Here is a 72,089-nt window from a genome sequence, read left to right on the forward strand (position 1 = left end):
TTCATAACACACACACACACACACACACACACACACACACACACACACACACAAAAGAAATAGTGCAAAGAAAATAAGTCTTGCTACTGTGAATGTTGTGAATAGTTCACCGATTGTCATTACTGGTATTTATACTCAAATGAACCTATTCATCCACACATTATAGAACTTCTTTGGTAAAAGCTAAATCTATCAGACATTTCTGTCAGCTGCTTGTTACAGTATGAGGACATGTGTCACTACAAGCAATACACTTTGCTTCGGCAAGAACCTGATGTTTTTAAAAAAGCCTGCATGTGCCTGCAGGAGCCGATGATAACTGCCTCATTTCATTAGCCTCCCATAAGCTTCAGATTGTGAACTTGTTTCTTTTCATCCCCCTGGAAAATTTGCTGATACATTTTAAACCAAGTCTTCTTTTTGTGTTAAAGCCCCAAACTATGATATTTGAGATGAGGGCTGGATGATGTTGCGTAGTGCCTCAGTTTTACCAAACATTGTGGTGTATAGTTTCGCTCCATCTGTCTGCAAAGCATTCAGAATGTTGTAGAGCATCAAGGTGAACTTTTGCTTACTTCATGCATAACAAGACATTGTAAGGGATTATTATTTGTGGCACTCTCCTTCCCTTACTCCCACAATTTTATCTGGCTAATTGGAATACTGCATCAGCCCTGAGATTTATTCACTTTTTATTTCCATTTTCATTTATTCAGTGAAGATTACAAAAAAGTTAAACAGATTTTTTTTTTTTTAATTTAGTTTAGTGAGGCTGGTTATGTTTATAACTAATGCTACAATTTTTCAAGTTAAAGTACAAATTCAAATACTTACATATGAGCACTTGATGATACTGAGTAACAGTATGAGTAAAAGTAATGGCTTCAGTAAAACGGGTCATCCTGTGGACATCGTCCAAATATAAGGCTTTTTTTAAATTAATTTATTTTTTTTATTATTTTGTTTACCAATATGACAAAGTACGTATATGCTCAAAATCCATTTCTCTTGACATTATGCTAAATTCAGGCTGATATTGTGTTTTGTTGGATCAGAACACTCATGAATACAAAATATGAGTATACCATCATATTATCGGTGCATCTCTACCTACAACAATAAGTTAGATTAATATCAGACCACAGACAGTCAGGAAACAAAGCAAATTGCTGATAAGGAGTTAATATAAAAATCTGATTGACTTAATCACTCACTGACATCACAAGTCATAAGTTAGGTAACGTCCTCTCCATCAAGCTTGAAATTCTGGGAAATCATGATGACATTTACAGGTATTTGTATTCATAAATGGCTGCAGGGTGGTGTGGTGGTTAGCACCGCAGCCTCCCAGCCAGAAGGTCGCTGGTTTGAGCTTTGGCTTGGGGGAGGTTTGAACAAAGGCCTTTCTGTGTGGACTTTGCATGATCTCTCTGCGGTACGCTGGCTTCCTCCCACCATCCAAAGACATGCATATTAGGTTAATTGATCATTCTAAAGTCTCTTGAGGCAAGAGTGGTTATTTGTCTCTCTGTTGACCCAGGGTGTACCCTGCCTATTGCCTGCTAAAAAGCTCCGGCTTCTTCGCAGCCCTGAGTTGGACTAATTTACTGGGAAGCACAATGGAGATCACACCCTGTGGTATTGTGACATGTCACTGATACAGTCTGACCTGTTTATTTGTAGAGTGTCACCAGACGTGTATCAGCTGCACAGGCCCAGACCCTAATCAGTGCACCCAATGTGAGAAAGGACTTGTGCTAGATCCGAATACATTATTGTGCGGTGTGACAGGTGACACAGCCTGCCCTCAAAGAACTTACCTGCATGATGACCAATTCACCTGCATGGGTTGTCACCGGCACTGTCACTCTTGTGAGGGTCCAGGCAACGATGAATGCCAGACCTGCATCATCCCTCGATACCTTCACAGTAAGCATTTTCCCAACAACATTTAAGTGCATACAGTACACAATGGTGGTTCTGGGTTCATAACAGGTCATTTACATGAACTTTTATTAAACTATAAACTATTCAAACAGGTTAGTTTTTAATCTCTTTAACTGTTAAGTCTTCTGGAACAAGATAAGTTTTAGTCTTTCATTACTAATGTAGGTTTAGCTTGATATAATGAAAATGAAAATGAAATGAAAAATACTTTAATCCCCAAAGGGAAATTCAATATTGTAGTATATAATAATAATAATTAATTTGAGGAGGTCTTGTTGTAAATGAGACTCATTTGCACTTTTATTTTACAGGATCAAATCAAATCAAACTTTATTTCATATGTATTCTATAAGGACTTTAAGTACTGTTTGCAGTAAAAGCTTTCTAAACACTAAACAGTGGCTGCTAAGCTTCATATGTATATTTGAATGGCAGCAGCTGGACTCACCGATGATTGTAGTTAACAAGCTCAGTAAGTTAACAGATTTATTCTGATATAGGCTTTGAAAATAAATATTTTAATCTGAAAAATTATTGTTACAATTTAGCACTGAAACTATTTGACATGACAATGATTATAAACCAGCTAACATTTACTGACAATGGGCCAAAAGAATCAACAAAAGTCTAAAAGCACATCTATTAGGTCCCTTTGTTCTTTTTAAAAAGCACAATTATTGATGTTAGAAATAAAACATAATCATACATTTATATGACTAGCTTCAACAAAAAAAGAAACAAATAAGATATTCAGAAATTCAATATTCCAATGGTACCATGGTGTTGTGGTACATTTGTTGTGCACATGGCATTGATAATTTACTAATCTTAAACTTACATGTCATTCATGCTGAATAATGGATCAAAAGTTTTGAATGTAGTACTGATTTCAGTAACTATAATGTTTAGAACCAAATAGATAAATGAAAATGGATCAATACACACAGTAAATATGTTGAAAAAGGCAGCCATAAACAATAAATATATTTTTTGGTTGGTACACACTGATGAGAAGCAACATCATAGAAGCCTTGGGTATCTTAGGTGATAGGACGTGAGGGAAAACATTAACCAACAGAGAACTTAACCTGCACAAGAAACCCATACAGGAAAGAATCAAACTCACATTTGATTCTCATTGCATCATTTCTTGGCATTTATAATTTTCTTGGTATTTTCCAGACAGCACCTGTATGAGTGAATGTCCAGCTGGCACATACAGCACAAGGCAGGAAGCTGATGGACATGAGCTGGGATTCTGTTTGCCATGTGACCATGTCTGTTCCACTTGCATCGGAGCATCTCCCAGAGACTGTCTGACTTGTTCTGCAGGATACCTGCAGTTCTTTCAGCTCTGTGTCACTCATTGTCCTACTGGGTAAAAACTAAAACCTCATCTGTTGTGCTGCTAACACAGTCAGAATACTATGGGTCTCACGTAAATATTGTATTCAAGGATTAAACCTATTAATAATTTAATGGAATCTAAACCAATCATGTGTTTTCGACAGAAAAATTACACAACCTTTGATTATTTCTTTTTTTTTTCATTATTATTTCTACATTACTCTTCATTTTTAACTATTATTTAACTATTGAATCATATTTTTAACTTGAGACTATAAAGACTTTCATGAATATAAAATCAAAAATCTTATTAATACTAATCAATTCACACATTTCTGCAGGTATTACAGAGAGGGGTCCCACTGTCAGAAATGTGATCCATCCTGTGAGCTATGCACAGGATCAGGACCTGAGTCCTGCAGGGTCTGTCCACCTCCTCTTCTGGAGCTCCAAGGCACCAAGCTGTGTGTTGAGCATTGTCCGCATCGTTTCTATCAGCGTAACAACATCTGCAAACAGTGCCACACAAGCTGCCAGACTTGCACAGGTCCATGTGGAAAACCAGTTCCTCAGATGTTTTAATGCTTGCTCATTATATATCGTCATAATGACGCTGTATTGCTTTATTGCAGTCTAGTGTTTATCTTTCCAATATGTCAACATTGGAAATTTACTTTCAATTAACAAGTCTCTGTACGCATTTGCACTGCATGTTTATAGATTCCACGCCTCAAGGGTGTTTGACGTGTGACTGGGGCAACACTCTAAAGGACAAAGTCTGCTATCCACGTTGTGAGGAGGGGCGATACTTCTCTGAAGAGGTGCACTGAGACTCATTTACACTTTTATTTTACAGAATCAAATTAAATCGAATCAAACTTTATTTCTTGAACACTTTTCATGCCACGGGAAACACAAAGTGCTTTACAAGATAAAATCATAAGGATTAAAACAAACAGTGGATAACAAGGCATTTAAAAAAAATAAAGACACAAGCTCTTTCCACACTCACACACACTCACAAGGACAGAGCAAACAACCCCCCCCCCCCCCCCCCCCCACACACACACACACACACACACCCACATTCCCCAAAAAACATCATTCCCTGAATACAGTCTCTTTAACCGAATGCAGGTTAATAAAACAACTGAAAACATTAATTGAGAAAAATTCTGACAGAATGTAAACTTTGAATTATTTTTGTATATCTGGATGCATTCAAAGTAAAATATCTTCAGATATTTATGAGATCCCAAAGTGAAGAAGGAAAACCAGATAAAAAGAAAAAGTTTCTTTTTTTCCCCATGTATGTTCCAGCCCTCTCTTGTGGTCATGAGTGTGCTGGCCTAAAAAGTAGCAGCTGAAATTAGTTTCTTTTGGATGTCTGAGCATGGTCTTGCAATAAGATGAGAAAATGATCCATCTGGAGCAAGCTCAGAGTAGAGCTGCTCCTCTGCGTTAAAAGGAGTCAGCTGGGGTGGTTTGGGCATACCTCCTGGTAACATCCAGAATTCAGACTAAAAAAAAAAAAAAAGAAAAACTTTATTTGTCCCTGAGGCAGATCCAGAATGTATTTACTTTTGGCCTTGGAGCACCCACCACCAAACCAGAGCTGGAACTCTTCTTTGCATATCAATTAGCAATAAAGAAAACGGAGCAGGAATCAGATCAAAATGATTGACAGCAGTCATTGCTGCATGGTGTAATGAAAGCAAATGTTCGCAGACATGTTCACAACTTAATTTCAAATTCTCCCGATTCACTCGATTCAATCTTTGTTGTTCAATCTTTGTTTACTGCCACATCAAAAGATAAGCCACATATTCTGTGATTCAGTTGAATAAGTTTCTATTTTCTTCATGGAAAAGATTCTGTTACTATCCAGACAATATTTCATATCTTAGGTACTGACTCATGTCTTCTCAGAATAGTTTGAAGCTGTTTGTGTGAGGTTAATATTGTGATTTCACTGATCTTCATATTAGATGATGTTCCATTATCTTATCCAAATTTCTTTTATTTACAGACACAATTACATGTTTTTTCCTAGATAAATTGATGATTTGATATTTGAACAGATGATTCGTTATCTATAACTGAGCATATGCTTACATTAGTGTCTTGCAGTTTTCAGTAAGGAACAGATGCTTACTGAAGCATTCTTTTTACTTTTATTTGCACTGACCAGTATTATGTACGACTGTTCATTTGTAGGAAACCTGTGAGCTTTGTGACAGCTCCTGCAGGCACTGCACTGGCCCCAGATCTGACCAGTGCCTGACTTGCCACAGAGATTTTGGTCTTCATGCGGTGGAAAACCGCTGTGCCCGCTGCTGTCAGTCCGCAGAGAATTACACCAGCTGCTGCGTTTGTGACAACCGCTCAGGTAGCAATGCTGCCTTTCTGAAGAAACATAACACTTGGATGGAGCAATCTGCTAAAATAATTATTTTTTTCTATTCCAGGACTTTGTGTGGAAATCCCACAACCCAAGTCAGGAGAAAGCAAGGAGACAGACATGATCATGTCCTCCAGAGCACTCAAACACACCTCAGCTGCCTTGCCCATCGCCCTGCTACTGGCAGCAGGTTTGGCATTGGCTGTGTTTGCTTTAATTAAGGCTCATGCCAGGAAGAGGCTTTGCTGGAACCAGAACTATGAGAAGCTAAATGGCAGCACTAGCATCAACATGCCCCATGGTGTGCCTGAACCTGACAGCGGAGATGAGGTGGATGTTGTCTACACCAGTAAGGGTGGGTCTGTATACCGACGCTACAGCTTCATCCACGAACAGGACACAGATGCAGATGAGTCTGTGGATGAAAACACCTGTCTCAGCAGTCAGTCTTAAGTTCAGCCACAGCAGAATGTACAGAAACTAAATGTATTTTTGATGTTTAGTTTCAGGACTGACAGAAAATTTAAAGGAAATTAGGTAATATTAAGAACTGTTGTGGTTCTTGGATTTAGTGTCCTTTTAAGTTGAATTGTATTTTTTTTTTTTATTCTACAAAGTGCCTGTATCTACATAATACACACCATTAGATAAGTATATGACCTAGACTAAACATACTACATCTATTTGTGTAAAATGTACCGGTATGTATATTCTAACTTGGAATTAAAAAGATAAATGTTAAACTATATTTAACACAAAGTAAAATCTGCATGATTAGTTGAAAATAGTTATTTGGTTAATGGAAAGCAGAAAATAACTCTCATGAATGTTTCCTCTGTTTGATAATTACATTTAATAACAGCAAAAATAAAATAGCACTCATCTTTAAACATCACCAGGATATAAATTTATCAGATCCTGCTAAGGAGAACAAGCTGACCCGACGACCGTGCTGACACGCCTCCGTTTTACACACCTCCTCAGGTGAATGATCTGCTCTCTTTAAAAAGTGAAGCAATGCAACCTCTTACTCAAACAGTAAACTGCAGTCAAGACCAGGTGGCCTGCGCTGTTCTCACTTCAAACTGGGAAATGACTTCCGCAAAGTTCATCCGGAGGCAGACGTTGGTGATTACCATCTTTCTTATCCTAGCAGTGTACCTATCTTTTGTTTTTTGGGAAACTCATTATAAAAGACAATCATTCTCAGATTTTAAAATACCGAAGCAGTTTTGGACTGACCTGCCTGGCTGTCTGGCTGTCATCAGTGGAGATGTACAATACAAGAGAACTGAATTAGAGGTGCTTCTTGCATCCAGGAGGAAGCCAACTCTCTTATCTGAGGAGTTCTACATTAATGCAACAAAGGACTGTCCAGCTTACATCAGAGAGAGAAGTTTCATTACAGAGCCTCTTAGTGAGGAGGAGAGGAATTTTCCTATTGCATACTCCATGGTCATTCACGAGAAGATTGGGATGTTTGAGCGACTCCTTCGAGCCGTTTATGCTCCTCAGAATATCTACTGCATCCACGTGGACCAAAAATCCTCTCCAGAATTTCAGAGGGCTGTGAAGGGGATCGCTTCCTGCTTTCCCAATGTATTCATAGCTAGTAAACTAGAAAGAGTCATATACGCCTCATGGTCCAGAGTACAGGCAGATCTGAACTGCATGAAGGACCTGCTGAGCTCTCATGTTGACTGGAAGTATTTGCTTAATACCTGTGGGACAGACTTCCCCATCAAAACAAACAGAGAGATGATGGTGGCACTGAAAGCCCTCAATGGAAAAAACAGCATGGAAACTGAAGCTACCAACGACTATAAGAAAATCCGCTGGCAGTATCATTACAATGTCACAGACAGCATCATCCAGACAAACATCAGGAAGACTCCTCCACCCATCAACTCCCCCATGTACTCAGGAAACGCCTACATTGTTGTCAAAAGGGCCTTTGTAGAGCATGTGATTAAACACAAAGACATTCAGACTTTTCTAGAGTGGGAGAAGGACACATACAGCCCTGATGAGCATTTGTGGGCTACGCTGCAGAGGATGCCCTCCGTTCCTGGGTCACTGCCTGCTAATGAGAAGTACGATGTGTCAGACATGCTGGCTTTCGCTCGTCTGGTGAAGTGGTCTTATTTAGAGGGAGATGTGCGAAAAGGAGCCCCATACAGCCATTGCACAGGGGACCACAGAAGGGCCGTCTGTGTGTATGGAACTGGTGACCTACCATGGCTCCTAGAACAGCACCACCTCTTCGCAAACAAGTTTGATCCTGAGATTGACGATGTTGCAATCAGGTGTCTTGAGTCAGTTCTACGTTTTAAAGCTTTAGGCCATAACCCCTTGTCAAAATATTTAGATACTCTGTAAAACTTGTACTGCTACTTCTTCACAGGTGAATATTTTGGGAACCAATTCAGTTATAATCCTCTGCAGTGTATCAGAAATAGTCAAGACATATATTATGTACTGTAATTGTTTTGTCTTAATGGAAAAGATCTGGTTTAATGTGATTTGAACTGTGAATGATCTACTTGTTCATACTAAGATCTGTGCAACTTTCACTATAGTAAAAAAAACAGACACACACACACACAAAAAAGAAACGTACAAGCTGTGTGGATCCGTGGCTTTACTTAGGAGTGATGGCAAGCGCTTCACCTTTGATTCAGACTTTCCAAAATGTTGACCCACAATCTTCAGGCAAATGCAAGTGAGACAAGAAAATAAAGCTTTATTTTCTCCAGGCAGGAACTGCACCAGAGAACATCAGCAGTGAACAGTGAAAATGGTGCCATCAAGACTTGCTATTAATTGCCACTTAGTGGATCAGAGACCTAAAATGTAGTTTAAAATCAGACCATAAAAAATATATTAATTTATCTCCATCCACACCATTTGAATATAAATATATATATATTTAAACGTAATAAAGCAAAACATGCATTGACCATTTGTAACAGCGTGCATTAAATAAAGTGTAGATACAACAGTAACTAAGGTACACCAATGAGCCAAGTTTGACATGATATTCAGGAGTAAATAAAAAGGATTAAAAACATTTCAGACAGCATGTGGACAAAATACTGTAGATTAAGCTGTTTGGCAAAAAGATACAGCAAAAGGTTTGACCATGCAACAGGCAGCATAGTTTCAAGAAGGCACTTTCCAGATGCAACCCTCTCCAGTCACATGGGCCCACATTAATAGAAGAGCATTTGTAGTTCTAAACTTTTGACATCATTTTCTTCCAAGTCTTGCAGTGCGAGCGTGTCACTCTGGAACAGCAGCAGCCGCAACCTCCACTTTGCCATGCATGTCCTGGTCGATCCTGGAGACAGATTTGTTGGTTATGAGACATTTGTGCAACTGAGAATGGCGTAAAAACACACTGGTAGGATCAAAGACAGATTGACACACTATGCTGGGCAACTTACACGTATGTTATCACATCCTGTAATGTAACCAGTACCTACATCATTTTTTTTTTTCTTGTGGGACAATATTTCTGTGCATTTAAACATTTTAAATTTACAAAAATTTGTAAATATCCGCCAACACCAACCTACACTCCAACCCCCCAAATAACTGTATATGAACTGGCGTTGAGTTTATCCGTACTTGTAACCATAACCTCTAAAGTCTTGCTTGGTATAAATATTAGCACCACCAGTGTAATTATAATATTCCTATGTTTCTTTAAAATGTACTAATTAATTTAAAATGCACAGCATAAGTCCACTAAACTATCTGTACAGTCAGCCTTCATTACAATTTAGTTACATGCTGCATACCATGAGGGTGATATTTAGTCATTTGTGTTAAAAATTAGAGCTGGGTGTTGCTACAAATTCCCTAAATCAACTAGATTTACAGCTGCCAGATTTTAGATTTTATATCAATTTATTTACAGATATCTATGTAATAACACCAATTTCTCTTGAATATATAAAGACACTGATAGAAAACTATTTTTATTAAATGGCATATTTACATGGCCATAAAAAATCATCGGATATCTGGGAGTTATTGTGACTAATGATCTGGTATCACATGTCTACATGTACAGCTGAAATATGATATTCAAAAGATCCTAGTATACGTTTACTCATCCATTATCAGCTTTTTTTTTTGTAGAATATGTTGTGAAGTCCCTTTATGTTATTTTCAAAACATTTGGTGTTTGATTAAAATAGCAGCACTCAAGTTCTTAGTATTAGCTGCTATTGTGAGTGGTAAAAAGCTGCTAATTTGTTTACCGGTGACTGTTATCCAATAGTGAATGAAAAACATTCAAAATGGATCATTATCTCACAGAAACAAGCCAATTTTGGGCAAAAGGGTGCCTTGACACAGCTGTGAACATTATCCACAAAAACCACCTATCCTCACCCACCCTATCCAACCTGGTCTATAGAAAATAATTACAATGAAAGAAAAAAAAATAAAGAAAAGAATCTCCCAGTTTTATTAGTCAGGCTTGGAATAATTTCATTTTAAGTTATTCAAAGTTAATCAATTCAATTTAATTTTAATCCAGCTTCACAAAAAAAAAAAATCCTTTTTCTTTTTGTGAATTTTACAACGTTATCTGCTTGTACAGCTTTAGTCAGTTTGTTTTGCAAATTTGTAGATGAACTCATAATCACACACACCTTATTATGGAAATCATTCTGGCATAACCTGACAATGCCACAGAGAAACTCCTCTGCAGCCCTGCGGGTCCTCTACAATGTCATGATTATTAGACTTTTCTAATGAACCACTAATTAATCCCCTCAGCAACAGCACATTCATTACTTATCAGTAATGGACAGTATATCTGTGTGCGCACAAGAAAGGCTGACAAAAGTCTCTTGCAATAGCTAAAAATCAGTAGGGAGTGCAGTGAATCATGCAAAGAGCTGCGAGAGTGAACAAGCTGGGTGTTGAGTGAGGGCAAGCTACTGAGGAAAACCCTGTGAGGACATGGTTAATGCACAGCAATGCAACTAAACACCGCAGTGATGAGGACAAGCACTTTCCTTGTAAGTTTTACTGCACTCAATGAAAGAAAAAAAAAAAAAGGGAAAAACTTGCCAAATATCAACCACATTAAACTCTAAACCAGGAAATGTGCCGGTAAGTGGAACATCAAGCTCCAGCCTTCACAGAATCAGCTTCAACTAAACTATTTAAGCATGTTGACAAGCAGTATCACTGAGAAGGAAAACTTTCCCTCCACAAATGAAATCTGTAGGTTTAATCAGTGCAAAGAGCTTTGCATCAAATGTACAGATGGCTCTTTTCACTTTGGGATACTAATAGATTGTCAATGTTACAGAACTGGCTCAGACAAGAAATCTAGTTTGGTTAAAGCAACCACCAAGCCACCTATTATTGTTAAGCCAATGGCTAGTCAGGGTGTTTTACTTTGAAAAGGATTTTCCAAATCAGCTGAAAAAAATGAGATGTGGAGTTTTTGTGGAGGACAGTTGTCAATTTTACCCAGAAACTGCCAGAAAATTCTCAAACACTAAATATACATCGTTACACATAATCTATATAAATGAATGAATAAAGAAATAGGTGTCTTAGTGCATTTTCTGTAAGCGACTTGATCATTTCATTGTTAGTTTTATATGATGCAAAAGATGCGGAGACTGACCCTTAGTGAAAGTGCAAGTACCTTTTATGGCTTTTCCTATTTTTTTCGGCGTCAAACCTTAAGAGGGGGCAGGGAGACTGGTTTAAGCAGAGAAAAATACACAGCCAACAGCAACCACAAATCTAAACGAGCAGAACATTTACTGGGTTTCACTGGGTCAGGTTGAGTTTTGTGCAGTTTTTTTTTTTTTTTTTTTTTTTTAAACTCCAGTGACGACAAAGAATCTGCCATGTTAAGCCACAAAGAAAAAAAGACAAGATGATTCATTTTGCAGCATGACTTCAATAGTTACGCTCAGAAGTAAAGGCTAAAGGTATAAAAATAAATGTATCTCTAAACAGTTAAGATGAAGACTTCTATATTAAATTACTTTCAATAATGTTGACAGTTATCTATACAGAGTATTTTAATGTTAATGACCTGTAATATTTGCACTTGCCATCTGAACCCGGTTTGCATTGTATAGTTGTTAAGCATGACAATAATGATAAAGGGCTACTCTACAGATGCACCCATGACACAGAAGAAAAGTTGCCATTGGAGTCTGCAAACCTCTTTAAATTTCAGAGTCTGATTATTAAACTTGGTTTACAATATTTTTTTCCAAATACAGCAGTGCCAAGATATTTATCAGGAATTCATAGCCCTCTATGAACTTCGAGGACATAGAAAAAGAAATGATAATAAGTGAGTAAAAACAACATTGTCTGTGTTTAGAAATACTAAGTGAGTGTTTTAGAGATCAGATAAATTTATTTTTTCCATTAAAATTTCTTGGCCAAAGAACATCCATCTTGCTTTGCTGACCTAAAAGCCCATAATGTAGTTATGCTAAATTATCATGAATTTACTTCTTTTAAAGTATTGGCTGTTTTAAAGTGCAAAAAGTTTCCCTTTCTTTGGCAAATGTTGCACAGCATTTAGCCCATTCCTCTAAACTGAGTGATCTGTCTGCCACCTACTGGAGGTGAGACACTGACTGTTCCATAAAGGTGTTAACATGTTAACATACTTACTGTTTGATACAATCTGGAATTGATACATACTCCATTGGAACAAGTTCGGCAAGGTCTGTCAAGCTGTACACATACTTGATTTTCTGACTAAATTTGGAGCTGCAAAAAGAAAGAGTTAAGAATATTACCTAAAACATCTTGCCTTATTTCAGTGTCTTTAGTGTTATACATACCTTATGAAAGGTTTTGTGATTGTCAGCAGGGTGCGAATAAACCAAGAAGGATGAACAATTATTAAAGACTTCAAGTTCTTCCGTAACCTGCACAAAAAGTAAGCCAACATAAGGTCATCCATTTGACATAAACCAAACAGAATCTAGGTTTCGACCACTAGAGACTCACCTCCTATCGATCTGCTGATAACACTTTCTGAGCCAGCCGACAGTTGGCATCCTTTTCCGAGAAGTTGCCCCATTTAAATACACAATCATATAGTTCTCAGCCACCAAGAGCTCCAGTGTGCCAATGACGTACCTGCAACACACATCCTTTTCTTAGTGATGACTCTAAAATCCATGTTTCAAAGCTCAAATCACTTCCAAACAGACACTTACTTAAATAAATTGTCCATGATGTATCTGTAATTTGGTTGACTGCTCTCAGGCATGAAGCACACAGCAAACACAATTATGGCATTCAAACCATCTCCATAGTAACCTGGGATTAAAGAAAACATTTTACAAAATACACACATACATAGACTTAGACACACAAATACAGACAGATTGATATTAGGGTGGGACTTTGATGTGTTTCTTATCATTAATTAACAGAAAAATTAATGCATTAAAAAATAAGCGCATTTAATGGCAAAATATTTGTCAGTGCACACTTTCCAAGTAAACCTATTTCACTGATGCAAGCTGTAAACTTCTGCTAAAAACTTAGCACTTCGGAGATATGTTTAGCCATTTTTCAAACCCCTCTAGTGACTAACGAAAAAGTGACTATCGACAGGTCTACAGACTTTTTCTGGTGTTATTGAAGTCTTTTGGTGAGTAAAGGGAAAGCATGTATCTTTAATTCTCTTCCATGAACAGAAACAGCTGCTGTGTAAGCCCCTCAGCCATCCAAAAGATCCTACAGGAAGCTTGGTTCTCACACGGCATCCAGTTTTACGCTCCAGTCAGAGCAGGAGGTGATCACCTCAGCTCTGTGACCAGACTGAAGCCACAACAGTCTGGCTTACTCTCAGATATCAATGTCTATTAAAGAAGACTGTGGATGAAAACATTTTAAAAAGTGAAAAGTGCTGTAACATGTTGTAGACTGGAGTAGTTAGTTAAATTACTAAAAATTACATTAATTTTAGGTCTGTTCAGTGGATATTTTCTCTTTTTTCTCCTACTGTTTTGAACAGAATTAAGTTAAATATATTTTTTTCAGGCATTAATAGAGTCTGAACTTACAATATTAACATCTGCCTCTATTATTTGGTTTAGTCATTTATCAAAATACATTCAAATTTAAAAAATGTTTTGTTTGGGGGGGCAAATATTTTTGTGCAACTAAAATGCAATTATATTGCCATTAAACACCCATCATACATAAGATATATGATGGATAAATAACATTCATCTTGTGTAGAAAAATCTCAGATAGTGAAAATCAATGGACAAACCTCCATGACTGATAACTCTCTTGTAAGGCTCAATGGCCTTCATATCCACTCTGTGATCCTGATCTCCAATATGAAACACCCTCCAGCGTCGACCTTCATCCCTCTCCTCTGCAGCTGAATATTCCTGAACTGTCTCCACACCTTTTTGCAGTAGTTCTGTAGTTTTTGGCTTGGGAAGATCATCTGATGGAAAAGGAGCATTTTTAAGTCAACAACTTGAACACAGCACTGCTTGGAGATGGGACCCAAATTATAGATTTTGATTAAATACAACATTGAAGCTTGAAAAAAAAAAAATCACTCAGTTGTTTATATTTTAACTTATTAATCATCAGAACCTGACAATGCATTCATTTAAATCTTCTTTATATTGACATCATGCTTCCACTGATTTACCACAAACAATCACATTCATCTTTTACAGACGTTTAAGAATAAACAAGAATTTCCATGGAGTGAAAAAACAAGAAAGCAACTCTGCTTTGTCAGAGTATACTGCAAGAAAATGAGTCAAAGAAAGATTTATTTTCATCGCAAGACACCATTCCCGAGATCCCCAAGTACTTCTGTGCATCTTTTTCATAACTAAAAGGTGCATGAAGAACAAAAGAGTTATGACATCAAGCAAAAAATTTGAATAATCATGTAGAAAAAAAAGCATGCAACAAGGAGATTCAGAGTAAGTTTAACAGTAGAACTCGATCAAACTAACTTATGAATATTTTCCTATGACAAGCACGCTTGTATAAAATATTAAATGAATATAGTAATCTGACTTTTTCTTCTTTAAGAATGTCTAATTTTCATATCTTTTTAAGAAATGGCAATGTTTATATGAAACTCTTTTCCAAATCAGCAGTTTTTTGTTGTTTTTTTTTAAAAAGGAAACTAAAAAAGACTAAATATTGGATAAAAGACTAAATATTCCTTTTCCTCCCAACTGTTTAGCGTAATTGCAACAAAAGTCATTACATTACAGGGGTCAAATGTTTTCTGACACAGCTTTATTCAGTTTCCCACAGTTTCTAAATTATGGGCACTGAATAACTACAACACTAACAGCACAAACAAAAAAAAAAGGCTAATTTCTGTTACTAAAACCAATTTTAGGATGCTGAGCTGGACTGTCGTCTAGAAAAAAGAAAACATTTGAAAGCAAGAACAACTTTACACAAGCAAAATATGAGGTGAAATTGTAAGGAAGTGTAACGTGAGGAAAACAATGTCTGAAGAACAAAAATTACAATTGGCATGAAAGGGGTTGATTGACTTGTGGCTTGCAGGGGAAACAAAAAATGGGGCTGTCCAAGAGGCCTTACCACAGGGAAGTGAGAAACCTGTTGCTGGCTTGTAGCCTGTTCCCTGGCAGACAAGGGAAACAATTCTTCCAAGTGAAAAAGAGGAAGGCAGCAGAGCGGAAACACACACACACACACACACACACACACACAAAAAAACCACATTTTAAACATACTTGAGGCACTAAACTGCAGCAGCAAACCTGTCAAATTTAGGAAAGAAAATGCCCATGTGGACAAAGACCAGGAAATAAAAGAGCAGCCTGCAACTCCTCTAAAGACTGACCACTACATTCATTGCATGCCCTCTCATAAATGCATTCAGTGTGAACATTTCTCAGTACTTACCCTTATTGTCATCTTTATATAGTATAATCTCTGCACAGTGTTTAATCTCTTTATTAATAAAACTTGCTAAAACAAACAGTTGAAAGATTAAGCCTTAGTGCTAAAGCCAAGCAAGACACAAATCCCTTACCTTCCCATTCAAACTCATTGCTGTCAGAGGGTGTGTCCATGTCATCCAGATCCACCTCTGTACTTTCCTCCAGCTCATCAGAGAGAACAGAACCTTCACTGCGATCAAGTGTGAGACTAATCTCAGGAGCAGCAAGTTTTTTCTTCATCCTCTTGCCTTGGTTCAGAGCATAGTCTAGGATAGATGGCAAATCACGCAGTTATTCTGAAGTTGTTGAAAGAAATTGTGTTTATTTGGAGATAAAAGGGTTTGTCAAATCAAATATGATGCTTCAGTAATCTCATACACAAATCAAATGCTGCTTTTGTGTTTTCATTCAACTTTCGATCAGCCCACTGAAAACACTACCTGGGAAGACCTAAACTAATGACTCCATCTCAGACTAAGTTATTAATTTTCTCAGTTGGGCCAAACTTTAAAAATGTGCCAACATGGATAACTATTAATACCAATGCTTCTTCTGATCTATGTTCCTGCTAATTTTAAGATTAGACAGAAATAAATTATAGTATTCTTTAATAAACTTTCCAATACAAGCAGTGATTTACAGTGTACCAATGTGCAACTAATGTACTGATTTACCAGGGTCTCCCTCCTCAGATGTTCCAGCAAAAAGATCATCGTCAAGCTCCTCTTCTTCTGGGAGGGGTCTAATGTTTGATCAGAGAGTAATGTTGCCTTTAGTATGTGTATTCATGAATGTTTAGAAACACAGACATGTGTTAATGAAGCTACAACGTTATGTGTGATGCAGTACCGTGGAAAATCCTCATCCTGCCACTCCTCCTTAAGTTCAACTCCTTCCATTCTCAAACGGGCTTCGGTTGTAGCTACGGACTCTTGCCGCTCTAGGCTGAGGGAAGAAAAACAGGATTTGATATTTCACAGATAACAATTTTAAACCGTTAAAAAAAAAAAAAAAAAAATCTTTTTATACTTCAGATAAATAAACATCAGGAACAGAGTGGTACAAATTGTGTGCAAAGTCAAAACACATGATTAGTTATCTTTCACTGGCGCGTTGTACAAGCGTCTGGGGTAACGTTGAAGATCAACTGATCTGCTAAAATGTCAGGGAAATATTTGTTTTGAGTTAAACTGCAAATCATTTCAGTCCTTAAAGCTGGGGTAGGCAATTTTGCTCAGAGACATTTTTTCTTTTTATTCTGGGTGAAGTGGTTCCTCATTCTGATAGTCTATACATTTAGTATTCATGAACAATAAGAAATACAGTTAAATCCCTCAGTTTACTGTAAATCTGTAAACACTGACCAATCAAAACATTCAGACTGAAATTTAGTTGTTCTTTTCTTATATTTTCATAAACTTCTTCTCCCAGCTCGCCTTCTCCCCCTCCTGCAGCACACACTTGATAGCCACACCCTGCATATAAATAGCATGTTAGGATGAAAATACAAAGTAGTGAAGAAGAAACTTGGAAGGTAAACATGGCTGAGAAAATGCAGGAAGGATTTTCCCGACCCGGCTCGTTTTTTTTATTATTTTTTTTATGCCTTCTCTCGCTAAACAACGGAGAAAGAGAAAATCATTGGTGGAAAAAGCTGTGAATAAAAAAGCCTTGGATGACACAAGGAGCAAAACCAAAGGGGGAGGAGCCAAAACAGGGTGCCACTTTTAAATCTAGCTAGCTCCCCAACATTACCTACCCCAGCTTTAAAAGCTGGTACTGAGAGGTGTTTTCTATTGCGTTTTATCATGTTTTCTTTGGGGACAAGGTAGACCACCTGCTGTGGTTTTACAGATAAAACATTTGATGAAGGCCATTCCCAAATGGTTCTCTGTAGACTTAAAAAAAACAAAAAACAAACTAGATTCACTGAAACCTTTAACTGTGCCATGAACCACTGATGACATTAGACATAAATCAAGGCTTCTGCTATTCTTTTGCAATGTATATCCTCATAGTCTGGAAATTCAAGTAAGTGTACTTATTAATTAATTAAATTGATTTAATTATACAGCTCACCAGACTTTGTCAACATATTATTTATATGTACTGATGCACATGGTGCATTACAACTTTCTTCCATTTAGCCAACAGCAGGCTACACTGACAGTCCCAATGAACGTTTAATAGGTTATGTATAATTCATATCATCACTGCAAACATATTCTAAACTGTGACCTGATTCTTTAAGCATGTGTAACAAAATTTAATATGAGATACCACAGCCACAATATCTGTGTACCAGCTGACAGATGCTGAGTGCTGTCAAGCATTATACAGATCACACTGAGCAAAACTCATTCCCATGTTCAAGAATCCCAAGAGTTCCAGCTTGTAGCTGGACTTATAATCAGGTTGCTGGCTTCTAGCTTACAAGCTTAGTTTATAAAGCACAAGACTACTAACTAATGCTGACCATGGTATCTGTATCGCTGCTACACAGAGCTCCTTTTGATGCACTAATCCACAACTGTATTTGTGCTTTCACACACAGACATTTTGAGGTTTTTGTATACATTTCATAACAAATCAGTTTGTCTTCTTACACAGAGTGCTAATCCCCGCATAGCATTAGAAATACAACTACAACAGGAATGTGGTTTCCTGGAAAGGAATAACTGCGATCTAAGTGCCCCGACTAAATAAATGGAATTAGCTAAATTAAGAAGTCAATCAGAAAAGACTAGTGAAATTAAATGGAAAATAATTAATCCTACAGGGAAATTGGGGATGTTCTAGTAGGCTAACTCTGTGCTTCATCGCAAGTGGCATGATGATGCAGATCAAATAGATAATCTTTCAAAGATGTCTAACTTCATTTTTTTATTGTTGTTTTCCTGCATCATAATTTTTGCAAAATCTTTTAAATACAGTGTTTGTGTGACATGATTTCCATCTTCATTATGCTTTCCTGTATTTGAGCCATCTTCCTATCTTCATCATGATGTGTTTTAGGATTCATGATGAAATTTGACCCCTTATAGCAGTTTAGAGCAAAGTACAAACTGCTCCAAGACTGAATGAAAGCAGCTGAGTTATTGCAGCATGCTTCTGTTTAACATCAATAGAAGACTAATTTTATCTGTTTCACCTTGTCTTGTGCGTTAGTATAGATGTATTCATCCATCTTCAAGTTTAATTTAGCCTCCTGCCAATAAAATAACTGGTTATTCTATAGAGAAGCACAATTCATAGTATCCAGCCAACATGCCCACAGCACACGTGTGTGCATCTTCTGAAGAAAGGGTATCCTGATTTCTAGCAATTTTACAGCTGCAATTATGTACAGTGTTGTAAAGGTCAACTGACTGATTTGATAGAGTTGAACAGAGTTAAATAATGGACCACTTTTGACTGTAGCAGGGCAAGTGTAGACATCTAATGTTATTCAGACTGAGGAACATACATGAGAAACCTGTAGGTTTGCAGACTAATGGTTGTTTGGGAAACAGGTTATGTTGAAAAGAAAATGGAGATGGAAGGTGTCTTTGTTTTCTATTTATTTATTTTTATGCCATTTACTTCTTTCAGTAGGGGCAAAAATCTGATAAACCAAACAGAAATATGAGCATCACTGGAATAATTGTACTGCTGCAGTGCTAACCTGCTGAATACCATTTAAAATGTTTAAGTTTCATCAAACTCCCATTTTTGGTAAAGGTTAATCTAGATGGACAGAACAGGGAGAAAAAAAGAATTTGTTCCAAATCTACAGTACCAGAGCAATTCAGTTTACATCTTATAAGCCTTATAAAAGCAAATAAGTAAATCAAAGGGTGTGTCTGTGTGTGTTGTATGTACCCGTGTGATATGTGTCCATATTGGTCTAATGTATTGAAATGTGGTAGTGAAACCAGTGTGAAACCAAATGAAGGCAAGACTAAAACAATAGCTTGGATCCCCTCAGCATGTTGGGTTCTTATTCCTGACTGGTTCTTATTGCAGACTGGTCCCTTTTTGTTATGGTCTTGTTATCTAAAAACATTGTTTACTTGGAAGAAAAGCTGAACGTTTTTTTTTGTTTGTTTTTTTTTAAATCCAGACAACAGGGAAAAACTCAGACAGCAATATTTTAGACAAAAATAAACTAAACAGACACTAATCTCTTGTAAAGAGACCATGATTCCTCCATAACTTTACTTTGAGTAACTGTTTACTGCCATTTTTTTAATTACTTCAGTTGTCTTTTATTGGCATATAAAGACAAAAACTTATGCCCATGATTACATAGCTTTTCCACTAGTAAAAAAAAAAAAAAAAAAAAAAAGAAGAAAGGTTAATACCACCTTTTTGCTTTTAATTGCAGGGGTTTTTACTTTAAGCAGAAGTAACAAGTTAAGGAAGCTGAAACGGCTCTGCTTGTTGGCAATCATGCTGAAAAGTATGCGGCTTGTCAAACAACTTTTAAAAGATCCAGTGCGCTTAAAGGCGTAAAGACACTTGTAGCTAGAATGCTACCTGGTGCTTGTTGATTAGTGGGAAATGGGATTAATACAAGAAAAATATTAAACTATAACCTTGTTAATGATTTCAAGTAATCAACATAAACAATAAAGACTAAAAACACATACCTCCCGATAGGTCCAGGTGGCGAGCGAGGTTGTGGGAGGCTGGCAGGGGTAGAGCTTCCTTCTCCTGGCGGCTTCTGCACATTGTCTGGGGTTGTCCCTTGAGCCACACTTCTTGTTTTGGTTGGACTTTCTTCAAATGCCTCTTCGCCATTTTCGACAGTAGAAGCTGTGCTAAACTGCAATTCGTTTAAGTCCTCGTCATCCCCTTCTCCCGACACTCCGGAAGATGAAGGACTAGAAGTCTGTCTGTTTTCCAAGGCTTCGTGATTCCTGCTGGGTGTGACAAAATCTTCGCTGCTATTGTTCAAATTCATTTCACCTACACCCTTCAACACCGCTTCAGTCCCTATCACATCCGATGCCATTACTTTATTTTCCGTTCGCCCTGTTGCTGGAGTGAATCAGTGACAGAGCCCCCTTTTAAAAAGTGGTCAGCTGGTTTCCTAAATTGATCAGCTAGCTGAATTGGACAACTGCTTCTGAAGTTTGAAGCTAGTTGGACTAGCGGCGCTCGTCTGCAGCACTCCTAGCCGAGCGCCGTGTTGCTAACACCTAGCTATGCTACCTAACAGCATATCAGAATAACCGAAAAGTGTCAAATATCACACAGGGTGCTCAGGTTTAGTCACCTTTTCTAAATGTGTCACAGCGTGAAGTCGGTATTCCAAAAGTGCGCTAGATCTGCACATGTAATGGTGCGCAGTGAACTTATCAGTTTCCTTCCTTCCTCCCTTCAACTCACAGCACACTCCTCTCCTGCGGACGTAACAAATGTTTGTCACGCTAGCTGTAGGGCTACAGCAGGCTAATTTACCCAGTAGCCATGGCTAATGGCAAATTATGTTCACTTCCTTGTGAAAGTCTGTGAAATAGTTAAAAATGACACGACGTGACGTGCGCTGTCTCATTGATCTAAATATAAAGTCAATTAAACTTTTTTAAGCCCCTGCCATCACTCGCCACAAAAGATAGTTTGTGACCATAGACGGTTTATGAAAAACACTTGTCTTTAGGCACAAATATATGACAGTGACCCCCACGGCCCCACCACTCCCTTAAGACTCTAGCAAAATAAATAAATAAAAAAGAAAGAAAGAAAAAAAGATGCAAAACAATATGTTTACACAGATATAATTTGGGGCTGGTGTGTGTCTCCTTTTTATCTTACTTTCTTCTGTTTAATTAAATGGTCGGGTTTTTTTTTTTTTTTTTTTAATCTATCCAAGCTTTGGTTGTTTTTGTCTCTCACTGCTCATCTACAACAATTTTGCACTCCTTTATACAATATTTCCTGCTTATTTAGTCTCATGTAATTTATTCTATTTATTTTTTTATACGTTTGTTTTTTATTTCCCCTTTGACATGAGTTCAAGTGGCGTTGTGTTATTGGTTGTTTACTTTGTAACAGATTTGTTAAACTTACAAGGTATTTTGTGGGCTAATTTGACTGATGTGTCACTTTGCTGAAATCTTTTATTGTCTTTTTTTTCTTTTTTTTGCAGAATTCTTCAGGCTATATGCTTCTCGGATAAAGTAAGTGAGAGGTGTTCACCTAAGCCAGGGCACCTGGCACCAGATGTAATGTAATGTGATTTTTGTATCATATTAATTTGTATCATATATAGAATTAATTCCCTGAAATTGCCAAAATTAAAGTCAAAATCCTCTAATCACACACCTATATAATAAGATTGTGTTGATTTAACAACAGGCAGAAGAGCTGCGTAGCTGCGGTATTGCTGTGACTTATAGAGATCCCATAAAACAAAAGTTAAATCTACTTTTTGTGTTTATGGATCAGGTATTATTGTCCAGGAACATAAACATTTGAAAAATATAAAACACTGACAATGAATTCTGAACTAAGGGCAGTTTTATTTTATGTTTGTTGCTTTAAGTTACACGGTTTTGACAATATTTTCCACAACAGAGTAGGCTACCACACATGAGTAGAACTAATTAACATAATAATAAGGCTATATACATATTTTGTACTGTTCAAACCAGTTTAAATTTATAAGCAGGGAATTAATGTTGTTCTAAATCTGCAATCCTGGGTTGTGAAACAAATCAATATTTCAGATGGTTCAAGATCCTTTCATTAATTCAAAGTCTAAATAAATATGCATTTCCTGTAGCTTAATAATAATGCTAGTAAATGTTCTTGATTGTGCTTTTTTCATAATGAAATTTTTTATATTTGATTTGGAATCAGCGGCACTGATCAGTTTAGTAAGTTTTATTTTTGCCTGGAGTGATCAACCTTTATCACTAGGTGGAGGCAAAAGCCCACTTAAATGCTGGCATGTTTTGGAACACCTCTAATAAAGTGTTTCTGTCCTAGTCCTCAAGTTCCCCGCTTGTCATACACATGTTCCTACTCCAACACACCTAATTCACAATAATGAACCTCCTCATCTAGTTCTTTGCAAGCCTGTTAATGAGCCATTCATTTAATTTAGGTGTGTTAAAGTAGGGTTATGTCTAAAACATGCAGGGCAGTAGTACTTGAGGACCAAGACTGAGAAACACTGCTCTGTTAATTATATGCCTGTGAAACCAAAAAAGTAAGTTGTGTTTTTTGAGAAATCTGCAGGTGTTACAGCATTTACATAAACCAGATTTGATTTACATTTCCTGTTTTGTCATATTGCTCCCATGTTTCCTTAATGATTTAGAAACACTTGCTTTAATTTGACTTTCAATTTAATTTCTCCTAATGACAAGGTTACACACATCCTTTATGTGTGGTTATTTTATTAAGTATTTGTTATGAATTTCATCAACTGTATTTTAGCAAATGGCAGCAAATGCACTATAGATTGTTATCTGGGGACAATTCAAAGGGCCTTTTATTTTCATACCTCAGTAAGGAAAGAAAAGCAAATACATCTAATATAGTGTGGTATGAAAATAGTAATGAGCCAGGCAAATGCTTTCCAGATAATTCAGGGTAATTTCTAATTAACACATTGCTATTTACTCTGCTGGATCATTAGGCCTCATCACAAAGGGATAATCCAGGTGAATTGAGAGTTTATGCTATCCTTCCACTTTCCATCATGGTGCTGGATGCTAATGAGTCATGTTGAAATTGTCTCACAAATTAGGAAAGTATTGCCTCTTGTGCCAAGAAATTTCTTTTCAACAAGGTTATATGATCAGCATAAACAACAACAACAGTTCAAATGTTTTATCTGAAAGACGGATATGGGAAAAGGTGTAATTTTCTAAAAAAAAAAAAAAAAAGGAAAAGGAAAAAGAAAATCAGTTGAAGAGAAATTACAAAGTCATGTTTTGTTGTGTTGGAGTGTCCTGTTCTTTATAATAACTTAATCAAGACAAACAAGTGTTATTGCATACACAGAGGGACCGCAGTACTCCTGAAGTCAATTCCAACGACAAAAACTACAGCATCATTATCTGATTGAGGATGCATCTGGACAATTTTTCCTTTTAAAAATATCTTGAGCCGACCCCTCATTTCATCAGAAAAAGAGGGTTGCGTTATAGGATCAGAAACACATGCTGCATCTAATATGCGAAGCAGAGTCATTAAGAAGGTCTTTCAACCAATTTCCATAAATGGGGTAGCGGGAAGTATTTAGGCTACCCGAAGTATATCACTAATGAGAAAAGACAAAAAGGATTCATGTGCATGTTTTATGCAATCTCTTTTTGGGTGTAGATGAATAATTATTTATGATTGCAAAGCCTAAAAGGGAGGCAAGAAGATAGCGACTGCAAAGAGACTGGTGAAAAATTTAAAGAGGAAGTTAAATGAATATTTAAGGGAAGATGAAATATTTAATGGAAACAAATGAGCAAAACATTTAAAACAGCATGATAAATAGTAGTGAGTACCATTAAATTGGCTCTGATAATTTGTGCTAGATGCTGCAGTAGCCGCAAGGTCTTGCTCATACTTGTAATGGTGTGAATTGAGGACTCCAACCATTGTTTTCACCATGCCAGTCATAAAATGAGGACACAGAGTCTGTAACCCAAAGCTAACCTCCTATCTGAGAAATATTAGCCTTTGATTCAGTGTAGTTTGTATTGATGCCACAAGGCAGAAACAATTCATGTTTTATTGACCCTCTTCACACTGAGGTTCGGATTGTAAAGAAAAAACATAATGACATCAATTCAGAACCAGATTGCAGATAATTTCTCAAGAGACATTTTGAAAAAGGGAGTTATCATAACATTAGTGTTCTCTGAAACTCACATGTACAGTTCATTTGGTGAATTTTCACCTTCTAGTGACAAAAGAAAAAAAAAAACTGGAGTGTCTACCAATACACATTCATTTGTTTTCCAAATGCGAAAATAATTAAATCAGCAAACAAATAATTATTCAAGTCAATGAGAACAATTATCTCAAAGACGCCTCTGAGACTTGGATGTGCATACTGAATTGATTAATTATCTTGGTGAAGATAATTGAGTGGAGCTAGATTTTTTTTTTGACTGAACATTTTCCTGCCTATACCTTTCTGATCCAGTACCTCATGTGATAGATATGACAGTGAACACTTTGGTGAGAGTTTTTAGATATAAATGAATAAATACAAACTGCAACAAAGTTCCTGCATCCTGAGGCAGTTTCTAAAAATGTCCATGAGCAGAAATAAAGCGATATCTCTTAATCAAACTAAATGAACTTTGGGTTTAACAGCATATTTTAATCCTCATTAATCTGCTTATCAGATTTATGACACAGGTAGCAACATTCTGACCAGTTCTCATTGGTTCAAGTTCAACTTTGCCATCACTGCTATGTCATGCCCTTACTAACCTGTGAGCAGACTATTACTTACTTCTGAGTCAGACAGAGATCATTACCTCTGTGAATGATGGCAAGGCAGCCAGAGCCCAGCAGCTTTATTTCCCAGCTCAGCTCGGCGGACACAAGCCATCACATCCTGTTAACAATTCCATGGCTCCACCATAAAGATAAGCGCTCTCAATCAGGCCTGTCTGTCTCAATCGCCACCGAGGGACCGTAAGTCATCACAGCCCGGGAACGGAGTGTGACTGACACCATTTAGATGATTCAGCCAGATTCACTGGGCTGTTTATTTCCTCTGTGGACCAATGTTTTTTGATTATGGGAGTTTATTAAATATTTATTTTTTGATATCCGCATATTCATGTTAATGTAATCAGTCTTTTTACTCTGAGCAAATATTGGGTAATTTCATGTGGAATCCAACCAAGATGAATGAAGTCAAAGGCTTTGACATTTTAATCAGAGTGAAGCCATTGTCACTGTCAAACCACATGAAGGTCATCTCAGTTGCTAAGAGTCAGCTTGCCGTAACATTTAATCTGTACATCCTAATAATTCATTTACATGTAAGATCTGGTTGATATTTTATGTATAAGCACACATTCAATTCAAGGCCTTTTATTCTATTAACCTGTCTTGTCTTTATTAGATCCTTTCTAAGATAATTCCCATATGGCTTAGCCTTTGATAAATATGCTTTTAGGTCTACCTAATTAATGCATTCCGCTGTGATTTTCTTCACTTGTCACCCACTCTTTAACCTCATAGCGAAGGAACAGACTTTTCCTACTCAAATTAAAGGTCCTCTGAGACGCTGTACATGTGCAAGCTAATGATGTATTGAGCTGCACAACCTGACATCTTATCTTGAGGGCCTCGTTGAAACATTTTTCAGTAAAAATGAATTGCATGACCTCACTATTATGCAGTGTGGATATATTCCAAGCAAACATGTATTATTTTATTGTGCCAGAATTGAGTGATAATTCTGACTGCTTCTCAGTTTGATGATCCCACAAGGGTCTTAATAGAAGTTTGGTTTGGTTTTTATTACACATGTATTTATTTTGGGAGTAGATTATCACTGTTGTTGACGCATATAATGCATACTGCCAAATTAGTTTAGTATTTGATGATTTGTACCAAAAAAATGGAGACTAAAATGTCTGAAATGTTTTATCTGGCTGCACAGGATGTCTTTACAATTAACCAAATATTAACATATTGATGTTGAGATTCTTGTGGGCACAGATCAACAAAGCAGAGGCATGCTGTTGAGGCAGCATTTCTGAGGAGACACAAGAGAATATATCTATTATACAGATTAATTAATGCAATTCAGCATTTTACTAAATGTACCACTCAATATTACCTTTTTCAGGCAACATAGATACATTTTTCAGCCCTGTGTCCATGGAAACATCCTTATAAATGCTTAGCCTTCTCCATCATAAAATCTGCTTGTTAATATGAATTGAGCTCCTGTGAGCACAACAGGACATTATGGTATAATATTGTATTGTATTGTATTGTATTGTATTCTATTATATTCTATTCTACAGTTATTTAGCAGACACTTTTCTCCAAAGTGACAAGCATATTTATGATAAGCATATTTATCAGTGCATATACCATATTAATGGAGTTTGAGTTATGTAGTTAATGCTGAAAAAACGTTGCCACCATGTTAACCAGATAGTATGGATTTAAACATTTACTATTAATTTCCTAATCTGTTGCTATTTTAACATGTCCCATGGTGCTAGACGCTAAAGCAGATTGCATGAAGTCTATCCAGGACAAGCTAGAAACATACTGTGCAGTAAGAATGCAGAATAAAGTATACAATAGATAAATGGGAACTTGTTTAACTGTCAAGTTATGCAGCAGAAACTTCATGACGGACAACATTGTTTGTTTCCTGCAGGTCACACAAAATAATAGTCATAAAAATAAAACACAAGTTTGGTAAGTGTACCATTTATTCCTGGTATTTACTATGACAGATATTTTTTATTGGATGCTCTCAGATACTTTTTACCACTCTGAGACCATTCAGCTAAGGATATGAGATATGGTTATACAATTTTCCTGTTCTGATATTTCAGCTAGTTACTTCAAGTTTGCCTTATGGGGGTGTAAATTTGTAGAATTAGTGAATCACATTACCACCCCATGAGTACAAACATGAGTATAGACATCTCGTGATATACACAGCTTTTCTGTTTACATTCTGTAAAAACTAAGCAAATAAAAATGTTTTAGAATAAATCTGTAGTATTTCTTTGGTAATGCTATGTTATTTTGCACTGAATGTACGAAAATAACACTTACATTTTAATGCTTGATAAAATTGTAGGCAAAGTAAATTAACTTTGGCCAGAGTTAGTAGTTAATTTGATATCCTATACATCAAAATAGCACTGTTGAAAATACAGTAAGAATGAATTTGCCATGCAATGAAATTCACTCAGGACAGTTGCTTTAAATGCCCTAATTCTGACTTATTCAACAAGGAGTTGCAATATTGTTGAGGCAAAATAAAAATTTGACAAAATAAAGTACATATCAAACAATGCTTAGTACATGCATTGTCAAAATGCCAACAAAATCTCAAAGCCAAAGATTGATCAATCCATCAGCCAAACACAAAACTCTTTGAAGCTCAATTTTAATTTTGCCTGTCAGAAAATCCTACAACTATCTGTCATCACACACATCTTTCATCCAGTGAGTGATGAGTGAAACCAAAACTTATAATTACTCTTTCTGTCTCTGTTTTACAATAAATGTTTAAGCTACCATCCACACAAAACAATAAACATTGCGCACAAAAACGCCCCACCCCCCCTTTTTTTTCTTGCTTAGAGCCCTCTAAAGAATTTATTCACAATTACAGCCAAACAGTGGAACTACAAAAATCCTTTTCCTTGTCTTTTAAAAAGATGAAATATTTTCTCTGCTGTGTAATTCTCCTCTCTGTATTTCGAGAGATACTGACCTAAAAAGGTTGATCAAAGACTGTTGGAACTTTACAGCCTGCAGCAACCAATAAATTGGTCCATTCGATGTTTTGCACTGACAAATTATTCTCCAGAGTACTAACATTCTTGGTAGCAACTCAATTAGCAAGAGACAGATGTAGCAAGAACTCACATTTATGTTTCATAGACGTTTCAATATTTTATTATTTCAGCACATGTTGGCACCAAAGTCTTTTATATCATAGAAATGATATGTTTGCTAATTCTCACATAAAGTGATAGTTGTTTTGGTCGCCTTTTGCAGAACTGTAGAGAAGCTGCTCTCCTTTAAAAGGCTTTATGCTTCCCATACAATGCTTTAATGGCCTTCGGCATTATTCTGGTTTCATTTTTCTATTAAAAGCCAATATTTCTTGCTGTGGCTAAGGGGACCCATCTCACTGTCAATGTAAAGAGATGTCAGTACTGGAAAAATGTATATATATATATATATATATATATATATATATATATATATATATATATATATATATATATATATATATATATATATATATATATATGTATATGTATATATATATATATATGTATATATATGTATATATATATATATATATATGTATATATATATATATATATATATATATATATATATATATATATATATATATATATATATATATATATATATATATATATATACCACAAAAAGGGACAATAAAAACAGTAATATTATATATATATATATATATATATATATATATATATATATATATATATATATATATATATGTATATGTATATATATATATATATATATGTATATATATATATATATATATATATATATATATATATATATATATATATATATATATATATATATATATATATATATACCACAAAAAGGGACAATAAAAACAGTAATATTATATATATATATATATATATATATATATATATATATATATATATATATATATATATATATATATATATATATATATATATATATATATATGTATATGTATATATATATATATTTATGTATATATATATATATATATATATATATATATATATATATATATATATATATATATATATATATATATATATATACCACAAAAAGGGACAATAAAAACAGTAATATTATATATATATATATATATATATATATATATATATATATATATATATATATATATATATGTATATGTATATATATATATATATATATATATATATATATATATATATATATATATATATATATATATATATATATATATATATATATATATATATACCACAAAAAGGGACAATAAAAACAGTAATATTATATATATATATATATATATATATATATATATATATATATATATATATATATATATATATATATATATATATATATAATATTACTGTTTTTATTGTCCCTTTTTGTGGTATTTGAATATGTAAACTTAGAGTGTGAGTTAAAAAGATTTAATCCTACAATATAGCATGGCAGCCGATTGAAAAAAAATATCTGTAAGGAAATTGGGGTAGATAAAACACCCATTCATTGTTTGTGACTGAAAACACTGAACACACTTGTCCAAAGAAGAAAAATCATCTACCCGATCTTCTTTGCACAAGGGAATATATACTGTCATTAATATGCATGGTTCCCTCTTGTCTGTTTTCGGGCATTTGATATTAACCCTCAGAAACACTGGTGACCTTTTGCACAAAACCATATGGTTAACAATGAGCGATTTCTCTGCTGTTCAAGCATCATTTACTTCTGAAAGGCATGGAAGAAAAAAGCAGCTTTACAGCACGTCTTGGAGAAGATAGGTGAAAACATTGAGCCATACTCTGTTTAAAAATAGTAGGATTCTGACATGATACAAAACTTAAATGTATTAACTTACCATGAATGTTCTATCAAGGCAATCCTTTGCTTTAGTAACAAACAACAAAGGGATCATAAATTGGATATTGAACTGTAAGTCAACTATGATGAAAAAACAAAGGACTGGATTGTTGATATCCAGCCATGATAAATATTATCTTTTTTTTTTTTATAATTATTATTACAGATTACTACACCATGTACGTTATTGTAATAAACAGATATGTTGTTGATAATACTTACAAATATTAAATAAACATGATATACAGTTTGTGCTCCTTGTGGTAAAGTGTCAGAATGCTATGCACTGTAAATGGTTATTGTGACATTTTCATTATAGGCGTTAAAAGGCCTACACTGCACACTGCGTGTAAGCACTCATGTTTATTATGATGTGCATCTAGGCATAGCCTGTCCTGTATGGATATGAATCATAAAAAGACTCCACAGGGACAGACAAAGTACACGTCTTTAGTTCATTATTGATGCTGAATAAGGTTAAATGGGATTATATGGTAAACGCATTGTTTGTTTACTCCAATAGCTAAATGAAATTAGCTGGAGCTTATTCTGACTAGACCTTGTTGAAAGGCATATTAGGTTTTTCTGCATGCACACATTATGAAGTACAGTATGTGATACATGTATTGTATATAAACAAATGTTTATTCAATGTTAAAGAAATCATAGTCATCTCCTCTGACAGCATTAGTTTGCATTCTGACCATGGCCAGCACTTTAAATAGCTTTGTAAGACACATTTTACTTTAGTAGCCTACTTTATGCATTTGACTGCCTGCTACATGAAAATCCTCTAAAAGCTCTCTGAAACAAAAGGCAGCAGCAGTTGGAATAACAGCTGCAGCGCTCATCACAGTTGGAGATTGAGCTGAAATAGTTTAATAATTTAGATCAAAGTAAAAGTTAAGGGAAAAAAGCTGAAAGCAGAAAGCATCTCTGTAGCAGCATGTGAAAATGACTTGCAGCATAGCTTAAAGAAGACAACCTAAAGGTTGACGAAGACATCAAACACTTCTGTCTCCTACTGAGGAAATACTGGAGATTTTTTTTCCTGTTCTTTCTTTTTTTTTAGTAAGCAAGTCTTTCTTTTAGCTGGCAGAGATTTTTGAATTTGTGTTGCACTTAGCAGAGGGGATGCACCATTGGAGTGCTACCTGGACAGGCTTCCTCACCACAGACCTCACCTAGAATGGGTCATTAGGACCCTGCCAAAGATGGATGGCAACTTTCTGCACGACTTCCTGGCCACCAGTGGAGGAGTAGGACCAGGCTTTCCTCTGGTCCCTTAGCCTGCTTACTGACCTGCTCCTGGGTCTTAGTTAACATTCAGAGAGCCCTGACCTGAAAAGCAGGCTTGGCAGCAGAACCAAGGTCCCACCCTCCCCAAAGAAATTAGAGGCGGTAATCTTTCAGGAACAACTCACTAACCTTCCCAGACCATGTAAATGTAATAGATGCAGCTGATTGCCCTGCTTCTGTTTCTCAGCCCCTCTGTGTCTTGCTGTCAAATGGCCAAGGCAGGTTGTGTCCAATTTGTATATGTATGACAGCTTAGAGGTGACAAATGATGGGTAGGGTAAAAAGAAGGTTACATTTAAACACAGTACAGGTCAATGGGGTAGGCGCCTGAATGCTAAATCATTGTCAGGGAAACTAATGATATAACATTATAAGACAACAGAGCAGGGCAAAAGATAAAGTGCTGCATGTCATACTGATGCAATAATCAACCAATGTCTCTTTTAACTGCACATTTATCTTGATTTTGCATAGACATTCACATATTCTAGTCCCTGCTGAATGGAAACATTGAGGAAACCCATCCAAACAGCTTTGTATGCAGCTAGATCTTTTTATGCAACACAGAAATATAGTGTGACATTATGGCTCTTCGGTTCAGCAGTAGTGTCATTTGAGATGTAATGAAAATTTCAAGCCTTTTCTGTGTAATATTTCTGAGACTTCCTCAGTTTTACTTTTATTAAAACACTAAATACACTTTGTGTAGCATTAGAAACAAATATTTAATTCATCGGGCTTAATATGTGTTGCACCTGCTGTAGCAATTCCAAAAACACACAGGAAGTCAGAATAACCAACACAGAAAGAGCCTGGGAGCTGAAGCACGAGTTGTGGCATCTTGACAAGTCTTTAAGTAATTCTTACAAGAACAAACACCCTTAGGCTCACTTGCTTCATTGCTTAAGTCAAAACAGAGAGAACACATTCATTAGGCTACTATGGAAATCAGACAGGTTGTGTCCATTTTTTAAATCAGAAATCTGATTATATTTTCTGTCTATCTCCATCTTGTTGATGGAAAACTCCTGTCAAAATTAATTCAATGAATTCAACATGAATTTACATGAACAACAAAAAAATATATATTTATTTTCAGTTCTTGTTATTAGGAAACGCATCGTGGCAGCTAATAATGTCCATTATTGCAAACTACCACCATGTAGCTGGAGGTTATGTGGACATGGAGTGTCCAAGAAGCTCAAGGACAGCTCACACTCCCAGATTAAACAACGTTCACTCTCTGTCAAATGCCTGGCTCCCAAAACTGCCAAGCCGGAGGAAAATGAGCCCCCCACATGACCCTCGCTGTGGATGATAGGATAAAACACAAGATAGTTGTGCCTGAAGGAGACCGAGGATAACGAAATAATTTTTAATCTCTGTCCCTCCAAGGCACTTTCAGCACCTGTTATTCTTGATGGCACTATGAGAGAGAGCAGCTCTCAGATTCATTCTAAGCCGGGTAATTATTACACTAATTATTCACTTTGGTGTGGGGTGATTACCGGTCCTCGTTCAGGTGAATACTCGCCTGTGTGTACACCAGCTGTGGCCAAAGCAGCTTGGTGGAACAGTTGTTCCACTCCTTTTTCCCTCGCAGATATTTGACCCTTTGTCATGTTTGCAATCTGTACTTCGGGGGGGTGGGAGAAAAACATCCAGAAACTTTTAATTGCCCAATAGAAACAGAAGTGAAAAGCACAGGTTTGGCCATCTGTTCACATAATCTCTTTAGCAATGAAACGTCCCATTTAAACAGGCTGAATGGCTACGTTACCATGTTTGATGGATCTATGGATCTATGGTGGTGTTCATAGAAGAACTGTTGCCATGCTTTTCTGTCCAACAAAGAGACATTATTTCTCTTAGATTAATGAGTAGTATTTTTCCCCACTTGTTAATAATTAATGAATCACAATATATTCTTTTCATTAAACAGGACGCATAAGTAATCAGAGCTTAAGGGTTTAAAAACCCCCAAGACAAATATTTCTACTCTGACTAGATTTAATTCAATTAGTAGCGATGCGACATCAAATACTATGCCTCCATTAAGAGATCTTTCATGTTAAAACCCATCACTATTATTGCATCTAATATTGCAACTAAAATAACATGAAAACATTTGCTGTAAAGGTTTATTATGAAAGTATGGTCAAAGAGATATTGTTGTAGAATCAGATTGAAGTTTTCAGTCTGAAATTAAACCTGATCATAATTATGATTACATGTTCAAATCCCTGATTCCTAATATGTATGTCTACTTCTCCCTGTTTTTGTGAATTTTCTGAGATTTTGCTATTAAAGGAACGGATAACACAGATATATTATGTTTTGTCAAAAGATACAGTATAAGACTAAAACCAAAGTCTGACTTCTCTAACAGGTCTGCGGCCCTCAGCCCCAAGTCCATTTATGTCTACTGAAGACATAACTGCTTGAAATTGGTCATGAATATTTCATATTTTTCCAGAATTATTAAATAATTCAGTACAACAGCTGGACACTGTCACTTTTACAAAGCTTAAACATTAATAATGGTTAAAGTAAACGTTGTTTTGGTTGATACAGATTTGTTATCGAGGTAATGCAGGTGGTCTAGCAGGGTTGCAATAAAAGTTATCAAAAGATTTGCATAAAAGTTTTCTCACCTGACCTGGGGCATGTTTCAGTTTAGTATTAAATTCTAACGCTGATCTAAATATGGATTTGATTATTTTCTCTTCAGCTGAGGCAGAGGTCTAAAAAAGTCTTAAATCTTTCTTTCTTATTTTCTTTCACAATGTCTGAGCGATGTATGTAGAAGAGATGCTAAATAAACTATTTCATTTATATGCTCATCATGTGCCTTTAAGTAGCTAAAGTGACTTTGGTAAAGACTTAAATTTATTGTTAGTTTATTTCCATTTATATCTTTTGACATTCAGGACTAGCACTAGATTTAGCACTAAATTTACTCTCTAAACACACGATGAACTACATATGTATCATAAACGTGACAAACTGGAGCTGAATTTATTTACAGATGAAAAAAATGCTTCAGTCAAAGAAAAAAAAACCTTTATATATTCGATATGTGCAGATCCATGGAAGTTTCATGTAGTTTACAGTTCAGCAAACTTCCAGTCTATAAATATCTCACTTAATGTAAATTCCTTAATGCAAAAGAAATGAAAAGGTAGTTATGTATGAGCGCTTACAAGTAAAGCCATACAAACTAGTTTTATATTCTCAGTATATTTACTAAACTAACCATTGCTTTCCTTTCTGCAATACAGCTTCACATATTCTAAAACATATACTAACCTTGCAGAAATTCACAAGGGGGGAATGTGTTTTAAAGTTAGAAACAGAGAACAGGAATGCATTTCTTTTTAACCAAAAGGTCAGGTTTCACCGTGCCTGTTCTCCTTCGGCAATAAAAATGCTCTACAACACCGTAACTACTGATTGCTATCCTCTCTAGGCAATGTCAATTTTGTGGAAGCATTTGCAGATTAAGTCAGCAGGATGTCAAGGGCCCTTGTAGAAGTAGCTATCTTGTCTTAGTGAAGGGTCCGAAAGCCCTTGTCTATTACTGGAGACACCCCAAGGACAGATGTTTTAGGCTTAGGGGGGTGATAGAGAATAATAGCACATTAGATTCATAATGTATCTTGGATGCAGGACTCGGGGGAGACAGAACTCCAGGGTAATCCAAATTCATCTCTCTCTCTTTCCCTCATTTCCTCCTTTCTTTCTTGTCTTTCTTTGCTGTATTCAGAGTTGTGTCCTCTCTGCCTCTTGAGGTGCTGAATCTTCGCCTGAAGCTATGCGCGGCGCAGTCCATTCATCAAAAACATGACCCTCTCCAGTCAGGGACAGGATGCTATGGTTTAATGAACGTATGCATGTCATATCTCTGTACATAGGGGAGGCAATCTTTACTTATTACAGGCCATGATAACACACAAAAAATACACAACAGAACATTCTTCTGTGTCTTCTGTGTCCCTCTTGCCATTTTTCTTCCGATGTGTAATTTTTCTACCAAAAACAAAATTGGAAGGCTGAATCTCATTGTCATATACGGGGCTTCCAAGATACATATATGGAAATGTTTGAGTGTGAGTTTGATTTTGTGGGTAAAATTGCCTGCAAGTAAAACAAAAGTTGTCATTTAATCTGGTCCTTCATTTTACACAAAGCTTCTCTCTGTATATAAACTGTCATAAAGCTAATATGTAATGAACGGTGCTGGTGGAGCATTTCCCAGTTGAGTTATTTATTGTCATACATCATATGAAAATTGGGGTAAAGAGCTTTTCATTTTGTCTCAGCGTGAATATGGTATATTAATGTGATGCTAGTTATATGAAATAACTGTCCCCACCCCCACTCTCACCACCAGCGCAGAGGCCCACCTCGATCTCCTACCTCAGGCCAAGGGTACACCTTGATGAGTGAAGAGGGAGGCTAATTCACTCCTCAGGCTTAATTAATCCTATGTCTTATTTGATGAATGGCTCCCAAATTGTGCTGTAATAATGTTTTTTTTTTTCTTTGGCGGAGGAGGGGGCTGCAGAGCTGCATGTTGATAGAGAAACAGGAGAAAGTCAAAGTCAGTACTTCCGAGAGGCTTGACTTAGGGCTTTGTTTGCAAAGTTGGTGTCCTCTGTAGACACTTTTGGCCCTGTCCTCTGACGTCAGGCCAGCTGCAGTGAGTGATAGTGTGCTGTAGGGAACATGTGTTTATGGATATCTCCCAGCTAGGATCTCCATAGGAGTCTGTTGCCTTTGTTGAACACTGGCTTTGTCACTTTCGCCAAACATGATTTGTTGTGTGTAAATACTGTGGGTGCCCCACAATGTTCTGCTTTACATGAATATCAAGCTCAAGGGGACAACACATTACAAAGATAAATCCCATGTTTGTCTTTTTAATGGTATCATGAAATTGTTCAAAACCAACAGTTTTTCATTATAATGAAAAGAGTTGTTAAACTTTGAAGTAATTTAACTAAATCTCAAACATGTAGAACTGACTTGAAACTAAATTATAATTCAACTATTTCTAGAAATTTGGCCACAATTTCTACAGTCTGTTCTGCTGTTTCTTTTTATTTTGTTGTTGTTATTATTATATATTGTATATGTGCCGACAGACACACAGTTACTGCCATCAGATTTGGGATTCCTGCTTGTGCTCTGTTTAATATGAATCCTTTTGTCACAGAGCCATCTGCTTTAAGTATGCATTGTCCTAACGGAGGTTGCACTTAAAACTAACGATGTCATAAATTTTTCTGGCTAACGTGGCAGCCGTAAAGGGAGCTTTTGCAAGTGGGATGAGGGTATAGTGATTTGAAAGGAACGATGATGAAATTTGGTGGCCTAGCCCATGCAATGAACTTGATTAAACTAATCTCATCTCTATCAAAGCATCACTCGGATCCCCTTTGTCTCATTATTCATAACAATGGGATAATTACACTGAAATGCACAGGGCCAGACAGACAATCCTGTGGCACAAGCCCTCAGACTCTGGATGGTGCCTCCCCTTCTACGCAGACTGTTCCTTTTAAACACAGATTAATTATGGTCAATGGGATGGTTCACATCTGTCACTCTTAGAAAAATGGAAATTATTTCCCTCAAGATGATAACGGATTTAAAGGATCTTGTGGTTGAAGCAGATGCAGATGTAATGCATATGAATACAATCAGCTTTAACATTTGGGTAAGTAAACAGCAGTGGTAAACCTAAAACAATCGATGTTGATAACTGGTACAAAAAAACTACTTTGTAAACTATTTTTAAAGTATTTGTAGAAATGTGGCAGCTTCATTATAAATACTGAAAAGCTGTAAAATCGCTAAACTTTCATTTACCTGCATATTTCTTAGATACTGTATCTGTGCTTACATTTGTGATTGTAATATGCTTATATTTTATATGACATTAACTGTCACAATGTTTAAATGGCAGAAAATGAAGTTCAAAACTGCCTATTAGGAGTTTGGAGATGGTGCAGTCTGTTATGAAGAGCGCCATCTCTCCCAACAACATCTCACTTTGCATTTCACTGTAGTTTGTACTTTGCCATGAGAAAAAAAAATTAAAGAAAACATAAAGGGAAATAAGAGATTGAGATAGGATTTTGATAAAGATTTGGTTGCAAGTTGACATAATGTAAAAATGCCTTAACCCCTAATCCTACAAACCTGCAATATTGCACATTTTGTTGTGAAACTGAACTATGATTTACAGAGTATTTCTTGTATGGATGAAAATTATACAAATTAAGCATTAAAGCTTCAAATACATTTCTACATTTGCCTGTTTAAATATATTAAACATATGTAATTTGGATTTTATTTAGGCTTGTCTTTAGAGCACATGATGGCCTCAGTCTAAAACATGACTTCAAATATCAATTCAAACCCCAAACATGCCAGGATAACCCAAAATACATTTGTTCAACAAGCCACACATAAAATTTGCTAAAGCAGTTGAAGTCCTGCATAGAAATATATCTTGTTTCAGGGACATCAAGCATTCGTCGACATTTAAAAAAAAATTTCTGAGACTTTTCTTAAAAATTCTTTGTTTTTAATTTGTAATTATTTTTTTTTACAAATCAAACCAGAAGTTTCTGTGTACACATACATGCATAGATGTAAACAAGTAATTTTTATGCTATGCAAATTAAGTGGAGGTATTTACATTTGCTTCCTTTGAGTGACGTTTTCCCCTAAATTAATCTAGGGTTTTTTTATATTTGTTTTTGGATTTTCTTTTCAAGCCGGCATTTGCCTTGCTGTGGATGGCTTTATCAAACGAATGAACATTTTGATTAGCAAAGCAGTGCAAGGTTTATGGGGACTGGTGCACAAACATGTGCAGACACACAAACCCCAAGGGACTCTTGAGGGACAACAGGGACCAATGAACAGACATGAGCAATAGACACCCAGTCAGTATAATTATCTCCTGCGGTGTATGTAGCTGGTGAGCCCTGCCCCGCCACGGTCAGAGCCATGCGGCCCTCAGTGCTCATCTGCAGGTTGCTTTTTTTCTTCATAACCACCACAGACATCATGCTTCTCTCATCATAAGCCTCAAGGATGTTTTTCTGCAGTTCAGCCTTTCAACTCTCTCCCTGAGGACTGGCATCTAGTCACCGACAACTGACCACTTGAAACTAACAAGATTATTTTGTTATAGACTACCCTGGGTTTTTCCTTTCTTTTCTTTTTGTTTTTCCAAGTAGCTAGCAACACATAATACACTCTTACATGTATATATATACATATATATATATATATATATATATATATATATATATATATATATATATATATATATATATATATATATATATATATATATATATATATATATATATATATATATATATATATATATATATATATATGTATATGTGTGTATATATGTATGTATGTATATGTATGTATTTATATTAGTACACAAATGAAATATTTATCTAAAAGTACATGCAAATGTAAATCTTAAGTTTATTATTATAATCCAGCTGTGACTAAATATCCACAGACATGTTTATTTTTATCTTCAGGGTTTTATATATTGAATTAAAAGTGCATATTAATTAACTCTCTCCCTTTGTGCTGTAATTCTCTCTATTTGGATGCGGTCCAACACAGTAAATATGCTCTCAGATGCAAATGTTTATTGCTGTGTTCTTTGTAATAGTCACCTCTCATTGAACCAGCAGTTTATATGCTCTGATACAACAGTTAAAGATTGCAAATAGGGTATATTTTAATGTGGAATACAAAAGGTGAAACTTAATTGAACGCAACATTTTAAATACCACTTTACGATTTCCTAAACCACTCACCTGAGAGTGTCGAACTGAAAGCAGGTTGTTATCTTCAGTGCTGCATCACCGAGTGGCTATATTTGGTTTAGTTGCTGGCCCACTGATTTTTCTTTTTCATCTCTGAGGGACCAGAATTAACTCATCATACAGTTTATTTCTGAGACTCTTTTATATTTTGAAATTGTGCACATATGAAATGTTTGCTGTGTTTATATGGTTTCTCAGAATTTGTGACCCCACTTTGCAGAAAGTAGGCCCTTTCACACTGCTAATGGACATAAACTTAAGCTTAGGTGTTCATTCTGATTTATTATATAGTGCCAGTCCACAACATCATCCCAGGGCACGTTACAAAAAAACAAAACAACAAAAAAAAAAAACAATTACAGCCAATTTATTGTCATCCAATCCTAATAAATGGCTATGGCCTGGCTAAGAAAAAACTAACATATTGCACTGAATAATGACTATGATTCAGTCCTCTACCCTGAACATGCACAGGGAGGTGGGCAACAGTGGAAAGGGAAAACCTCCCTTACAGGTTCTGGCAGAACTTGGCTTCCTCGTCTGCCTTGACTAGTTGAGATGGAGAGGACAGGGCACACCAGAGCACATTCTGCGGCACGTTTTATTTTCCTTAGATGCTTCCCTTCGGTTCTGTGATGTCTCATCAGAATGTGTCATACCATCTGTATGCAGACGATGAGAAGCAGGTAGTGAGGAAGGTTAGATGCATTGTGGGAAACCAGAACAACCCTTTACACAAAGACTTTGAACTGCTTCCCTCTGGCCTAAGATTTAGAACCCCAAGACTGAGGACTAACAGATTTTAAAATTCATTTGTTCCTTGTGCCATAACATTTTTAAATAGACTCAGATTACTTTACTCTTTTCATGTGTGTGTGTGTGTGTGTTTGTGTGTGTGTGTGTGTGTGTGTGTGTCTTTTAAACTATCTCTCATAGTGTTTTTTTTTTTTATCCCCTTGAGGCATTTCTTTTATTAAAATTTTTAATTATTTACTTTTAAAATTCTTTTAAATGTTTAAATTATGGTTGTTGTGAGTGACTGGATTTATTGTGGGATTTTTGAAGAACCTGTCTGTGAATCAAGTTTCCCATTGAGGACAATAAATAGATTGAATTGAATTGAATTGAATTGAATTGAATTGAATTGAATTGAATTGAACTGAATTGAATTGAATTGAATTGAATTGAATTGAACTGAATTGATCAACAAATCTACAAATGAATCTGCTGGTTACCCAGAACTCCCCAGGCACAAAGATCATTCAGATGTGTCTTTACAACATTAAACAGTGGCTGTAAAAAAACTTCCAATGTCTGAACGAGTCAGAAACATAGTTCATCCTCTTTGGTGCCTCCAGCTCAACAAATACAGCTCCAGATGACACACATCTAATCACCCACCTTGACCATGCAATGATGACTCTGGACAGTAATTTTAAACTCAATAGCCAAATAGATTCTGTGGTCCGGGCAAGTGTCTTTCAGCTTTGGCTGTTGACCAAAGTCAAACCATTCCTCAGCTGTAAGGGCCTCAAAAACCCCTCCTTTATCAGTTCATGCTTGGAATATTGCAATGCACTCTACACTGGTGTGGAAGCCTCTTTACAGCATATACAACTTGTGCAGAATGCAGTTGCCTGTCTCCTCACCAATAAATAAAAATCAAATCAAACTTTATTCATAGAGCACTTTATCGTACATACCATGCAGCATTGAACATGAATGCATATCCCATCCACAGCCTTGTACCTCTATGTATGACATCCTGAACCCTCAGCAGCCCAGCAGAGCTCTACTCTCCTCTAAACAACACCTGCTGGTGGTCCCATTGTCCCGATACAAACAATGGAGTGATGATGCATTAGCAGGAGTTGTGCCAAAACTCTGGAGCTCTTTCCCTCTATAATTATACTCCATCATGGACCTGCTGCTGTTTAAAGTCAGGCTGAAGACATATTTATTCAGATCAGTCTTTCACACTCAGGTGGAGTCACTTTTAAAATGAACGAATGCACATAATTTATAGGTGTACTATGTTTTTATTCTTGTTTTTTGCTTTGTCCAGTGTATTTGTATTTCACATCTGGATTTGAATTTTAGATCTGGATTTGAATGGAGAAAACTGAAGCTGAAACTGAACTAGGAAAATGAATTAAAGGAAAAAAACAGTTTCTAATCTCACGAGTTTCATTCATTTTACTACAATACACATAAAAAAAGCGAAGGTTAAATTTCAAATATATTCATTCAAATTCAGTGTTTTAAAGCAATTATTCAAACATGCATGGTAAGATTCAAATTGAACAATTCATATTCAAATATAAAGAATTCAGATTCACTCCCTTCTGGCACAAAGTTTATCCCATACCTCAACCCTAAAATGCAACTATCTACACAAGTGTGCTTATAGTTTATTTGGATCAATTTAATAATTTAAGACACTGCAGTATATTCTGGTAAAACATGGCAGCTGACCTGTATGTAAACCTCAGGAAGTACTGGGCTCAAGTTAGGGTGTCATTTAAATATGCACAAGTAGGAAGTTATAGTAAATCTGTGGATGCAGTGCTTATAAGAAGGATTTTATGCACATGCATCCAGTGCTGTGGTTGAGGGTAAATTCTCACTGCAGTTTATTTGGTCAAACAGCATGATCAAATTTCATGCACGCAACATGTGATTAGTTATAAAACATTCACACACTCTCTACCAAGTTGCACAGATTCTCACATTGCAAAAATGTAACGTTATTTCACTTCACTCACACACACATAAACACACACAAGCAACAACAAACTCATCATTACATTTCTTTGGCTGGTTGAGTGCGTTTTACTTGGATCATATCTTAAGTAAATCAATATGTCTTTCAAGCACGGCTATTAACAGCAGTGTCCTTTCATTCGCTTTTTCTCCATCAAACCACACTAATCCTGATTTACACGGTTTAAAACCTTGGCCATATCCCTTACCTTCCAAGGAGATAGGGTAATTAAATTGGTACTTTTTACAAGTCGTTCTCAATAAATCTGAATAAATTAACAAGGCATTACTAAGACTGCTACATTAAATTTGCATAGTGTGTTTAATGAATATGCAACTGCAAGTGAAAAGGTCTGCTACTGTGAACTCTTGAAATTAGCATAACTACTTCCAGCATGTTTCTTAAATAATGCTCTCATTTGCACATCACTGAGTTGGCTAATTCTAACTTCAGTCAGTAGCCTCATAATTAAGACTCTTGCTTTAATTTTTAATGAAGTTTACGTTACATCAATCCTGACAGTAATGAGAGGGACAAGGAAACAAAAAGGCTGCTAATAATTAAATTCACCAACCAGTTTGAGGCCTCGTAATTCCTGAGGAGAAATTACATGACTAATTATTAATTTGATATTCATACTATTCTGTGGCTAGTCTCACATAACTACTTGTCCTACTGCCAGTTATGCTGAAATGCAAAATGCCTTTCCACTGCCCCCCATGACTACAAGGTCTCACGTGGATTTTAGTGCACAATTAATCATGTTGACACTCACGATTAAATGCTTTTTATTCTTCCCTTTTTATTAGGCCATATTACCTGAGTTGGTTTAAGGCCTGTTAAAGACTGTCAGGGAGATGTCGACATAAACAGAGTAATGATTGAGTAACAGTAATTTAGAGGCACTTCAGAACTGGACTTGACTTACAGGTTTTAACAAACATCCTTCCTATTTTTTTTAACATTTCTTCACAGACAATTTCATAATTCCTTGACTGTGATTGAATAGCACTGTTTGACCTCCATCTCACCAAAAAAAAAAAAAAAAAAGGTAACAAATGCACAAAAAAACAGCAACAACACAAAAATTACTTGTTGAAATTGAAACGTAGTGCTGTATCAATGTGGACTTTGTCAACATATCTGAGATTTAGTGGAAGTGAAAAGAGAAGTTAGAAGTTTTTCTTTCCACTGTGGAATTGGATCACAATTATTCTTGATGTATCTTTCTTGTCCTGGTTGTCACGACAACCGGTTGCTCTGCTGAAAGTTAATTATTTGGGATTGTAATAGCTTTGGTTTAGGCAGAGGAACGGGACATTTCCCTTGCCGATAAGCCTGTTAGCACTCCGCCTGTGCCCACAGTGCATGTGACCAGTGAAGAGTTTTTCTGATATGCGGCAGCACTTGACATTTCATTGGATTCTTCCTGTGCTATTCCATTAGTGCATTCTAATAGCATAAAACTCAACTCTGGATTGAATTTGTTTGATGAAAATGTAATTGCATTCTTTTTGTGTGCATGCAGTCTGTGTGCATTTGTCATCCATAATTCAAATGTTTTGTCACATCTGAAGTACTTGCTCCTGAACAGGTCAGAGTCAACAACATTATTTTCAAGTGCATACCCTCAAGGGTCTACTAATCAACATCACAGTTCATCAGTTATATTACTACTATCCTTCAAAAAGAAATCTCCCCATATATTAGCTACAGAGCTGCTTCAAGAACTCTTAATCAACCGGATTTCAGACACATAAATACATACTTTCCTGTAGACATTAGCCGTGCTTTTCAAGGTCCTTGGCCACCAGTTAGAGCTGACTGCCTGTGTCACAACAGACCAGAATAATGATTCTGAGTGTTTTCTAAACCCCGCCATATGAGCGTGCTTTTATGGATGCACACATATTTAAGCTTTGTCTTAATTAATGTGATACAATCCTTTTGCTGGGTTGCTTCCTCTGCCCCTTTGATTAGCTGTGGATTAATAGGACCTTTATGATTTCATTACCTCAACCATGTTTTCAGCACATGTTAGCTCCTGTATTACTAAACAAATGAATTAGTGCCTTGACATGCGTCATGCACATTACCTTTCAATAGGCAGCACACTGAGCTGGTCATTGACGAAGAACAGCTCAGAGAAATGTTCTTTTGTTTCTGTTTCTATTTCTCTTTCATTCATTTTGTGATTTACTGAGGTGCTTGTTGATGCTCAGCAATGCAAATGAAGAGTTTTATCCCAGCTTAAGACATATGAGCAAAAGTGCCACGTGGGTCAGTGCGTTGGTTGCTCATAACTATATTTTTATCAGTGAGAAAGAAAAAAAACCTTTTGTGGTCAAAACAACATCCATTTTGTAGGTGCAAGAAAAGAAGCTGAACTCAGTTTAGATGTTTTTATTGTCCAGAAATTGTTTGCAAACTTCTCTTAAAAAAGGTATGTGTGGCTAACCATTTAATTAATTTATTTATTATTATTATAATTTTTTTTTTTTTTTTTACATATTTTACCTTCCCTGTGGGGATCAGTAATGTTTTTTTGTTTACACGTGTCTTAAACTTTTTTGTATTGTTATTGTGTATTGTGCTACTCTGGTCTTTGGTTCTGCAGCTGTCCGTGGAGACCAGGCATTTTCCCTAATGTATAAGATGAAAGACAGAGTAAAATGCCCCTCATTTGGTCCCAGTTGGTTAAGTTGTGTTCTGATCACTGCCAAGGTCTGGATGAACACAAGCCACACAAAGGACTGTGCCTTCCAACCATGCAAGCTCACAATATAAAGGGATTTGCATCCTTTAGCTGGCTAATACATTAACCCCCAAAGGAGAGGCTTGTTGGTGGTGTTGCAGAGGACATGTGAACTTTAGAAATTATCCCAAGTTCAAAACTTTGCTGTTGGTTTTTTATTTTATTTATTTGTTTTTTTTTAAATTTATTTATCCAGGCAAACAGTCAACCATCAAAATGTGATTTTCCACCAGTTTCCCAGCAATAAAAACATGACAGATCACCATAAAAAAGTAATTGTAAATATAAAGGTTATAGGTTGTAGGTTAAACTCACAAGTTTGACCTCAAGAGGATGCTATTTCACTTAAAGTGACCTCGTGTATTGATCCTTTCCCCACTGCTGCCTTTATATGTCACCTGTCATGTGGGAGGATTGTGTAGTTGTACGTATCAATGTTTAATGGCACATCTCAGGGGAGTGTGAGCTTAAGTTTTAAAGCCCTCACCCACGACCCTTTTAAATGTGGTATACCTTCATTAATATCACTTCATCCTCTGATCTCCCCCTCATTGTGCAGCTGCACAGGTTCATGGTTATTCATCCCAAAGTCTCATTTTTATCCTCTGAATGCTAACTGTATGTGACTGACCTATGCTAATTCATACTTTTTTCTTTCATTTTACATACTTTTATCTTCTACGATGAAAGTTCCATCTTCTGTTAAGTTTGTTTTTAATATATTATGATCCCATATTGCTTAATATTACATTATTCTCTCATTTCCAACAACAGCAACAGTGAATTTCCATAATTACTGTTCATACTAAATTAGTTCATTATAGGATCATTCATACAGTATTGGGGACTTCTGCCATTCCCCCTCAATATTGATATGAACTCTCATCTTAGACCCATTTGCATTTTTTTTTCCTGCCTCACCATCCTCACCGCCACAATTCCTCCTGCTCTTTGCTCCTTCCCTTTTATATCTGTCAGCTGGCTAAGTATGGCGTGTAGTTTAACAGGATGATTTGTTGTTCCAGAGTCATCTGTCACCAAAAGCTAAATGATGAAATGAAAGTGAGAGCAGCACTGTCTTGTCTGTAATGAATTATGCAGGGAGGGAGGGGGTCAGGGGGCCTCTGTTTTGGTTACAGTTGACAGCGCAAACATGGACCTCAGGTACTGCGCTCATCAGTCCTGCTGTTTCTCACCATATGGAGTCAATGAACTGGCAATCCCCCCTTCACACACACACACACACACACACACACACACACACACACACACACACACACACACACATACACATACACAGGTATACACACACCCATAGATAGATAGATAGATAGATAGATAGATAGATAGAGATAGAGAAACTTTTAACTTTTAACAGTTTAACTTTATAATAAAATTCCTTTGAGTCATCTTTGAATAAATTCACCCAACAACAGAAAATTTTTCTCTTCTTCTTTTTTTTTTTTTTTTTAAAAATGTTTAATTGGTTGAAACTACTCCCAGACAAATTGAATTTCATGTCCCGCCTCCGTACAATTGAGATATCTGTTACAGATGATGTGCCGTATAATGAATGCCTAATTTATGTAATTAGACCATTAACGATAATCCGAGCATATGTTGTGAATACCCTGAGGTGTTCTTCCAGGTACCTCCTCCGATGTCATCTAGAAAACCCGCTAATGGACTGCAAGGGAGACTAATCCCGGTCTTTGATAAAATAAGCAAGACACATATTTACCATCTGAGGAGATCAGTGGTAACATTTGTGAACATAGAGATTGGGATTTTATTCTGGACGGAATTCGAGGTGGCAGCGTGTGAAGATGGGCTTTAAGTAGCGTGAATATCCCATCATATAGGCTAAATTTGCGATCGAGGAGGTTCTTGTGAGAGCACTCTGTCTACTAATTAATTGTCATTCTGCTGAATATTCATACCTGATCGTCAGCGCGTCCTTAATTGCACCGTAAAACATCTCTGGAGGCTGAAGCCACCGCGGACTTAATTAGAGGCCTATTGGATGGTTTTGCAGCAGACGACAAACTGTACCTGCTTTGCTTTTCTACGCTGAGCGTGTGTTTAACACACAGGGCAGCAGATAAGAAATCCCTGTAAATCTACAGGCACGCTAATGAGAATATGCGCGAAGGAAAATTCCACTAACTCACCAAAAAAAAAAAAAAAAGTGCTGTTATTTACACTCGGCCGTTGGGATTGTAAATGTTTGCCTTAAAATGCAAGTTTCTGCACCTCTAGCAACGAGTTGTTTATTTATTGGTTGGTTAATGGCCTAAATCTACATCGCCTGGAGTCTGCCACGGAGCTGCAGACATGCGGCATCCAGAAGCAGGGCCCCACCTGCAAAAAAAAAAAAGAGGGGCATTAAACAAAATATTTAAAGACCATTTCACACTTAAATATAAATAAATAAATAAATAAATAAATAATTGTTTTAATTTAAAAAAAAACACACGCATTCAAATTCTAATGCATTTTTTAGATTATCTTTGTTCCCTCTGTATTTTTCAACCTTGTGCATATGCCTTGAATAAACGTTTTCTTGTGTTATACAGCCCTCTATACTTAAATTTCTCCTAATCGTTCTCTCAATAGCATCGCCTTTTCCCTCTCCGTGGGTCTGGGTGGCAGAATATCTCAGCTCGATTCACTGTGACAATATTGTTTAGCTATCATTCGCTCCTTTAGGATGAATGGCATCGATCCTCTTTTAACAACATTTGTTTCCTATTGTGTTCGGGGGTGCAGCAGAGGAGGGCAGACGTGTGAAAGTGGCTGTTTGATTCTCTTTTTCATCCCCATGACCTCAGCTTTTGTGTCTCGTCACCCTGGGAATGTCACGCCTCACTACTCTACTTTAAGATGTTTCAGAAAGTGCCCTTTGTTTTCGCTCCTCTCTCTCTCTCTCTTTTTTTTTTTTTTTTTTAAAGCTCACACAAAATTGTTCTTGGTTCCCCCTCCTGCTATAAAGGATACTTCAGACCGAGGCACGGTTCACAAGTGCAATGCAATTTGGCTTATCCCAACCTTTGTTCGGGTTTCTACAAATGACCAAACATAGTGCAGACTTGATCTACTGCTGCTTGAACTCGAGAGTTTGGGAGCAGCTAAAAACCCTATTCAGATTCAGAGTCATGGTGGTATTTTCAGTGTGTGCATTGGACAGGGACAAAAGGCCTAACAATATCCCATAACCCCGAAGCTCAAAAAGCCACTCCGTTTGTGTGTGAGAGGAGTAAAAAAAAAAAAAAAAAAAAAAACAAAAAAAAAAAAACTCAGCATCTCCCTGTCAACAGTTCACGAAAAATCTGACACCGCTTAAAATTAAGCCGATTATTATTATTATTATTATTATTATTATTATTATTATTATTATTATTACAATTTTTTTTATTATTATTATTATTATTATTATTATTATTATTATTATTACGACCTCAGATTTCTATTGGCACAAATGATCATTGAAGAAATTGTATTTTTATTGCACGAGGAAAGTTGCACTTGCGCGCAAACCGATGTGATCTCTTTCTGCACAGATTATCTGAGTGAGATTTTAAGACATCTAAAAAAAAAAAAGGAATCTTAAACAAATGGCTGTAGGAATAACATTGACTGTCAGAAGATGTTTGGGGCTTGGCAGCTTGTTGTCATTATCCGCGGTGTTTGGGTTGGGGCAACGCAGGGCCACTTCCTTTTGGACAAAACCTTTTCAGCTTAGCTTTAATGGGAAATGACAGGTGTTAAAAGCCACCCTGCAAGGAAAAGTCTGAGACTTTTAGACGTGAAGCCTTAAAAAAGACTTTTTTTAAATTTATACTTAAATAACATCTAAAAGAATTCCCCATGTTTTGCTTTCCTTTCTATCTTCTTTTAAAAAATATCTAACAATGACAATATTTTCCCTACGTGGGTGTTTAAGCCTCTTTTTCTGCAGCCTGCTTCTGGTTTCTGGGTGAAAGTGACTCCGCTTTCCCCGCAATGCGATTCTTGTCGTAATCCATCAGACTGGTGATGGGGTGGACTGTGGGTTTATGGGGGGGAAATTAGCATAAATTATGAGTAAATCTGTGTGTGCGTGTGTGTGGTCCCTGGCATTGCAAACCCTCCAAGCGGAAAGGTGGCCCTGGCCAAAAGCTTGAATAGCACTAGCTCAAAATAGGCTTCCCATTTGGGTTTCACATTCATATAATTGACTTATGGTTATTTTATACAGTTTTCACCACACCATCCTCAAGGGTTTATTTGCATTTCTGAAGTACTTTAGAATCTTCTTTACATAAACACAATGGACCTGATTGCCTCATGAAGTTTCAGTTTGAACAGCATTGTTTGCATTGTGTTGATGTTTTCATATCGTCTACTTCCTGAGCTCAGCTCTGGGAGGAATTAGCTGAAAAAACTAATAGTCTGCTCATCAACAAACTTGCTTAGGGCAAGTTATTTTGTATGTTATGTGCATTTTGAAAATATTAAGAACGAATCTTTGCGTTTTCTCGGCATCAACTTGCATAGATACACTTCACAAGGATAAATGAACACTTAATGCTCTTCGTTAAAGTTCTTTTTACATCCTCTACATAAACAGGAACATTTCAATAATTCATTTCAATGTAACGCTGAACGTAAAGAACCAATATTAAAGTTTTTTTTTTTTAAATTACATTTAAACTCCAGAAAGTGGAATCATTGCAATACCAGATCGCATATGTACTCTGATAGTGAATAAGTGTAAAGTCTGCAGAAGCAGCGCATACCTTCACACACTGAGTGCCATCGCAGTTCAGTTCCGGTTACCGAGCCTTTTCGCCCCCTTTTCTGTCTTCAAATGGAAATGATTTCCATTGGCCCAAGGTGTCCATGTAAATAGGTGTAAATGAAACCAGATTATGCCTTCCTCCCAGCCCCCTCCTCCCGTGGCAATTGTCATGTGATAGCAAAGAGGTGGCACATTAATGGAGCGCCTCTACAGGGGTCTTTTCTGCTCATGTCACTACATAAAACTATCAGATGGTTAGAGGAAGGCCATGGAGGCATATGCTTTGCTAGTCTTATCATGAAGTCTGTTCACCTCTGCTAGCGGGACAAGCTGACTTACTTTGCAAGAGAGACTTCCAGCAGCCTGCTCACCGCGGAGGCGCGCTCAAACTGGCTCCTTTACGCACGACGCGACTCCAGCTCTGCTCCAACTGAAACTTTCCTCTGCGGCTGTTTTTCAGGACGAGCAGCGAATTTTTTTTTTTTTTGCCAATGAACTAAAGGGAGACTACTTTCTTTTCTGTAAAAATAAAAAAAAAGGAACAATTATTGCTTCATTGAAAAGAGAAAAATATCTAGGATGCCTCGTCCGGGGAGAAACACGTACAGCGACCAGAAGCCACCTTACTCTTACATCTCCCTCACCGCCATGGCGATCCAGAGCTGCCCAGAAAAGATGCTGCCTCTCAGTGAAATCTACAAGTTCATCATGGATAGATTCCCTTATTACAGGGAAAACACTCAGCGGTGGCAAAACTCTCTGCGGCACAATCTGTCCTTTAACGACTGTTTTATCAAAATCCCGCGACGCCCGGACCAGCCAGGTAAGGGCAGTTTCTGGGCTCTGCACCCCAACTGCGGCGACATGTTTGAGAATGGAAGTTTTTTGAGACGCCGTAAAAGGTTCAAAGTGCTGGGTGCATCCGATCATTTGGCTCCCAGCAAGCAGTCAGATGCTGCTCATTACCTCCAGCAGCAAGCCAAACTCAGACTGAGCGCCCTGGCGGCCACCGGGACGCACCTTCCACAGATGTCAACTTACAACCTCGGAGTGACTCAGTCATCTACTTTTAAGCACCCATTTGCCATCGAGAACATCATCGCCAGAGAGTACAAGGTCCCAGGAAGCCTGGCGTTCTCCACCATGCAGTCCATGTCTGCTGGGTATCCGCTCCACAACCAGCTGACTACGGCCTGGCCACACATGTACAACAGCAGCGTGATTGACACGGCGGCGCCTATCTCCATGGCAAGCAGCGACTACAGCGCATATGGCGTGCCCATAAAGTCCCTGTGCCACGGAGGACAGTCTTTACCGGCTATCCCTGTGCCAATCAAGCCAACTCCGACCTCCATGCCCGGGTTTTCGGCGCTACCTCCCCACATCCCCGCGTTTCTATCAAACTCTCCCCAGTCTCTGAGCCCGACTTCCCCACAGACAGCGACGAGCCAAAGCAGCCCCGCAACCCCGAGCGAGACTCTGACGAGCCCCTCCACACTGCAGTCTGTGGCTGTGCACTGACCACCCAAACTGTCCCAGTGAAACGAACTGGTGGCTGCTCCCAGGCCTCCTTTAACCGAACCCAAAGTTTATATTTTCTGCCGTCGGAACTATCAAGGCGAGTTGCAGTTGCATATCGATTTATTTGTGTATGTGTTGAATGTGTCGCTTTAAATTGTGTCAAGTCCAGCACAGAATCGCACAGCGAAGTATTGCTCTTGAAAATATAAATTATTTGATATACTATTTTTCAGTTTGTTGTGAAAAACAAGAGGATCCAGGGGGGATTTTTTTTCTTTTTTTGGCAGCAAGAACTCCAGTGGCAGTTTTCCAGTCTTATCAAATGGCAGAACTTTTGCACCATTTCTGTGGGACCACTGTAATGTCAATGAAATTGAGAGGCAATGGTTCCGTGTTTTGTTTGCTTTTAATAACGGAATGATGACTAAAGTTATACCAAATAGGAGTAGGATTTAGATTTGTTCTTACCATCCCTGTAAAAAAAAAAACAAGAAAAAGAAAAAAAGAAGAGGCAAACTGAGTTATAAAATCTTTTCAGAACTGAAAAGTAGAATTGTGAGACGTCCTCAAAATGCAAGATGTGAATATTACAAACTGATACTGAAATGTTGTAAAATGCACTTTTTAGTTTTATGTTTTAGATATCTATTTTACAGACAAATGTTCTGTGAAACGTTTAATTTAAAAGCAGTGGTGACCACGTGTATCAGATGCTGTAAATTTGTACTTTTTTAGGTAAAGCATGCTTTCTAAAAAAATAATAAGATGTTGTTCCTGTTCCTGTTGTTGTTGTTTTGTTTTTGTTTTTCTCTTTTTTGCAAGCATGCGTGCTTTCCAAAAGTGTGCAAACAGTCTGCAATGAATTGGAAAAAAATGGTCATCAAAATATTTTCTCATTAAAAGTGAAGTAAACAATATGAATGTTTCTGTAGATTTTATCTAAATGTATTATTATTATTATTATTATTATTATTATTATTATTATCATTATTATTATATATTACAAATAATTTTCTTTGGCCATTTGAAAATATATTAATTAGTTCAAGTTTTTCAGGGCCATGAAGTTTGGATATATATTTTAAATTTTACTAATATTACCTACTATATAAATATAATAACAATAATAATAATAATAGTAATTTAGACCTGTGTGTTTCAGAGCAACAGGGAGGGACAGTGAGAGTAGAAATGAATTCTGCAACAGATTAGGATGCAGAGACTTGTGATGCTCTGCCCACAGCGCAGACAACCAGCTTCATTCATCAGGCTGAGCTAAACACCATCAGGCCCAACAGTAAGAGGGGAAGCATAGAGAAATAGCGTTACATATCTCCCAGATCAAATGTTACTGGCTAATAAAAAGAAAAAGAAAAAACGTGTTACATTTGTACTTGTTTTCATGATTGCCCATTTCTACCTTTTTTTTTTTTTTATTTCGTCCTGTTTGATGAAAATTCAGCTCAACAGGTTCTTACATCTAAAAACGCTAAATGTCTACAAGCAAGTACAAGATGCATTTGTATGATTTTCTTTTTTTTTTCGTTTACGTTTACGTAATTTTAGATATTTAGATTAAATTCAATGTAGGATTTATGTGCTCAGCTCCTCTTTGTAAAACCGCCTTTTTCGGGGCATTAAACAAATACATTAGAATTCCCTCACTTTATGCAATCCAGTAGATCAAATAAAGGGTCTCGGGCCACTTCATTCCCCCTCATTCACTTGTATTGAAAGTGCAAAGAATGGTAAACTTAGACTGGGCCACCAGTGTAGATTTAGCCTTTTTTTCAGCAAGACAAAAAGGCTGATTTTTCACAAACACATTGCTGACTGGGGGACTAGGAAACGAGCTGCGAGACCCTTTTGGAATTTAAATCCACCCCTCCCCCTACGGACTGTTTGTACAACAGTGTTAGTTCTTCTGCCCCCCCTCACTTTGTGCGTTTGTGTTTGTAACATTAATTCTGACCCTGGATGACTAAATGCGATGAAAGCGCAACAGTAGATTAAAATTCAGAATCACATTAATCGGAGATTTCATCCCGGGTGGTCAAGACAGTTATATTAAAACGTTATTAAGTTGTCTTTAAAGATTTTCGTTGAAAGCTTTCTAAAAGGAGGTGATACATGTTATTATACATGCATTACACAAGATGGAAAAATGACTGTAATAATGTTAAATACATATATATATATATATATATATATATATATATATATATATATATATATATATATATATATATATATATATATATATATATATATACATATACATATATATATATATATATATACATATACATATATATATATATATATACATATATATATATATATATATATATATATATATATATATATATATATATATATATATATATATATATATATATATGTATATATATATATGCTACATATTTATATTTGTGCATTTTTTAAAGTAATTGATTTGGATTTCATTGTACTGGTGTGTATATGTTGTTATAGCTCAAAAGTTTAAAATAATAAATCAAAGATAAATGTTTAAAAAAATACTGATATTAAAACAAGAAGCAATGCATTGGAAATTCACTTCACACTTAAAACAATTTAACTAAATACTAAGTATTGATTCAGTTAATTCTAAATTATATCAAATTGACTGATTCTGAGAAGCTATTGTAAAAGGAGGAAAATATTATCATCATTATTAGGCTTTTTTCCTAGTCCAATTAAATATAATTAACACCTCCAGTTTTCTTTTTGCAAATGGTTTAAAACCCTTGATGGGATAGAAATTATGTTACAGGTGGAAGCAGAAGTCAGCTCATTAAAGCCAGGAGAACACTTCTCAAACACTCATTTATTACAATCACATTTTCAAAACCATATTTAAAGAACAACTTAATAACATATGAACAAACTTATCCCCAGATACCTTTCCTCTCCTTTTTACACCCACAATCTATAACAATAATGTATATTTTTTAAAACCCATTTCAATTAGATCATCATCAATACTAAACACAGTTGTGTGATCCAAGTCTGTCTTGTCCTTGTATTTTCAACTACATTCCACTTAGACAAAGACAAAGGTCATCATAGGTAGGGGGATGAAATATGGACCACATGCAAAAAAAAAAACCCAGTGTTGTAGTTTAATTAAAATAATTCATTAAAGTGGAAGCCCAAGGTAATTAGCATGTATAATTTATGATTTGCTTAATGCATGCAGGCAGTGGCCTCTGCAATAAACTCAACTTAACCTCAAGTAGGGGACTGATACGGACAGGGTGCTGTTATTTACTGTGTGTTTACTGTTTGTCAAGAGTAAGCAAGTGTTTCAGCAAACCTTGGCCGTTATCTGGCTCCCACTGCACACAAACAACTCGTTCTTTATGCGTTCATCTTCATGAATTTATAAGTAATCATAAGAGAGACCGTCAGATTGGTCATGGGGAAATGAGATTGTCATTTGGCTTCACTTTTTCACATTTACCAACCCTCCACTCCCCTTGTTTTTAGGATTTGCAATCACAGTCATCCAGCTGCCCACTTTTAGTGAAAATAGTTTTTGCCGTCGCTTCTGCAGTTTGAGTTGACAGAATGAGGACAAACACACCACAAGGTAGCAAGTCCTCTCTTTCCTACAGCAGCCTGTCAGGACTGGCTTTTAGGGGAAGCAAAATAATCAACCATAGACGAAACTTGCATTAATTATCCTCTGCAAATGTGTCAGTCCTTGACAAGGCTTTTTGACATTTTCAAACATGGCTACTGGCTGTGTTTTATCACTTCTTGCAAGTACATGTAGTCTTTGTGGGGAAAAAAAAGAAAAAGCAAAGCAAATATTTTCAGATGAAGCTGTGGATCACAGTAAACAAATTTACTATAGTAGTAAACAGAGCAAATTGGGGCTCTCCTGATGGTTGGAAGAAGAACCCATGATTTAAAATTCTTACCCTCAACACCAAACCATTGTCTTTTAAAAGTTGTTAAAGTTTGAAACAACAAAATTAAAATATTCTCTTGAGAATTGAATTCTTGACATTTCAACGTGATCCCCAGTTATCTTATTTTACCTCATCATTATATGTAAGTGCTTAAATAAGGGGTAATAACGTGTGACCGCTATAGGCTAAATACATTACATGGATTTGGTGGAGGTCAAAGGGCAGGTATAGTGGGCAGCTGGAGGCAGAGTCGGGGGAATGCAGCAACATCCAAGGCTGGCTCAGCCAAACACCCATGTGTGCATGAAATTAGAGTGTCAACATGTGATTCATGCTGCTGGGTGGTGACTGTGAAACAAATTATGTCAGTGGGTGGCAGCGGCGAAATTCCTCTGAGCTGCAGCAGACAGTGGCTACGGTCGTAGATTCAGGTTTATAAACTGGAAGGAAACTTTTTGGAGCAGTAAATTTAAAGCTTTCTTGTCTGCATTTCTACTCATCTAAAATTGAAAAATCTATTTTAAAGAACTATGTTTGCGGTCTCTCCGTGTCCTGCAGACAGTGTAATTCATAGGCGCTTTAATGGAAGATGGTGTTATAAAAAAGATTCAGTAGTTCAAGGAAATACAGTGATAATAGCTACTCAGGACAAGAAGGTTTATTGTCCGTAATAAGCTGCTGGGAGAAAGTTATAAAGATTCTGCTTTTGCATTGTCAGCAACATTAACGGTTTTTCTTCCAAATAAAAAAAAAAAACAGCAAAAGAAAAAAAAAACAAACTAAACTATGTGCAGAAACGCATGCTTTCACCCCAACTTGCAGTTGACTGAAACATGTACAAACTGTAATCCATTTCTTTGCTCTCTTAGCTGTTGACTGTTTAAGGAGGGTAACACATGTTGTTAAGTTTGTAAAGCCCTCCGGGGCAAGTTGTAAATTGTGACTTTTACCTGTGTAAATAAAGCTATGTTGGCTATTAACACAACTCTAGATGTGATGCTGCTTCTTTGTGCAGAGAGAGTCAGTCACATGCTTTCACATTTATTTATCATACATGTGATGCAGCCCTCTGTAGCTCTGTGAGAATTTAGTTGTATCGCTTGTTATTGCCTGAGTGTTTGTGAGTGTTGGGCGGGTTGAGACAAGGTGGGACCGACCCATCCAACAGAAAACCATTCATCAAATTTTGGGCTCCAGCACTGACACCCTCAACTTCCAGCCATTTTATTTCAGACATGAACCTTGCTAAGAATCTGTTTTATAAAAAGATAGATCATACAGCTAAAATTAAGGAAGTTTTGAATTTTTTTTTTTTTTCTTGAACTGAAGTGGAAATTGAGGATATTTAATTCTGGATTAGATTGTGATTTATGAATTTTACTCCCCTGTGTTTGATCTGGAATACCTGTGAGGGGTGTGCGCTGAAAGCCAAAGTGTCTGCTCTGTCCCAACATGTCCGTTCTCACGAACCGGTTGGACTATCGGGATATTTTATAATCATATTTACAAATTCAAATTTCGAAGAAAAATCACCACAAGACTTGAAACCGTTGTTCATGCAGATGCCTGGTGTGGGAAGCGGATAAACGGCCATGCAAACAAGTTGCTTTAATGAAGGTACTTAACAGATTTGACACTACAATGTTTTGCTTCTCAAGTACTTTAGCTGTTAGGTGTTAAAACTGTAACAGATTCTGTGGATTTTAGCAGCCTGCTATTTCCCCTTTTAAAAGTGGGATGAAAAGCTAATTCATCACCTTCCTTAGGATCTTATCGTACCCTCTCAAGTCATAAACTAACACTTACACAGGACTTCAAAGGTGCACTAGGTAGCAGAGGTGAGAGAAGGACCCACATCCACTCGGGGGCCTTCTGGAGATGAGATGGAGCTGATTAGCAGGAGTGCACAGCGGGGCCCCTTGGGGCAGCAGCTGGAGGAGAACTCCCCATGGGAGCACGCTGAGGTGTAAGTTTTGACAGCTCCTGTCTCTTCCCTCTGGATACCGCAGGGTCAGGGCACCCTCAGCGCGCCCAGGCTCTGTGCTGGATAGGAAGTCGGCAATAATTGCCATTCAGCCTGGTGGGACAGTAGCAGAGACAACAATAACCAGTGAAGAACACACAGCCCACTTCCTCTTTGTCTCCATGTGTTTGAAGAAGGATGCTATCTCCTCTCAGATAGAACAAAGCTGCCATAAAGTTCTCACAATCTAATACAGTCTTGCAGGACTTGTTGAGGAAGGCGTTCATCTGGGTGTTGCCAGTCGAAGCTGTACGCTTGGGGTCTTTTCCTATCTAGGAGAAAGCCCAGATGGCTGCATGTTGTTGCATAACAAGACCGCATTGTTTTGTTAATGTAACTTCATCTGTCTTTGATCTGATCTCATGTTGTCATGGCCAGTGTGAAAATCCCTATTAAGTGCATGATCCAGCACCTCTCTCATTGTGATTGTGATAATCTGCTACATTGAAATTCCACTTTGTTCTTTTGTCTCTTTGTTAGTGAACACAATGTGAGGTTAATTAGCAGCCACTGGTAACCTCTGCGTTCCTGGATACTTCATCACATCTGAAGTGTACTTTTCACTGGGAAACGGGACCGCCGGCGCTAACAAGACCAAACACGAGGCCTTGAGCCAGTTGTAAGCAAAGCAGAACACAATTAATCCTTTTCAGACTAACACACCAGCCCAAAATTACAAACTGGAATTGTCTCTTCACATCATTAATTGCTCTTATCGTTTCCTTTCATGACTGAGAATACACAGAGATGGAATTAGCACAGTATCACAGTATTAGCAGATTAGTTTGCACTGACTGCTTTAATCAAACATTAAGAGGCTTTAATTTCATTATCTGATTCCAATGTGTCACAATGTGATTTCTCTTCTTCTGTGGTGCAGGAAGCCTTCAGCACAGCACATTTATCTGCAATATTGCCCTTCTACCACTTCAGATCTCCCCATTCCCTGGTGGTCTAATTTATGTTAAGTCACAAACCTCCCCTATGGCTGTTTTGAAATGTTCAGAATGGAGACTGTGTGCTCCAGGTTTATGCCAGCACCACAATCCCCTGTGTAATTGTTCTCTCTGGGAAAGCACATCTCAGTGAAACCATCTGCAAGTCCATGGGGCAGTTTCCGAAGAATGAGTGGACTTCTTAGGGGGTTCCACTGCAATCCAGTTTCTCTTGTGAAGCAAGTAATTAATTCAAATCTCAGGAAGTCAATAGCTGCCCGGATCAGAGGCATGTAGCACACAGCTGCTGATATCTCCAAACACCCTGTCTGTCTTCCCAGGAAGTCCGCAAACAAAAAGGTTACAATGGGCATGCATACACGGCAGAGGTAAGATCACTTTTAAAGCGTGTACTCCTGTAAAACAGGACGTCACACTTCATTGATATAATATTGATGATGAGAGCTATCGCTACGCTTGGGAAACAGAGTTTTATGAACGATGCAATATCCTCTCAATCAAAAAATCTGTCGGCATCCTGATGATCTATTAGCCATTACTATTTACTTTTAATGTCACACCTGCAAAATCATATCTCCTTGTCTTAGTGCAATGCTCAATTTTCCAAATACTTTGTATTGTTCCCACATGAAGTTTGGACTCCAAATTGCGAACAGAGGAGCGCCAGTTTATGTGGCAATATTTGTGATGATGCATTGAAAAAGTAGAGTTCTTTCCATTTGCTACTCCATTTTCTTTTCTTTTTTTGGGTTTTGGTCTCATTAAATTCATTAGCAAAAGCACAGAATGATGAAATGTGATGAAAGAGCCAGACCAGCACTTTAAGAACCACAAAGAACATCACATGTTTGCTTGCTGCCTCCATCTTTCTTTTCTCTGAGCTGTAAAGTGGAGCAGATGAGATACTCTGACGAGTTACTGTTATTTCTTCTCACAGCGGACCCGTCATCCTCTGTGCTATGTTTCCTGTGTAGGTGCTGCACAGTTCATCACAATTTCACACTTGGAATCAAACTTGAAGTTCTTGCCAGAATGATCTTTGACCTGTCAGGCAAAGATCAGTAGGAGAGGAAAGGTGAGGGTGGGGAGTGAAAATCATATGCTTCCTCTGATGACGGGGCAGGGCTCAGTTAAATGCCTTGTCGGGCTGCTCCCCACACTCTCAAAAATAGAGGTACAAGATAAGGACATTTCTGTACCTATAGGTACATTTTAAAGAAATGTTCTCTCAAAAGTACAATACTGGTCTTTAAGAGACCAGAAGCACACCTTCAGAGTACGAAAAAGGGTTCAAAGTGACATAAAGTACAAATTTGTACCATTTTAACCATAAGGGTACCTGCAGCATTGAAAAATGTAATGTTAATGGCTGTAATGTTACAAACTAGAGCAGAGTTGAGTGACGACAGTAGTACTACTTAACAGTCATTTACTACACCAGACAATGAAGGTCAGATGCTACAAACTAAGTGTATGTCTGGTCAGTATTTTGAGTTTTTGAAGATTATTTCTAGATTAAAGATAAAATAATATTACTAAGTGGCATGGACCAGGTCTAATGCTGTGATAAACATAAAAAACATGACTTGATAAGGTGAGGTTGAACTTCATAAGGTACAAAAATAGACCAGAACTGAAGGGTACAGAAATGTCTCTCAAAAGAGTACACCCCCAGCGACAAGCATTTGTACCTTTTTAGGTACAAGCTGGTACCTCTATTTTTGAGTGTGCACTGCTCATTGTGATCCAACCCACAGAGGAAGCCACTGCTGTGCCTCCAGCTTCATTCTGGCAACAAGTGTAAATAAGGATCTAAATAACAAACAGAGGCATGCAATCCTGCATGTCACGGTGAGCTTCACAAGGCTCAGCTTTAGCCCCGCACCGGCCACCTTAATGACTCTGTCAAAGGGAGCATGCAATGGTTGGCTAATTTCTTTTCTCTGGCATCATTAGATGGCACTGTAGTGGACAAATGAAAAGCGCCAGCCAATGTGTGTGTGAGTCACAGATTACTGACTTTGGCTTTGTTGTAAAGGCTTTTGTGTTTGACAAAAATTTAAGAACAAATGCCAGTCTGTATTACATGTGATAAAAGTAGCCAAACTGGAGTTTCTAATGTAAGCTTTAAGTATGTGCTTTTCCAATATGGAAGTCATTGGATCATCTTTCTTTGGACATTACAGCAGGTTCTTATTTGAAATAATAAAAAAATAACATAGCCTCAAAGACAAAAGAAACCTTTTCAATGAACTACTTCAGCTGATAACAAGCAAATTAATATTTTTCCAAATTGATCAAATGTCAATTTTATTTACTGAATCCATAAAAATAAACTGACATCACTAAAGCAAAAAAAAAAAAAAGTGTTGAAAAGTTCATGTCAAGAATCTCTTTTTTTTCTTTTTTTAAAGGGACCCAGAGCAATTTGGAACATAAAAGCTGTCATTTAATGCATTATTCCATAGTTTGCTTTTAATGCATTATTCCATAGTTTGCTTTTACATCTGATGTCCCCAAAAATGGAGGAGAATTAATCCATTGTTTTTTGTTTTTTTTTAACTGATAATATTTGCAGCAGGGAAGATTTTTTCAGACCTTTATAAGCATCTTCTTTAGCAAGTATAAAGAATAACAGCTAATCCAGATTTCTATCTTTGTCTAATGTTTAAGTCTTTAATACAACCATTGAAAAGAAAAACACATATTTGACGTGTCCAAAGAACTCAGCTTGTTGCCATCAACACTTGTCATCACCTGTTAACATTTTTGTTTGCATGATTTTTAGGCTGTGACACCGTCACCCCAGTCTCACTCCACTTGACCTTTCCCAGTCAGGAGCCCAGCTTCTTACTGCATGAAGTGTGTGTTGTGCAGCTTGATTGAGGGTCCTCAAGCATATCAGCAAGTTATGAGTTTGCCTCCTTCTGACATCCTCCCCAGCTCAGCGAGAGCATTGTGCTTGACTGGAAAAGGGCCTGCCCTTGTGGCCACAAATCAGCAGGGAAAGCAAGCTCGTATCTTCAAAGGGTGGGCTTCTCCCTGTGATTTACAGCCCCCACAGAGACAAAATTAGGCACGGCCACTGTCTCTGCACCTGGGCCTTTATCAAGCAGCCAGGATGAGCTCTTTGCAGAAGACATTCAAATGTACAAGGAGCAGATTAGGCTGACTCAATCTTCTTTTGCCCGGGGAGAGAGAGGGAGAGAAGGGGGGAAAAGAAAGAAAGAGTACCGGCTGACTTCAAAAAGACCTCTTCCCCTCTGCTTCTTGAATGAATGAATGGGTTCGGGAATGAAAACAGCCTTGTGTATTCAAAGTGCTAATTCACAACTTATTCCTCTAATACACTCATGAAGCACTTTTAATTGTGTTAGTTCGCATTCCAAAGACATGTTTGTAGCTTTTAATTGGGGGTCTCTTTGAAATCATTGAAATGTATGACTTGTGGGGCCAGCTTAAACAGTTCTTATGTGCTTGGCTTGGAGGCTGCTTGGCTGCCTTTCATTCCCATGCCTGGGTGGCACCCAAATATTGACTGTTGGTGTAAAAGTGGTCCAGAAACTGTGCAAACATTAATCATCACTGCAATATCTAAATTATACACATATCAGAGATGCATAGGTAGTTTTTTTTTTTTTTGCGTAAAAGTGGAAAAATGAAGGATTTTTTTCAACTTTTTAGTAGTCTATCGTTCTGCTTTTTTGAGAACAGATGGGATCTTTAGGAGTATTTTAAAGTGTGTGTTTGCCCTCTTAAATAGATAAAACTGAATGGGAAGGTGGTTTTTGCAAGTCCAGCAATGATGTTTGGCTTAAGGAGGAGGATAAGTGGTGAACAGGCTATAGCATGACACCCTGTCAATCTCTGCACATGTCTGAAGTGTTCAATAGAATTTGGCAACCTCTGCAAGTCTCAGTTACTTTATTCAGAAAAAGAAAGAAAAATCTATGGACTTCTTTCTCCTTGAATGAATTCTTTCTTAGGCCATTCTGCCTTTCCTCTCCTGAATCATCCTTTAATCCGAAGAAAAGGCCCAGAGAGCTGGCTGTCATTTAATGCTGCCTCTGCCAGGAGTCTTAGCTTAAATAAAGTCAGTGTAGCATGAATCTAATTCTGTGGATGTATGGGTCCGGGACGGTGACTGTTGCGTCTGGAGAGCCAATCCTCCTCCTGCTGAAGAAAAAAAAAAAAAAAAAAAAAGCTTCGTGCAAATGCTTGGCGACTGCACAGTTACCATCACTGAAAGGACCACCCACTTAGGGTTGAGAGGGGATTTGAAGCTGCCTGCTCATTCCTTTCCAGGCCTTTTTGATACTGTTTTAGCTCATCCAATTGTACCACTCTTACCATTAATCCATAGGTTTGTGTGAGCAAGCTTTACTTGTTAGTATTTCTAGCTGGATCCTTTCCATGTGTATTTTAATACACAGTGATATACTTTTATTGGGTCATGGCCTATACCAACAATACATTTTAGGTTATTGTTTTTAGATAAAAGGTATGAAACATGATTTTTATTTTATATTTAAAATGATGTATGGATAATATAATATTCATTATTAATGATGCATGTGTCAGATACACATAGAAAAATTACTTATCCACTTCTCATGTTTAAAACAAAGTGAAAATCTATTTCTGCGAAAGGCATCCCTCTGAAGCTCACGGGACATTTGCTTTTCTTGTCGGAATTTCAGTGGATCCCATGTAGCGTTTCCCGACGCTTTTCCCAGATTTCTTTGAAGTCTTGTATATTTGGATTTCCCGCTTCACTGCTCCACCCCAACATCTTCATTTCCAACTGCCTGTCTCCATTTACAACCTGTTTTTATCAACTTTTTTCACAAAGCACAACAAAACAGAGGGAGGAGAGCCTCGCTACTTGCGGGGGGCTAACACAGCTAGGAACATTGTCCATGAACTTCTCCTCATCTCCATCCCCCAGTGTTATAGACAAACAGTCCTTTCCATATGCAGCGGACGGGGTCATGGCGTTAACAGAAGGAGGAATGCTTTGGAGAGAAAATATTGTTCAGCAATGACACAGAAGTAATTTGGGTCTCACTGAGTGATTTCATCAGGGTCTTTTGTTGCCTCAAAGTGTTTGACCCAGAGGTCCCTGTCAGCCCTGTTGTTAATGGGAGCCGGAGCAGAGTGACAGCCTCAGAAAGTAAAACATTTTACTACTAATAGCGGGCCTCCAGAGGCTTAGGCATAAATATTTAAGCTCTTCTCCCTTGTCCCAAATACTGGGGGGTCTCCATGGTGCATTTATCTGTAACGTAAGAAAATGAGCAAATATATCCGCTGGATGCTACCAACACAGCTATTTGGCACTTTTTTTTTCTCAGCATTGTCATGATAAGTTAAGTGAAAGTTTTTGTTTCGCCCAAAGCTGCAGTAAAATACAAAGCACTCAGCACCTAGCCTCTTACGTTTGCAGAAATATGAACTTTTAAAAACACTTCACTCCAGACTTCCCTATTATATCCTGGCATGGCCATAGCTTTGGCCTTTCTCTCAAAGTAAACTTCATTAAAAAGGCTGTGTGGCTTGTGAAGGTGGTCTGACGTGCCTTGAATGATGGTCTTCACAAACAAAGCTGCTACACAAGCCATCGAATTATCTCTGTCAAACTTTGGCGTAATCTGAGCTGATCCTCTTAAAAATATTTAAATGAAAACATTTGCACATCAATGGGCTCCATGGCAACGCTGTGTGTATTTCTCTTTGGGGGGGTGCCTCTTTAACACCGAGCTTTAGAAAAGCACATCTCTTCTGTTGTGTTGACAAACAACAAAACAAACAATATTAAATGGAGGAGCTGAGGTTTTTCACATCATTGATGGATAGAGGAATCTGAAAGGCTGCAGGAACCCACGGTGAATGAATAGCTACTCAAGTTGGAGACGTTGGTAATTGTGAGATGTGTCGTTATACATGGGTTATAAACCAGAATGAGGAGCATTTTGAATAAGATGACGAAGTTGCGAGGGTGAACCGAACTCAGGAGTCTTCATAAGTATTCACTGAGCTGCTTCATCAGCTTTATAGCTGCATATTATTCATCTGGATTGTGAAGCATGTGAGTGAGGAGCATCTCTCCCCCTGGTGGTTGAAAATAAATTTGTCTTCTTGAACTTAAAATCATCTCCCTGCTCAGGCTCGGCTTCTTTTCCCAAAACAGCTTTTTCTGAATTCATTAACTATACAAAAAGAAAGAGAGAGAGAGAGAGAGAGAGAGAGAGAAAAGATGGTGTAACAGTGCAACTGTTGCAGGAAAATGTGATAATGTTTGTGAAAATAATAATGTGACTGTTTTTCTTCCTCTGCATGCTGGGAGATGGGCGATATTAATATAGCTTGTGGCTTCATTGGGTTTCAGATGGTAGATTAATTAATTTGTGGCTAATAGGCACAAACATGAGAAAACAAACTTCTTTACTTTAAGCTCGGGCTCCACATGCATCTAAGTAAGTAATGTAAATTATGCAGATTGTTTTGATTATTTTGACAAAGAGGTTTTTGTAAGAAGTGCTTTAGAAGATTACGGCTTCCTGGCAATTTATCAATGAATCACTTCCATAAATAAGCTGCTTATGTGACTAAAAGGCTTTGCTTTAACAAATATATTACAGGGATTAATGTTACGTTCCAGCTTTAAATGAAAAGGTGGTGCCACTTTTAACATACAAAAACATTTATACTGTAGAATCCAACACAAATATACACAAAGTTTTCAATATGTAACATTTTACTGTTAGTTATTTATCGCTGTTACTTTTTTCTCTTTTTTGGGAGAATGACAGTGTTAGTGCTAGTTCTCACACAATACATGACTTATTTTAGATGCTAATTATAATTTGCTGTCCTCTAAATCTTCTCTTTTATCTTCAGCTTTCCCAGAAGAAACTGGATCTCTGATGCAACACATAAAAAAGATATGAGGCTCAGCACGGCCTTGTAATTCTGCTGCAATCCATGCCTGCAAACAGATAGCTCCCAGAAAAAAAAAAGACACCCCCCCCACCCCTTTAAATATGCTTTAATCAGCAGAACATCAATTAAGAGTTTGGATATAAAATGTCACCTTGGTGTTTCAGGGGGGAGTTTGTCCCCTCAAGCTTTCATATGGAGAACATAGAAATTCTTTCTTATGGTAATTCTCTGATTGCACTGTGTGCCAACACCGGTTTTGCTCTCATTTACTTGGGGTATTAATTATAGCTATTTGCAAAGTTTCAGAACTCAGCAAAGCTATTACATCCAAACAGTTGTACCAAAGAAATAAATTAGTTCAAACATGTTTTTTTTTGCACATGGGTTCATTTAAAGTAGGAAATGTTTATAGAGTCTGTTGACACGGCCACAACAAACTTAACTTGAAAAATAAAACAGGTTGGCAGCATTGAGAATTACATTAATTTTGAAATACTTAAAACTAGTGCGCATACTTTTAACTTGTAAAATCTCAAATAACTGTACAAAAATTTCTACTTGATCAACTATTATTGCTTGAAAAAAAATGACTCATTTGCCACAAGTGGTCTCTTTTCATCTAAATTGAAACATTCATTCACTCAAAGCATGAGCAAATGTTTCCTTTGATGTATGTCAAAACTATTAGCTAAAAAATAAAGAACAAAAAGTAAAGGCTGGATTCGGAAGTGGGACCACAACAAATCTACTTCCCCTGATGATGTGGTGCAAACAGTAGCAATAAATCTTCCTGAAATGCAGGATGCACACATATCTGCCTATACACAGAGGTAGGACTGTGCAGCAGATACCAGCCAGGCTCAGCCCCATGTGATCATTTTCAGAAGTTAAACAGCCATAAAAGGCTTGAGAACTCTGACCTTCACAATCTAACTAAGCAAGAGGAGCCAATGATGTGGAACAGACCCATCAGAGCACTCACACGATGATAAACTATGCTCCAGCTTTGCTAAAAAATAACTGTATGTCTTCGATGACATATATAGCACCAGCATTTCAATACGATCCCAATTTATTTTGCACTAAAATGGTTTATTGTCGGCTATAAAGCATATGCAGCAAGAGGAGGAAGGACGAGGCTGCTTTCAGTGCAGCGAGGATGTCTCAAAGGCACATTGTTCTCTGTGTAGAGCAAGAGCACATCTCAGTGATGTGTCTCAGCTCGACTAGAAGGCCGTAAAAACTATCAAAACTTATAAACCTTATCATTAGTCTGCCTCTTGTCACTCATTCTTGCGATTTCACTCACAGCTAGCTGTTTTTCGTTTCACGACTTTCTATAAACTTATGACAAACTTCTATCATAAATGGGAATTTTGGAACAACAACCAAAAAAAAAAAAAATTGTCATTTGATCTCATATGAAACATTTTATGTTTTTAACAACCCGCCAGCAGCAAGCAAAGCACACGCACAAATTAGAATTCAATGAATTTACAGACATTTAGCCTCTCGAGCAATATGCAATATTTGTCACTTTGTGTCAAAAAGTTGTCATAGAAAATAAAGAGGATTTTTTAAAAAGGAAAAAAAAATGGAGGGGGCGCTTGTTGTGAGATGACATGTCGTGATACGGGGTCATTTACAATCCCATAACATATTCAGACACTGAGCAGATAAGCGAGCGATACATCTTTCACCATCCCTGCCCTTCACACTTGTCATAGCAGCACCATAAACAGCATCCATAACAATTGCGTCCACTGAGGGAAAACCTGCAATACGCAGAGGAGCCTGGAGCTAGGGCACTCTTTGTAAAGAAATTGATATGCTTCTGAAGTCTCAGTGAAAATATGAAAAACATTTTTTTCTTTCTCAGGCAATATATTCTAAATAAGAGTTTCATTCTGCTGAAAACAGACGTATAACTGATGAATAATGTAGTATTTATTAAGAGAATGGTTCTATTTGTATTATCATTATTGTTGGATCATATTGTATTTGTACTTGGTAGATGAATTCTTTATAGCTGTGTAATTAATCATAATTAAGAAGATTCTGACAAGTGTTTGGGGACAGAGCAGACAGAACCCTCTCTCTATATTCCCAGGGAGAGCAATAAGAAATGATATGAGAGGTATGCAGGCAAACTAATGAGATACGCTTCCAGTATAGGTCTTGTTATGATCTTTGGTTTCCTCTGTGTTAAGGGAGATCATTGAGGGGTTCAACCCCTGGCTGGAGAAGGGAGGACATACGTTGCCGTGTTTCTCTAAAGCTCCTCCTTAGATCTATTACAGTGCATCTCACAAGGCTAAGTACCATTTAATTTAGTTGCCCTCCCATATTTATCTTCAGCAGGTGATTTATGGGGTTTGAACGTATGCGCTGCAAATGTAAGGTTTATCTCTCTACTGTTGTCATGCCACAGTTTCATGCAATGTTAAAAAAAAAAAACAGTCAACTTTGCCTTTGAATAGGTTTTATGATGCAAGTCACCATAAATACTGATAGATTTGGGTTTGTGTGTGTTTTTTCAGTTGGCGGTTATAAAATGTCAATATGACATAAGTTTATTAATGACATCTAAGTTGTTTATGCGATCTATTTAATAAAGAACCATCTCGTTTTCTTGTCCCTAATCCTAAACAAGTATTCAAGTATGCGTAACCAAAGATATGGCAATAAAAATAAATAAATAAAAACGTAATATATTAAATATAAATATAAATATAAATATAAATATAAATATAAATATAAATATAAATATAAATATAAATATAAATATAAATATAAATATAAATATAAATGTATAGATGTTGGACGTGATGTTTAGACAGGATGTTTGGACGGGAAATACCAAAATCTGACTTTAGTGTTCACATGCACTTTTTTTGTCCATTTGATTGAACACATCAGGAACGAAAACAACTGACAAACAGTGTATTTAGTGACCACATATTCATACCTTACATTTAATATGGAACGCTTATTATACATACATCTAATACTTGTTCTAATAATAATAATAATAATTTAAAAAAAGCCATTTATGTTTTAAGACATTTCTATCTACTTCTGGGTCAAACACCCTGACTGGAAATGAACTAATTTGAGCCCCCAAAAACTGATGCATTCAAGAGAAATCCAGCTTCCAGCAAGATTATCTGTCTGGTTGTTTAAATTTTCCAAAATGATCTTATTCACATTCACTTCAGTCTGTCTGATACCTTAACCAGATTCTTTTTCTAATGTCAAATAATCCTATATGTATCTTGAGCCCCTCAAAACACTCAAAAGAAATCAAGACTAGTTTCCTTCATAACCTAAATCCAATCCCAACCCCTAATAGGTCATTATTAATTATTTTTCTTTAATAATGTTTAGAATGGTAGCAACGATCAGTCACTTTCTGTCTACTTACAGTGGTTAGGTTTAGGAAATGTCGGCTGTTAGAGTGGTTTTGATTTGGAGAAGCATGCTGAAAAAAACAACAACATTGGGTGCTTTTATGTTAATTACTCCAACTGGTCCTGACAAAACAGCGCTTCATGACACTATCGTAATAAAAACAGACTGGATAGACCAGCAAGTAAAAATGAGGTGTGAACACACTCATATTTTTCAGCTTGAGAAATGCTCATAAGACAGAGGTCAGTGACCTTAACTTTACTGAAAGTTCCTGGGTGAAAGCTGCTTGTCAGCACCTGTGTGTGTTTGTTTGGTTGTGTTTTAAGGTGTGGAGAGCTGACTGTTTGATTAAAGCCCTGAGACTCTTTAAAGTCCAGAGTGTGAGAAAAAGAGGCGGCTGCATGATGAATGGCCTTGTCCCTCAGTCCACCTCTCCAATTTTCCTCTTGGAAATCAAATAAGCGTGTCTATCTATGTGTGCACTGTAAGTTAATTGCTTTTCACATGTAATGTGGAGAAAGTGGATGAAAAAGTGAGCAAACCATCTGCAGCAGCTGCTGGCTGCAGGCGAATGTCCTGAGAGCATGCATACTGTCCTGACACTTGCATTTCTCACTCTGCATGGTTCATCCTGTCAGGACCCATAACACCATGAGCTGAATAATTCAGCCATCTCCTCCCTATAAGTCAGCAATCATTCAGAGAGACACCCTGAGGAGGAATGGCCTCAAGGTAGCATCGTTTACACATGTTCTACTTGGTCTAGATGCTGTGAACGAAATGTTTTGTTCCATACAGGAGAAAAACCAGCGTCTAGATCCCTGTCACGTTTTTGGTCAATGAATCAAGAGTGTGATGTGTTCCTGTAATAACTAGGATTTCATTACAGGATTGTTATGAGCTGTAAAGAGTGATTTGTTGAGTGATCTGGAGAGCTGTCCCACTTGGCAAAGAGCTGAATCGTGTTTGATTTCATAAATAATTGCCGTCATCAGGGACACACATTGTTTTAGGCTTAACTGTGTTGTTTACCCATGCCACATGTCTGAGGGAGAGACACTGTTGTGGATACACATCGCCCTCAAGGAATCTTACCCAGGGCCCATGGTTGGCAAGTGTATTAAAGGCTTTTCCAGGATGTGTGAGTGTGTGTGTGTTTGCATGCGTGAATAAGTGAGGGAGAGAACTTAAAAGGGGAGAGGAAAAACAACATGCATCTAGTACTTGAGGTGTTTAGGCGAAGCTGTGAGCAAACACATCCGTGGCTAATGAGGCCTGGCATATGGAGTGATCATTGGAATTCATCATAGCTCTGTTGCTACAGCGCAGGAGTGTAACGCTCCATCACTTAGACAACCGCTGAAGAAAAAGTAGAAAAGCCTCAGTGTTAACAAATTAACCGACATACATGTGGGCCAAGAAGAAAGCTGAAAAGAAAGGTGATTGATTGTTCCCTTGTTGCTTTCTTGTCAGCTCAGTTTTCTGTCTGTGGAGGACACATAAAAGACAGAAACAATCTGTGCCTCTGGCCCAAATCCCACTTTGCACTCACAAATGTAGAAATTCAAAAACAAGAAAAAAGCGAGAACTTCTCGTGTCCTCATGACCCCAAGAGTTTTCAGAAAAAGAAGGAAATTCCTTTAAGAAGAGGTGTGGCGCTTACTTCTGCATTTGCTCATCTGAGCCTTGTGCAGGAGTCTCTCTGGTGGACTGTGTGTATGCATGTGTGTGTATTTCTGTGTGCAAATGTGTACACTTGTATCTGTGCATGTGCTGAAGAGAGCTGGGAGTGGGAGGCATTGGAGATAAAGCTGATTAGGAATCAGCAGTGATGCTTCCTCTGACTGTTCGGCGCAGATGAAAGAGAGTGGAGGTGGAGGTGTGGGTGCAGGTGCTTGAATCTGTATCTGAATGTCTCCCTGCACCACGGAGGGACTGCTATGTCCCTATTATGGGTGACTGCAGAGAGAAAAAACAGCTCAAAGACAACGGTGTGGTGGAACTGGCATGATGCCAATTAGGAATGAGCAAGCAAACATATGTCTCTCTCTCCAAAAAAAAAAAACAAAACTGATGAAAGCGCATATTGAGGCCATAAATTAAAAGAGTACAATAGATTGTCGGGCGTTTTGTGTGTAAATGTTTAATTAACCTGTTTGGCAACATTGCTGCTGTGTTTTGTAGCGAAGGAATCAATCTACTTAGCTACTCATTTAACAATACAAGGACTGGCTTGTGTGACATGTTCATTGGGGACAGCTGAGCAGTTGTTAATGTCTTCAAATTAACAAAGCCATTAACCCAAGTGATAATGGTTTGTTCGGTGTCTATGTGCAGGTTGTCCAAGGACAATAACTCTGTGTAAAACCTGCGTCTAATTTTCTTTATGGCTTCAGGTGAATTATCTCGACTTTAACAGACACATTTAAACCAGGATTGTAATGATTATAGAATATGTGTTCAGCCTTGCAGTGTGTATCATCAAGACCCATCTGCTGAATGATGAAGAAAATAATCAGTTTTCTTTTTAAATTTGTGAATTTTGGGGGTTCGATTTGATGGAATGTCACACCGAACACTAATTTTTTTTATTGACATCTAGCATCATAAATGTGCCAAACATAATTAATTTTGATTAATAATTGCAAAGCACACAGTTTTATAGCTCATATTGTTCTCGCAAAAGTTTTTTTTTCTTCATTTCAGTATATAATATAGTAGGATATAGTATAGTAGGATTATAACATGCACTGCATTTGTTGTGGCGCTTTTGACATGGGTGTTGTTTACATTTTTATCACAGCCTAACTTCCTTTTCCACTGATCAGATTCATGATTTTTTTTTTCACAAATCTGTGTATATTTTAATACTAGATAATAGCATCAATGTGTTCCCATAATACATATGTAAACTAACTTTAAAGAATATAATCTTGATATTTGTCAGCAATCAGCTGGTGAAATTTCATGTTCAGTTCTTCTTTATTCACTTGTAGTGTTATAGCACATTTGTTCATATTTTAATGGCCATATTTGCATAAGAAAATCAATAAATAAGTCTGATCCTAAAGCCCATTACAATGTGTTTTCACTAACAGTAGATATTAGGGAAAAGTGTGCATCCCCTCCCCTTTTTGCAAAGATCACAGAAGACAGAGGGGGACATGATGACCCCATCCCAGAGGAGCAGGCTGTTTTGCCTGCAAGGTACAGAACTGGGATGCAGAGGAGTTTTTTTATTTAATCACCGTGCTCCACGGTGCACAATATGCTGTAGGAGGAGATGGCAATTATAACGCCCATGCCGGCCTGCTGTCCTGCCCGTGTGGTGATGTATTCCCCGGAGCGTCGAAGAGAGACAGTGGTGGGGGCACTGCTACCATGAAAGAGAGCAGAAGTTCCCCCTCCTAACCCCCTACCTCCCCACCCCTCATCCACCCGTAGAAACACCAAGCTCATCAGTCTGCACTGAAAGCCAGTGACGAGTCAGGTCAAGCAGGCCACATTAGTAGGAGCCTTTATTTGATCAGACGATGCACTTTAAAGGAAGGTGCAGTGTATTTTTATGTTTCTTCTGTGGCTACATTTCTGTCAATCCAGAAAAATTCCATCACCACACTGACCCAGTTTACTTTCCAGCTTGCAAACTATTTGATTACACAGCTTTGTAAGAGTGGTTTAACGTGTCCTTTCATCCTTGTGTTCGTGTCATATTCAAAGTCCAGAATTAAAGCACTCTTCCGACTACATTGTTTATTCAAAGCAGAGAGGATAAAGTGTTATGATACAATATTGATATTTCCCTAAATAAGTACTAGCAACA

General features: G+C 37.1%; 3 protein-coding genes across 6 annotated transcripts; 2 read left to right on the forward strand and 1 right to left on the reverse strand.

Annotated features, from left to right (window-relative positions):
* Positions 1–7,147: 7,147 nt before the first annotated feature.
* gcnt3 (glucosaminyl (N-acetyl) transferase 3, mucin type) lies at positions 7,148–8,074 on the forward strand (the record flags this gene model as incomplete). Its single annotated transcript, XM_079257572.1, has 1 exon — positions 7,148–8,074. One exon carries the CDS (start codon positions 7,148–7,150, stop codon positions 8,072–8,074), a length of 927 nt encoding a protein of 308 aa, XP_079113698.1.
* Positions 8,075–8,421: 347 nt separating this feature from the next.
* Positions 8,422–21,049, reverse strand: bnip2 (BCL2 interacting protein 2; the record flags this gene model as incomplete). 4 transcript variants are annotated; one of them, XM_079252664.1, is made up of 11 exons in its annotated part: positions 20,304–21,049; positions 16,522–16,617; positions 16,347–16,414; positions 15,765–15,938; positions 13,989–14,171; positions 12,922–13,024; positions 12,710–12,841; positions 12,541–12,627; positions 12,368–12,466; positions 11,373–11,408; positions 8,422–9,035 (listed from the first exon to the last, which is right to left on the reverse strand). In XM_079252664.1, exons 1-11 carry the CDS (start codon positions 20,666–20,668, stop codon positions 8,978–8,980), a joined length of 1,401 nt encoding a protein of 466 aa, XP_079108790.1. In that variant the 5' UTR covers positions 20,669–21,049. The 4 variants fall into 4 exon arrangements, with proteins under 4 accessions (XP_079108790.1, XP_079108792.1, XP_079108791.1 ...); XM_079252666.1 differs by having other exon boundaries at positions 11,352–11,408; XM_079252665.1 differs by lacking the exon at positions 11,373–11,408.
* A 29,005-nt stretch (positions 21,050–50,054) lies between these two features.
* foxb1a (forkhead box B1a) lies at positions 50,055–50,996 on the forward strand (the record flags this gene model as incomplete). Its single annotated transcript, XM_079255742.1, has 1 exon — positions 50,055–50,996. The coding sequence occupies one exon, from the start codon at positions 50,055–50,057 to the stop codon at positions 50,994–50,996; it is 942 nt and encodes a 313-aa protein (XP_079111868.1).
* Positions 50,997–72,089: the final 21,093 nt, after the last annotated feature.

The sequence above is a fragment of the Telmatherina bonti genome, assembly GCF_933228915.1.
Source record: "Telmatherina bonti genome assembly, chromosome: 2".
Classification (NCBI taxonomy): domain Eukaryota; kingdom Metazoa; phylum Chordata; class Actinopteri; order Atheriniformes; family Telmatherinidae; genus Telmatherina; species Telmatherina bonti.